This window comes from Oncorhynchus kisutch, linkage group LG18 (genome assembly GCF_002021735.2).
Source record: "Oncorhynchus kisutch isolate 150728-3 linkage group LG18, Okis_V2, whole genome shotgun sequence".
Lineage (NCBI taxonomy): Eukaryota > Metazoa > Chordata > Actinopteri > Salmoniformes > Salmonidae > Oncorhynchus > Oncorhynchus kisutch.
The window spans coordinates 39571660-39642330 of NC_034191.2; the positions used below are offsets into that span (position 1 = coordinate 39571660).

The following is a 70671-nucleotide window of genomic DNA, read 5'->3' on the forward strand; positions in this document are numbered from 1 at the left end:
TTGCATTCAGGCCAAATCATTCAAACTTTGTTTCATCAGACCAGAGAATCTTGTTTCTCATGTTCTGAGAGTCTTTAGATCCTTTTGGCAAACTCCAAACGGGCTGTCATGTGCCTTTTACTGAGGAGTGGCTTCCGTCTGGCCACTCTACAATAAAGGCCTGATTGGTGGAGTTTGTCGTGGAATATTGACTCAGAAATATACCACTCTTACTAGAACTTGTGAATTCAATATAGACTTTATTACACACGTAACAGAGCCGAGCCCTTCCATGGAAGGACCCTATTACACACGTAACAGAGCTGAGCCCTTCCATGAAAAATACTAAATTCTCATATTACAGAGTCCTGCCTTTATAGGATTCTGTCTTTACATAAGGTATGGAGTCCCCTCCCTCTATATGTATATAGCTTTCCTTGACCTTCCTCCATTATTATCTTTCCATCTCAGTTCTTGCTTGTTAAGGTTTTAATGGTAGCAGGGCCCTGGTCATATATGTTCCATTCCTTTATATGGCTATTCTGTCTCAGCTCTTCAAAGTGGACAGCCTAAATGCTGCTAATAATGGAAATGTAATCATAGTCATGAGTTTTGCTCCCACAAGTGCTGCAGAGATGGTTGTCCTTCTGGAAAGTTCTCCCATCTCCACAGAGAAGCTCTGTCAGAGTGACCATCGGGTTCTTGGTCACCTCCCTGACCAATGCCCTTCTCCCCCGATTGCTCAGTTCAGTCGGGCGGCCAGCTGTAGGATGAGTCTTGGTGGTTCCAAACTTCTCCCATTTTAGAATGATGGAGGCCCCTGTGTTCTTGGGGACCTTCAATGATGAGGACATGTTTTGGTACCCTTCCCCAGATTTGTGTCTTGACACAATTTTGTCTCGGAGCTCTACGGACAATTCCTTCGACCTCATGGCTTGGTTTTTGCTCTGACATGCACTGTCAACTGTGGGACCTTATATAGAGAGGTGTGTGCCTTTCCAAATCATGTCCAATCAATTGAATTTACCACAGGTGGACTCTAAGTTGTAGAAACATCTCAAGGATGATCAATGGAAACAGGATACACCTGAGCTCAATTTCGAGTCTCATAGCAAAGGGTCTGAATACTTATGTAAATAAGGATTACCTGTTTTCTATTTTTAATAAATATGCAAATATTTCTAAAAACCTGTTCGCTTTGTCATTATGGGCTAAATATATATATATTTTGTTCACATATTTAGCCCCTTTTTCTGGCTAGGCACAAAACTACCTTCATACTTCCATTCATTTTTTCCCCCTGGTACCGGTTAACTTCAGATGAGCCCCCTGACACTTGTGGGAGTCGTAGAGCCGTGTTCGTTAGAGTTTCCCCTATCCATAGAGTGGTCATAGTTTTTTGGCTAGACGTTTTCATGAGAAGACCGGTTTTTGGGATGTCTCATGGTCTGACAAACATTGTTGTAGCTTGGCCACCTTTCACCACAGATGCGGAAGTGCGACATCGGCAGATGCAGTGGTTTGAAGTAGCCTATATAATGAGTCAAATAAGCACTAGGACTAAAACATAGGCAACAAATGTGAGTTGGTAGACACAATGGAGAGGTGGAAATTACTACACTTCCACGGTTGGATGTGGTCGCATCCGTGCGAGATACAAATTCTAGCTGGTCGCTTCACTCAACTTTCTAGTTTTGGGGGCAGCTAAAACCATCATTTGGTCAGTGGAGTCTTGATTCCTGCATTAAAGGGTTTGCCCTGTCCCCGTTTCTCCCTGTGCACTCCGAGTATACGGAGAGAATATTTCACAATGCAATCGCACAACAAATACAGTAGGCTACAGTTGTCGTTTTGGTTTCAAGTTTCCCTTTCCTCAGTGATTCACAAGTGAATTAGACTCTGCGACAGCCTATTGGTAAACAAAATATGTAAGTATATTAATCTCTGTTGAACACAATAAATGTGCAATTCTGGAGCCCTATTTTGACAGCAACAAATGCATGCCAATCACTGGTTTAGCTATTGCACAACAAAATATCTGTATCGTGCATTCCTGCTTGGACATGTTAGATGAAGTGTTTTTAGATGAATACGTTTTCTTTAAATATATGGATAACATGGGTTGATGGTAGGCCGACACTGAATTGTATAGTCCTATTCCAGTCTCCATTTCACCTCATTTAAGACCTGATTTACTTAACCAATGTGATATCTCAATAGGTGGTCCAGGTCAGACGTCATGGCACAAGTGGGGGGGGGGGGGGGGGGGGGGGGGGGGGGGGGATGTGCCTTTGCTCTATTCTTTCTCAAGCAAGGGGGAGGCTGATGACATCACATTTGACCATCAGACCAAATCTTTGAATGCTCTACACCTTGTAGCTTGCAGTTGTGTCTAAAAAACACACATATTTCTTTACACTTTAGTGTATGTACTTTATAGTATTTTATACTTGGGCCATTGTTTTTCAATAGGAAAAGTAAAAAGAATCAGGATTATTTTCCATGATCCCAAGGGAAATAGGCCTATGGGAGTTTTTGAAATTCTCCTGAATTGAGAATATTGGTATATCCAACAAGCAGCAAATCATCTCCAGATCTGCATAGATGAAATCGAGAAATGGTCCAACAAGTGGAGAACACAACTAAACCCCATAAAAACCCAATTTGTACTCTCAATGTGTCGAAGTAACAACAAAATTAAAACATGTATGGACAAAACCAAAAGACAGAAAAAACTGCAAAGTTTCTGGGGGTTACATTCCAGCAAGATATGAAATATACAACACACATTCAAAACCTTGAAACGGAAGAAAATATATATAATTACATATATAATATATAATATATAATTAGTCCCAGGGTCCTTAGCTTGGTGATAGTGTCGAACGCTGAGCTGTAATCAATGAATAGCATTCTCACGTAGGTGTTCCTTTTGTCCAGGTGGGAAAGGGCAGTGTGGAGTGCAATAGAGATTGCATCATCTGTGGATCTGTTGGGGTGGTGTGCAAATTGGAGTGGGTCTAGGGTTTCTGGGATAATGGTGTTGATGTGAGCCATGACCAGAGTGCTACAGGTCGGTAGTCATTTATGCAGGTTACCTTGGTGTTCTTGGGCAGAGGGACTATGGTGGTATGCTTGAAACATGTTGGTATTACAGACTCGGTCAGGGACAGTTTGAAAATGTCAGTCAAGACACTTCTCAGTTGGTCAACCATTGCTCGGAGTACACATCCTGGTAATCCGTCTGGCCCTGCGGCCTTGTGAATGTTGACCTGTTTAACTCACATTGGCTTACTCACATCATCTACGGAGAGCGTGATCACACAGTTGTCCGGCACAGCTGATGCTCTCATGCATGCTTCAGTGTTGCTTGCCTCAAAGCGAACATAGAAGTTATTTCGTTAGTCTGGTAGGCTTGTGTCACTGGGCAGCTCGCGTGTATTCCAGGACTCCTCGCCTGGACTCAAAAACAAACTACCAGTCATACAGAACACAACAATAGAAGCAGCCTAGCTTCTCCCAAAATATATGTGGACACCCCTTCAAATGAGTGGATTCTGCAATTTCAGCCACACCCATTGTTGACAGGTGTATAAAATCGAGCACACGGCCAAGCAATCTCTATAGACAAACATTGGCAATAGATTGGCCTTACAGAAGAGCTCAGTGACTTTCACCGAAACAGTCATAGGATGCCACCTTTCAAACAAGTTATTTAGTAATATTTCTGCCCTGCTAGAGCTGCCCCGGTCAACTGTAAGTGCTGTTATTGTGAAGTGAAGTGGTAGGCCACACAAGCTCACAGAACAGGACCACTGAGTTCTGAAGCATGTAGCACTTAAAAATGGACTGTCCTCCGTTGCAACACTCACTCCAAACTGTCTCTGGAAGCAAAGTCAGCACAAGAACTGTTCTCGGGAGCTTCATGAAATGGGTTTCGGCTGGAGTGGTGTAAAGCTCACCTCCATTAGACTCTGGCGCACGTCGAAACTTGTTCTCTGGAGTGATGAATCACACTTCACCACCTGGCAGTCCGACGGACAAATCTGGGTTTGGCGGATGCCACGAGAATGCTACCTGCCGCAATGCATAGGGACAACTGTCAAGTTTGGTGGAGGAGGAATAATGGTCTGGGGCTGTTTTTCATGGTTTGGGCTAGGCCACTTAGTTCCAGTGAAGGGAAATCTTAACACTACAGCATACAATGACGTTCTAGACTATTCTGTGCTTTCAACTGTAAGGTTCTGAATGAACAGAGTAAAACTCAGGACAACTAGTAAAGCTCAAACCAAGTTCACCCAATGGGTCAAACAGCTGAAAAGATGTATTTATACCCTCAATTTTGGTGGAGACAACTCCTTGCACATCTTGACAGCCAATACATCTCTGTTGCTAGGTGGGAACTTAAGTGTTGTGTGTAATAAAACTGTATCTGACCTGACCTCAGCCCAAGTTCCTCACTCATCCCTAATCCACGGCTATTCAACTTTATGAGTGACTGCAACCAAGTGTTTGCAGTTTTCCTCTCTCAGTAACTTTCCATATCCCTAGTTCTTTTTCACTCTCCATATACATTCCTTGTACATGTAATCATTAACTTCTAGAATAGCAAGTATTTCAAGCTAGAATCAAACAACTTTGTGGCAACAGTTTGGGGAAGGCCCTTTCCTGTTTCAGCAGGACAATGCCCCTGTGCACAAAGCGATGTCCATGCACAAATGGTTCGTCGAGATCGCTGTTGAAGAACTTGACTGGCCTGCACCGAGCCCTGACCTCAACCTCATCGAACACCTTTGGGATGAAATGGAACGCCGACCGTGAGCCAGGCCTTATCGCCAAACATCAGTGCCCGACCTCCCTAATGCTTTTGTGGCTGAATGGAAGCAAGTCCCAGCAGTTATGTTCCAACATCTAAAGGAAAGCCTTCCCAGAACAGTGGAGGCTGTTATAGCAGCGAAGGCGGGACCAACTCCATATTAATGTCCATGATTTTGGAATGAGATGTTCGACAATACTGTTCTAACACTTTTAGACATGTCGTGTAGTTTCCAATATTTGCAAAAGTAGTGAATCTTATGAGTCGATTCCTAACAGAATTGAAGCTTGACACCCAGAAATGGGACTCCCCACCACTTATGCACAAGTTTGAAAATTATTTTAGAATGCCCTGTTTTTGTTTCGTCACAGACAACTGCAAGCTAATTTTTATTACCTCTTCTTCTCCCCAATTTCGTGGTATCCAATTGTTTTTAGCTACAACTCCCATACGGGCTCGGGAGAGACGAAGGTTGAAAGTGATGCATCCTCCGATACACAACCCAACCAAGCCGCACTGCTTCTTAAGACAGCATGCATCCAACCCGGAAGCCAGCCGCACCAATGTGTCGGAGGAAACACCGTGCACCTGGCAACCTTGGTTGGCGCGCACTGCGCCCGGCCCGCCACAGGAGTCGCTGGTGTGCGACAAGACAAGTATATCCCTACCGGCCAAACCCTCCCTAACCCGGACAACGCTAGGCCAATTGTGCGTCGCCCCACGGACCTCCCGGTCGCGGCCGGTTAACGACAGAGCCTGGGCGCGAACCCAGGGTCTCTGGTGGCACAGCTGGCGCTGCAGTACAGCGCCCTTAACCACTACGCCACCCGGGAGGCCCCAGCAAGCTATTTTCTGTAATTAGCTCACCATTAACTTGTAAATAATGATCTTGTTGTAAGTTTATTTTCATGTAATAATAAAAGTCCCATAGGGCGGCGCACAATTGGCCCAGCGTCGTCCGGGTTTGGCCGGGGAAGGTCGTCATTGTAAATAAGAATTTTATTTTTAATAGTTAAATAATATATATTATAGCCTTATTATTAGAGAAGTATTACGCATAGTGAATAATGTTATTCATATAAAACAAATGTAATTTTTCAAGAACATTCAAATTTCCATGGCAGCCTTGTTCTCCTTTGAAATGTATTTTTTTTTCCAAGTAGATAACATGGATAACAATGTAAATGCTGTACCTTTTATGATCAGTGATAAATGATGTATGACATCTCTTTCATAAATGTCAGCAATATTCTCTTCATAAGCATTGTTCACCTAAACAGTTACTCTCTCCCTCAACAGTGAGGAGTCTAGCCAAGAAAAAGGAGGCAGATGCTGAAAACGTGCCTAATTTCTTCTGCTGCTTTCCAGGACACACAAGAAAGAGGCTGCATAGTAAGTCACCAGGAAGATAGAACGTTTTACCCTTCTTCCAAAAGTGTGGAGTCTACTGGCTAAGAAGGAGGTACATAGCTGGAGTCTTGACTCATCTCCACGTCTGCTTCCCAGGACACACAGGGGATATACTGTGTCACAAAGAAGGCTGCAGATGATGTGGACAAGAGGCTGAACCCCAAAACAATGGAGGATTTTAAACTAATTCTCCTAATTTAAGCTATTTTCCCACTGATCTGAAGCTCCTGCGACAGAGTGGGCCCATGCCATGTTGAGGAGACAGAGAACTGGCTCTCTTCTGAACGCTTTGCTGTGGTTTCTCTTCTTCATTGCCATGAAACAGGCTTATGGACAATCCATTAGCAGTTCAGAAATTCACCAAATTGTGCAAACATTTATTAAGGAGGAAGTTCACAAGATGGTATCAAGATGTTTTCAGTATAAAAAAGAAATTATCATATTACCTCATGAAATATACGCTGAGTGTACGAAATATTAGGAACACCTTCCTAATCTTGAGTGGGGCCATTTTCTGCCCTCAGAACAGCCTCAATTTGTCTGTGCATGGACTCTACAAGGTGTCGAAAGTGTTCCACAGGGATGCTGGCCCGTGTTGACTCCAATGCTTCCCACAGTTGTGTCAAGTTGGCTGGATGTCCTTTGGGTGGTGGACCATTCTTGATACACGTGGGAAACTGTTGAGCGTGAAAAACCCGACCTCGTTGCAAGTTGACACACTCAAACCGGTGCTGCTGGAGCCTACTACACTGATTGAAGTGTATTTAACAAGTGACATCAATAAGGGATCATAGCTTTCACCTGGATTCACAGAGTCAGTCTATGTCATGGAAAGAGCAGGTGTTCCTAATGTTATGTACACTCAGTGCATGATGGAATACATTGAAGTCACTGTACAATCAACAGCTATCTGTTACAGCACTCATTTTCAATACTTTTTGACTGTTTGTTTTTATGTTTACATTATCTGTGTTGTAGCCTGTTATTTTCTGTCATACCAGGAATCATTTGATTGCAGACTGTACACCCCAACTTTAGCTGATTATAAGGTATGTGGTTTCTTTTCATGTGTTTCATGTATTTCTGCATACCTAATAGTCGCTAGTGAAAGCCTACACACCCCTTGCACAGTCTTCACATTTTTTCTGTCTTAAAATTTTATCTAAAAAGGTATTCAACTGGATTTTTTTTCCTACAGATTTACACAACCTACTCCACATTTTCAAAGTGTAAGAAAATTATAGAACATTTCCCAAATGAATTAATCATTAAAAAATATATATTTTATTGATTGCGTATGTCTTCACATCCCAGAGTTAATAATTGGTGTAAGCACCATTGGCAGCCATTACAGCATTGAATAATTTAGAATAAAATTCAACTAACCATGCACAACTCTTAGGGCAACATATCTCCATTGTTTTTGTCCAAATGACTCAAGATAATTTAAATACATTTGGTTGGGAATTGTTGACGGACAGCTGTACTCAAACCTTTTCTCAGATTTTCAAGAAAATTTAAGCCAGGTCTGAGACTAAACCAATCATAAACACTCAACACCTGTTGGCGTGTCTTTGGTATAAACAATCATGCCCATACCACGATGCTGCCATCATAATACTTGAAAATACAGAGGATCAACAATATTGCATTCACTTAACATTACTGGCCTGTATGACAAACTGAAAAGGAGGAAGCCTGTGTTTAAAAAATACACTCAAAATCATCCATTCTGGTTTGCAACAAGGTCGTTAGGTAACACTGCAAGACAACTGTCGTGGAAATTCCATACTGAGAGAGACTTAGTCATTTCTTCAAACAATCATCTTTATTTATTGATTAATTATTGCAGTAATGAAGCCGTCAATCCAACAGTCTTGACTGTCAGACTGAGTGCTTAACTTTTACAGAAATGCAGAGTTGTATATATAGTAGACCTAAAAATGCATTCATGGCTTCACCCTTCCCATGCAGACTAAGGGCCATCATAAGCCACTCTGGGTTCATCTCCTGGTCATCTGACTCTGGTGTTATTATTAACCCCACCTTGTCTTAGTTTCCCAGATGCCAGGATAATTAGGAATACTGAGGCCTTTGTTCTGCTCCTCCAGGCTCTCTCTATATCGGCTAAACATACACCATATCTTTTCTTAATCGGCTTAATCAGACCGGAGACATATGTCTCACATGCACCACTAATCCTAGAATGAAATGTAGCTGTTTGGTTTTATATCACAGGGACATCAATCAATTGTCAGCTTCAAGCTATCTCTAGTAAAACTCATGTCCTCGAGGACCAGACTAGCTGCAGGAAGCTAGAGTGGACACCATAAAACTCAGCCTTAGCAGGCCAGTCTTTACTCTTAGTTAAATATATAATCGTTAGCTATTAATATCAAACAAAATCAGGTAAGTATGTAATTGTTCTATCCCACAACACAGAAAATAACTTTTGGGCCTGAGTTAAAAATGATAGTTTTGGGTCAAATCCAATACAACACAACAAAGAGTGAACCCTATGTATTGTAGTGGCAGCATCATGTTATTGGTATGCTTATCACCGGCAAGGACTGGGGAGTTTGTCAGGATCAAAATAAATATGAATGAATCAAAGACCAGGTAAAAAGTTAAAGGAAAGCCCGCCGCAGATGTCTGAATACCTAACCCTGGGATAGTTTCATTTTTCAATGGGTCAATTACTCAAATTGTCAGCATCAAGTAATTGTCTCAGGCCCCTTTAGGGGGAGTGATGAGCTCTACAGCAGAGTCTCACAACTCAATCTCTGGTTGAAAACAGTTTTCTGCCCCTCCCGAAAGATAGAATTTGTAGATAATTGGCCCTCTTCCTGGTCTGCTGATGAGTGACGGACTCCATCCTAGCTGGAGGGGTGCTCTCATCTTATCTATCAACATAGACAGGGCTCTAAGCTTAGTGGAGTCAGCCCAGTTATCTCCTTTGAGACTGTCTGTGCCTCGATCTAGGTTGAGCAAAATTAAACATAGTGGTGTTTGCTTTAGCAAACTCACTGGAATAAAGACCTCCTCCATTCCTGTCATTATTAAAAGAGATTGTTTTTATTTTATTTATTTAACGAGGTAGGCTAGTTGAGAACAAGTTCTCATTTACAAATGCGACCTGGTCAAGATAAAGCAAATCAGTTCGACACATACAACAACAGAGTTAAACATGGAATAAACAAACATACAGTCAATAATACAGTAGAAAAATTATGTATACAGTGTGTGCAAATGAGGTAGGATAAGGAAGGTAAGGCAATAAATAGGCCATGGTGGCGAAGTAATTACAATATAGCAATTAAACACTGGAATGGTAGATGTGCAGAAGATGAGCGTGCAAGTAGAGATACTGGGGTGCAAAGGAGCAAGATAAATACATAAATACAGTATGAGTATGAGGTAGTTGGATGGGCTATTTACAGATGGGCTATGTACAGGTGCAGATCGGGGTAGGAGTAGCCAGGTGGAAAGCATGGCCAGCCGTAGAAAAGCGCTTATTGAAATTCTCAATTATAGTGAATTTTAAATTGGTGGTGACAGTGTTTCCTAGCCTCAGTGCAGTGGGCAGCTGGGAGGAGGTCCTCTTACTCTCCATGGACTTTACAGTGTCCCAGAACGTTTTGAGTTTGTGCTACAGGATGCAAATTTCAGCTTGAAAAAAGCTAGCATTAACTTCCTAACTGCCTGTGTATATTGGTTCCTTATGTCCCTGAAAAGTTGCATATCACAGGGGCTAATCGATGCTAATGCAGAACGCCACAGGGTTTTTTTTTGTGCTGGTCAAGGGCAGTCAGGTCTGGAGAGAACCAAGGGCTATATCTGTTCCTGGTTCTACATTTTTTGAATGGGGCATGCTTATTTAAGCTGGTGAGGAAGGCACTTTTAAAGAATAACCAGGCATCCTCTACTGACGGGATGAGGTCAATATCATTCCTGGATACCCGGACCAGGTCGATTAGAAAGGCCTGCTCGCTGAAGTGTTTTAGGGAGCGTTTGACAGTGATGGGGGTGGTCGTTTGACCACAGACCCGTTACGGATGCAGGCAATGAGGCAGTGATTGCTGAGATCTTGGTTGAAAACAGCATAGGGCTTTTTGGAGGGCAAGTTGGTTCGGATGATATCTATGAGGGCGCCTGTGTTTACGGATTTGGGGTTGTAACTGGTGGGTTCATTGATAATTTGTGTGAGATTGAGGGCATCAAGCTTAGATTGTAGGATGGCCAGGGTGTTAAGCATGTCCCAGTTTAGGTCACCTAGCAGCACAAGCTCTGAAGATTGATGGGGGGCAATCAATTCACATATGGTGTCCAGGGCACAGTTGGGGGCAGACTGTGGTCTATAGCAAGCGTCAAAGGTGAGAGACTTGTTTCTGGAAAGGTGGATTTTTCAAAGTAGAAGCTCGAATTGTTTGGGTACAGACCTGGATAGTAAGCCTGCAGAGTTCTGTCTATCTCTGCAGTAGATTGCAACACCGCCCCCTTTGGCAGTTCTATCTTGTCGGAAAATGTTATAGTTAGGGATGGAAATGGTTTTTGGTGGTCTTCCTAAGCCAGGATTCAAATACGGCTAGGACATCCGGGTTGGCAGAGTGTGCTAAAGCAGTGAATAAAACAAACTTAGGGCGGAGGCTTCTAATGTTAACATGCATGAAACCATTGTGATATCTCACATCTCAAAATAGGGCTACTTAATGTTAGATACCTCACGTACAAGGCAGTCTTAGTCAATGAACTAATCACTGATCATAATCTTGATGTGATTGGTCTGACTGAAACATGGCTCAAGCCTGATTAATTTACTGTGTTAAATGAGGCCTCTCCAGGTTATACTAGTGACCATATCCCCTGTGCATCCCGCAAAGGTAGAGGTGTTGCTAACATTTACGACAGCAAATTGCAATAATAAAAAAAGACTGCATTTTCATCTTTTGAGCTTTTATGCACCCTACTCAATTATTTTTTATAACTACTGTTTACAGGCCTCCTGGGCCTTATACAGTGTTCCTCACTGAGTTCCTATCAGACCTGGTAGTCATGGCAGATAATATACACATTTTAGATTACTTTAATATTCACATGGAAAAGTCCACAGACCCACTCCAAAAGGCTTTCGGAGACATCATCGACTTAGTGGGTCTCCGGACCTACTCATTGCCACAGTCATACCCTGGATCTAGTTTTGTCCCATGAAATAAATATTTTAGATCTAAATGTTTTTCCTCATAATCCTGGACTATCAGACCGCCATCTTATTACGTTTGCAATCGCAGCAAATAATCTGCTCAAACCCCAACTAAGGATCATCAAAAGCCATGCTATAAATTCTTGGAAAACTCAAAGATTCCTTGATGCCATTCCAGACTCCCTCCACCTACCCAAGGACATTGGAGTACAAAAACCACCTAACTGAGGATCTAAATCTAACCTTGCGTGATACCCTAAATGCAGTCACACCCCTATAAACAAAAAATATTTGTCACAAGAAATGTTCTCCCTGGTTTACAGAAAACATCCGAGCCCTAAAGCAAGCTTCCAGAAAATTGGAACGGAAATGGCGCTCCGCCAAACTGGAAGTCTTCCGATTAGCTTGGAAAGACAGTACCGTGCAATATCAAAGAGCCCTCACTTGTGCTTGTTCATCCTATTTTTCCAACCTGCTTGAGGAGAATAAGAACAATCCCACATTTCTTTTTGATACTGTTGCAAAGCTAACTAAAAAGCAGCATTCCCCAAAAGAGGATGGCTTTCACTTCAGCAGTGATGAAATAATTAACTTCTTCGAAGAAAAGATCATGATCATTAGAAAGCAAATTACGGACTCCTTTTTTAATCTGCGTATTTCTCCAAAACTCACTAAAAGTGGCAGTCATAAAGCCTCTCTTGAAAAAGCCAAACCTTGACCCGGAAAATGTAAAAAACAATCGGCCTATATCGAATCTCCTATTCCTCTCAAACATTTTAGAAGAAAATTTGCATAGCAACTCACTGCATTCCTGAAGACAAATAATGTATACGAGACGCTTCAGTCTGGTTTTAGACCCCAATATAGCACTGAGACTGCACTCGTGAAGGTGATAAATGACCTTTTTAATGGCGTCAGACCAAGGCTCTGCATCTGTCCTCGTGCTCCTGGACCTTAGTGCTTCTTTTGACACCATCGATCACAGCATTCTTTTGGAAAGATTGGAAACGCTAATCTTGCCTGGGAAAGATATCAGTTCGTCTCTGTAGAGGGTTTGTCCTCTGACAAATCAATTGCATGTTTCGGCATATCTCAAGGTTCCGTTTTAGGACCACTATTGTTTTCACAATATATTCTACCTCTTGGTGACGTCATTTGGAAACACAATGTCAACTTTCACTGCTGTGCGGACGACACACATTTGGATGAAACATGGTGAAGCTCCAAAATTGCCTACCCTGGAAGCCTGTTTCAGACATACAGTGGGGTAAAAAAGTATTTAGTCAGCCACCAAATGTGCAAGTTCTCCCACTTAAAAATGTGAGTGGCCTCCCTGGTGGCACAGTGGTTAAGGGCACTGTACTGCAGCGCCAGCTGTGCCATCAGAGACTCTGGGTTCATGCCCAGGCCTCGCTACCGGGAGGTCTGTGGAGCGACGCACAATCGTCGTCCGGGTTAGGGAGGGCTTGGCCGGTAGGGATGTCCTTGTCTCATCGCACACCAGCGACTCCTGTGGCAGGCCGGGCGCAGTGCGCGCTAACCAAGGTTGCCAGGTGCACAGTGTTTCCTCCGACACATTGGTGCGACTGGCTTCCGGGTTGGATGCGCACTGTGTAAAGAAGCAGTGCGGCTTGGTTGGGTTGTGTATCAGAGGACGCATGACTTTCAACTTTCGTCTCTCCCGAGCCCGTACGGGAGTGGTAGCGATGAGACAAGATAGTAGCTACTAAAAACAATTGGATACCACGAAATTGGGGAGAAAAAGGGGTACTTTTTTTTTTTATAAAATAAAATAAAAAGATGAGAGAGGCCTGTAATTTTCATCATAGGTACACTTCAACTATGACAGACAAAATTAGGATTTTTAATGAATTTATTTGCAAATTATGGTGGAAAGTAAGTATTTGGTCAATAACAAAAGTTTATCTCGATACTTTGTTATATACCCTTTGTTGGCAATGACAGAGGTCAAACGTTTTCTGTAAGTCTTCACAAGGTTTTCACAAACTGTTGCTGGTATTTTGGCTCATTCCTCCATGCAGATCTCCTCTAGAGCAGTGATGTTTTGGAGCTGTTGCTGGGCAACACGGACTTTCAACTGCCTCCAAAGATTTTCTATGGGGTTGAGATCTGGAGACTGGCTAGGCCACTCCAGGACCTTGAAATGCCTCTTACGAAGCCATTCCTTCGTTGCCCGGGTGGTGTGTTTGGGATCATTGTCATGCTGTAAGATCCAGCCACGTTTCATCTTCAATGCCCTTGCTGATGGAAGGAGGTTTTCACTCAAAATATCACGATACATGGCCCCATTCATTCTTTCCTTTACACGGATCAGTCGTCCTGGTCCCTTTGCAGAAAAACAGCCCCAAAGCATGATGTTTCCATCCCCATGCTTCACAGTAGGTATGGTGTTTTTTGGATGCAACTCAGCATTCTTTGTCCTCCAAACACGATGAGTTGAGTTTTTACCAAAAAGTTATATTTTGGTTTCATCTGACCATATGACATTCTCCCAATCTTCTTCTGTATCATCCAAATGCTCTCTAGCAAACTTCAGACGAGCCTGGACATTTACTGGCTTAAGCAGGGGGACACGTCTGGCACTGCTGGATATGAGTCCCTGGCGGCGTAGTGTGTTACAGATGGTAGGCTTTGTTACTTTGGTCCCAGCTCTCTGCAGGTCATTCACTAGGTCCCCCAGTGTGGTTCTGGGATTTTTGCTCACCGTTCTTGTGATCATTTTGATCATTTTGACCCCACGATCGAGGGAGATTATCAGTGGTCTTGTAGGTCTTCCATTTCCTAATAATTGCTCCCACAGTTGATTTCTTCAAACCAAGCTGCTTACCTATTGCAAATTCAGTCTTCCCAGCCTGGTGCAGGTCTACAATTTTGTTTCTGGTGTCCTTTGACAGCTCTTTGGTCTTGGCCATAGTGGAGTTTGGAGTGTGACTGTTTGAGGGTGTGTCTTTTATACTGATAACAAGTTCAAACAGGTGCCATTAATACAGGTAACGAGTGGAGGACAGAGGAGCCTCTTAAAGAAGAAGTTACAGGTCTGTGAGAGCCAGAAATCTTGCTTGTTTGTAGGTGACCAAATACTTATTTTCCATCATAATTTGCAAATAAATTCATAAAAAATCCTACAATGTGATTTTCTGGATTTTTCTCATTTTGTCTGTCATAGTTGAAGTGTACCTATGATGAAAATTACAGGCCTCTCATCTTTTTAAGTGGGAGAACTTGCACAATTGGTTGCTGACTAAATACTTTTTTGCCCCACTGTAAAGAAGTGTGTGTATACTGTATTTTATGCCATCTATTGCATCTTGGCTGTGCCATTGCCCATCCATACAGTCATGCAATAAAATGCAAATTAATTACTTAAAATCATCCAATGTGATTTTCTAGATTTTTGTTTTAGATTCCGTCTCTCACAGTTGAAGTACCTATGATAAAAAATTACAGACCTCTACATGCTTTGTAAGTTGGAAAACCTGCAAAATCGGCAGTGTATCGAATACTTGTTCTCCCCACTGTATATATTCTTATTCCATTCCTTTATTAGATTTGTGTGTATTAGGTAGTTGTCGTGGAATGATTAGATTACATGTTAGATATTGCTGCTCTTTCGGAACTAGAAGCATTTCGCAACACTCGCAACAACATCTGCTAACTAAGTGTATGTGACCAATACAATTTGATTTGGAATGCAGGCTCCATCAGACCTGAGACACACAGTTGAAGTTGGAAAAAATTCCCTGTCTTAGGTCAGTTAGGATGTCAGAATAAGAGAGAGAATTATTTATTTCAGCTTTTATTAATTTCTTCACATTCCCAGTGGGTCAGAAGTTTACATACACTCAATTAGTATTTGGTAGCATTGCCTTTAAATTGTTTAACTTGGGTCAAACGTTTTGGGTAGCCTTCCACAAGATTCCCACAATAAGTTGGGTGAATTTTGGCCCATTCCTCCTGGCAGAGCAGGTGTAACTAAAATCAGGTTTGTAGGCCTCCTTGCTCGCACATGCTTTTTCAGTTCCGCCCACAAATGTTCTATAGGATTGAGGACAGGGCTTTGTGATGGCCACTCCAATACCTTGACTTTGTTGTCGGGGGGATTGAATACTTACCTAATCTAGATATGTTTTATTTTTCTTTACAAATGTTACAATTTCTCTTCCACTTTGACATGAGTATTTTGTGTAGATCGTTGACAAAAAAAAGACAAATCCATTTTAATCCCACTTTGTAACACAACAAAATGTGGAGAAGGTCACGAGGTGTGTCACGTTGGTATAAAGGGATCGGGAGACAGGCGCAGGGTTTTCATTTCCCTAAGTTACAGAGTGCCATGTAAAGGCACGGGGATGAACACCAAACAAACATGTATACAAAACACAGGATTGAGCCCCAAACAAAAGAGCGAGGAGTACCTCGAATAAATACACAAGCGCAAAATAATACCACACGGGAAGAGACCTGCAATCATCTGCCGCAATACACGTGGCACAAAAGCCAAGCCAAAACAACACAGCACAGGTACTCACATGACCAACAGACATTGGAACAATAATCGACAGCCCAATGGAGAAGCAAAGGGCACGTTTATACAAACACAATCAGTGAGGAATTGAAACCAGGTGTGCATAATGACACAGTTCAGTGCAGGCTAGAAGGCAGGTCACCGGAAATGGTGAACAGAATGAGCAGCAGTGCCAGTCCATGACAGGGTGTTAATACTTTCTGAAGGCACTGTATGTTGCCCCATCAGCTGTACAAAGCTGGTAGAATCTTATTCAGAATTATTCACGGCTGTAGTGGCTGCCAAAGTTGCTTCCACCAAGTATTAACTCTGGGGTGTAAAAGACATACACAATCAAGACATCTTCGTTTAAAAAAAATGATTAATTAATTTGGGAAATGTTCTATAATTTTCTTTCACTTTGAAAATGTGGAGTAGGTTGTGTAAATCTGTAGGGAAAAATCCAGTTTTAAGGCAGCGAAATGTGAAGACTGTGCAAGGGGTGTGAAGGCTTTCACTATGGAACTGTATAGGACAAAGTCATGGAGATATAGTAAATGACACTCACTGCGCTGAAGGTTAGACAGACACAATATTGAATTATAATTGTCGTAATTTATCATCCTGGGTTAGTTAACTGAACTGTTTTGTCCATGCACATACCTGATTATTTATTTTCATTTACATAATTGGCTTATAACTCAAAGCATTTTACATTACATGAAGGTAACTCTCGTCTCTCACCACCAAAGAAAGATACATATTTGGATCTGTTAAATCTCATCTGGATTCTTTCAGATGTTTTACATCCATTGTTTGAGTTTCATGTTATCTCCCCATCTCCTCAGCAGAAATGTCCCAGGTCCACACTCACATGCTTTACGACAGAAGTAAAAGTCCTGATGTTAGAATATGGGGAACGTTCTTCATCCTTACACCAGAAAAGACTCACCAAACGACTGACTAAATTGATGTCCTTGATAAAACAGGTGAGGCAATCAGTGTGAGGGAGACACAGGCCAGCTGCATTTGAGGTGCATTGGGATGTTTTTGATTCTACCTTTGGCTGTCCGAGTATAGTTTAATTCCAGCTACAGAGCATATTGTCGTCTAGGTGAAAATGATGGAGAGAGTCTGAATAGCTGATTTGTAACTGTTTGCTTATACTACTGTTATTCTCAGACAGTTCTCACACATTTGTTTAACATTTTCCATCTGTGTTTATAAGAGCAACATAAGCCTCATGTCACCATTGACTAATAGCATGGTTATTTTAAAATGAAAAACTATCTCAATGGAATAGTTTAGAAATTCCAGCGCTAATAAGGTTGCGTTTACACAGGCAACCCAATTCTGATCTTTTTCCCATTATTGGCAAAATAGCTGGTCGGATTGTTCAAAAGACCAATTAGCACTGGGATTCGAACCAACAAGCCTCCGGTTGTAGGCCCCTTTCTCTAATAAATATACTAATCAACTGAAATTCCAAACTTTGAACAAGCATACAGTGCATTCGGAAAGTATTCAGACCCATTGACTTTTTCCATATTTTTGTTACATTACAGCCTTATTCTAAAATGGATTAAAGAAAAGTTTTTCAATGCCCCATAATGACAAAGCGAAAACAGATTTTAAAAAAAATGTATGCCAATTTATTAAAGGTAAAAAACTTAAATACCTTATTAACATAAGTATTCAGACCCTTTTCTATGAGACTCGAAATTGAGCTCAGATGCATCCTGTTTCCATTTATCATCATTGATCATGTTTCTACAACTTTAATGGAGTCCACCTGTGGTAAATTTAATTGATTTGACAGTGCATGGCAGGGCAAAAACTAAGCCATGAGGTCAAAGGAATTGTCCATAGAGTTTCGAGATAGGATTGTGTCGAGGCACACATCTGGGGAACGATACCAAAACATTTCTGCAGCATTGAAGGTCCCTAAGAACACAGTGGACTCCATCATTCTTAAATGGAAGAAGTTTGGAACCTCCAAGACTCTTCCAACAGCTGGCCGCCCGGCCAAACTGGGCAATTGGGAGAATGGCCTTGGTCAGGGAGTTGACCAAGAACCCGATGAGCACTCTGACAGAGCTCCACAGTTCGTGGAGGACAACCATCTCTGCAGCACTCCAGCAATCAGGCCTTTATGGTAGAGTGGCCAGACGGAAGCCACTCCTCAGTAAAAGGCTTATGACAGCCCGCTTGGAGTTTGCCAAAAGGCACCTAAAGGCTCACAGACCATGAGAAACAAGAAGAATCGAGGCTTTAGTCGCTGCCAAAGGTTCTTCAACAAAGTACTGAGTAAAGGGTCTGAATACATGTATATTTGATTATTCACTTTTGTATTTTTTATAAATGTGCACATACACACACTGTTTTTGCTTTGTCATTTACGTATTGTGTTTAGATTGATGAGGAGAAACAAAACAATTTAATCAATTTTAGAATAAGGCTGTAACGTAACAAAATGTGGAAAAAGTCAAGGGGTCTGAACACTTTCCGAATGCACTGTAACCCTGTCCCGTTTGATCTACGGTCATGGCATTTTAATTTTGTACATATATGCAGCCCCTCATGAGCAACAAGTTTCCCACGAGGACCTATGCCTATGAAATGTTCCACAAATGATACTTTTTGTCCCACATCAAACTTTGAACACGCATATCTCCTGCCCGTTTGATCTGCAGCCCATGTAATTTTGTATATACAGTACCAGTCAAAAGTTTGGACACACCTAATCATTCCAGGGTTTTTATTTATTTTTACTATTTTTTACATTGTAGAATAACAGTGGAGACATCAAAACTATGAAATAACACATGGAATCATATAGTAACCAAAAAAGTGTTAAGCAATTTTTTCCATGTAGCAACCCTTTGCCTTGATGACAGCTTTGCACACTCTTGGCATTCTCTCAACCAGCTTCTCCTGGAATGCTTTTCTTGAAGGAGTTCCCACATATGCTGAGTACTTGTTGGCTGCTTTTGCTTTGAAAAATCTAAAATATATTTTAATATTTAATATATTTGTTTAACACTTTTTTGGTTACTACATGATTCCATATGTGTTATTTCATAGTTGCTTTTGCTTTGAAAAATCTAAAATATATTTTAATATTTAATATATTTGTTTAACACTTTTTTGGTTACTACATGATTCCATATGTGTTATTTCATAGTTTTGATGTCTTCACTATTATTCTACAATGTATAAAGTTTAACAAATAAAATAAAAAACTTTAATGAGTAGGTGTATCCAAACTTTTGACTGGTACTGTACCTGGAGGTTTGTTTCCCATATTTGTTACCAGAAATGCCTATTAAACTCTGCCTATTAGATTTTCTGCAAATTATACTTTATTTTCAATACAATACCATTTTTGTAATAAAATGCTGCTGCTCTTCCTTCCTATACGATTTGATGACACTACATAACCGCCTGATCTTTTGTCACCACACTTTGCACAATGATTGACCACATGGCGGCTTAAATGTGGCTATGGTGTTCTTGACCCCCTGGAATTGCTGCTTGTAGCTATATTTCTTTCATAACTGATATTCAGATTTAGACCAAAAAAGTTAAGCATGACACCACTTCACAAAAAGCTTTGATGACATATCTGCCTGTTCAATAATCTAAGTTCAAATCGCACTTCTTTTCATTGTTGACTCAAGTATGAAGTTGGCAACCTTGGTTAATGGTTAAAAAGACTGACCGAAAAATGTCATGGCTGGCGTTAAGCCAATTAACATAAATGTGCCTGCATTAGATATTCTCAACATAGTATTTTTTTTGCGCATACTTGATAATCATTTAAGGTGAGTATTCAAACAGTGAAATAATTTTAACTGCCCCTAGTAGCGTCTTACATGCCTACTGTATAGACCATTTGCATAAGTGTAAATGATAGACACTGGTAGATCGATGTGAATATTTAACTGTCAATTCATTGACATCGACCCTTATGTTACTATCAGTGTCGTCTGATCTCACTGGCTCGCTCTCTTTCTGTGTTTTCTAACTAGTACTTAAAATAGTAGCATTATTGCATTATTATAATATTAAAATAAGGATTTCTCTGTCTTTCTGTCTTTCTCTCACTTGATGTATCATAGAGCCTCTCTTTTTTTGACTATGTATACCTATGTTGTGAGTGTTTTCCTCTTTGTATTGCAGAAGGATGGTGCCAACTGTCCACACTGTGAGGTCCACAGAGAACAGGCAGCAAATGATTTCTTAACAACATTACTAGGGATTCTGGAGTGGATGAACAATCAGGGGTCTCAGTTGCCAGACAGCCACTGAGATGTACACACCCATAGCCAGGGACATCCAAGGACTCACATAAGAGCAGAAAGCTACCTGAACAATTGCTAGATGTAGCAAAATACTATATACACTACCAAGTTTGGGGTCACTTAGAAATATCCTTGTTTTTGAAAGAAAAGCACACACAACAGCTGGTGCACGAAATCTAAGGAAGTCTCTAGATTTTACTCGCCTGAAGTAGAGTATCCTATGATAAACTGCAGACCACACTATTTGCCAAGAGAGTTTTCATCTTTACTGGTTGTTTATTTACCACCACAGATGGATGCTGGCACGAAGACCGCACTCAGTCAGCTGTATCAGGAAATAAGCAAACAGGAAACCGCTCACCCAGAGGTGGCACTCCTAGTGGCCAGAAACTTTATTGCAGGGAAACTTAAATCAGTTCTACCTCATTTCTGTCAGCATGTTAAATGTGCAACCAGAGGGAAAGAAATTCTAGTTCACCTGTACTCCACACACAGAGTCGCGTACAAAGCTCTCCCTCGCCATCCATTTGGTAAATCTGACCACAATTCTATCCTCCTGATTCCTGCTTACAAGAAAAAAATTAAAGCAGGAAGCACCAGTGACTCAGTCTATAAAAAAGTGGTCAGATGAATAATATGCTAAACTACAGGACTGTTTTGCTATCGCAGACTGGAACATGTTCCTGGGATTCTTCCGATGGCATTGAGGAGTACACCACATTAGTCACTGGTTTTATCAATAAGTGCATCGAGGATGTCGTCCCCACAGTGACTGTACATACAGTGGGGCAAAAAAGTATTTAGTCAGCCACCAATTGTGCAAGTTCTCCCACTTAAAAAGATGAGAGAGGCCTGTAATTTTCATCATAGGTACATTTCAACTATGACAGACAAAATGAGGGAAAAGAATCCAGAAAATCACATTGTAGGATTTTTTATGAATTTATTTGCAAATTATGGGGGAAAATAAGTATTTGGTCACCTACAAACAAGCAAGATTTCTGGCTGTCACAGATCTGTAACTTATTCTTAGTTGAAGTGTACCTATGATGAAAATTACAGGCCTCTCTCATCTTTTTAAGTGGGAGAACTTGCACAATTGGTGGCTGACTAAATACTTTTTTGCCCCACTGTATATACCACAACCAGAAGCCATGGATTACAGGCAACATTCGCACTGAGAGAAAGGGTAGAGCTGCTGCTTTCAAGGTGTGGGACTCTATCCAGGAAGCTTATAAGAAATATTGTTATGCCCTCCGAAGAACCATCAAACAGGCAAAGCATCAATACAGGGTTAAGATTGAATCATACTACACTGGATCAGACGCTTGTCTTATGTGGCAGAGCTTGCAAACTATTACAGACTACAAAAGGAAGCACAGCCGCGAGCTGCTCAGTGACACAAGCCTACCAGATGAGTTAAATCACTTCTATGCTCGCTTCGAGGCAAAAAACACTGAGGCATGCATGATGAGAGCATCAGCTGTTCTGGATGACTGTGTAATCACACTCTCCGTAGCTGACGTGAGTAAGACCTTTTAACAGGTCAACATTCACAAGGCCGTGGGGCCAGACGGATTACCAGAACGTGTGCTCTGGGCATGTGCTGACCAACTGGCAGGTGTCTTCACTGACATTTTCAACATGTCCCTGATTGAGTCTGTAATACCAACATGTTCAAGCAGACCACCGTATTGCCTGTGCCCAAGTTAAGGCAACCTGCCTAAATGACTACAGACCCGTAGCACTCACGTACGTAGCCATGAAGTACTTTGAAAGGCTGGTAATGGCACACATCAACACCATTATCTCAGAAACCCTAGATCCACTCCAATTTTCATATTGCCCAAACAGATCCACAGATGATGCCATCTCTATTGCCCTCCACACTGCCCTTTTCCACCTGGACAAAAGGAACACCCACGTGAGAATGCTATTCATTGACTACAGCTCAGCGTTCAACACCATAGTACCCTCAAAGCTCATCACTGAGCTAAGGATCCTGGGACTAAACACCTCCCTCTGCAACTGGATCCTGGACTTCCTGACAGGCCGCCCCCAGGTGGTGAGGGTAGGTAGCAACACATCTGCCACGCTGATCCTCAACACAAAAGCACCTCAGGGGTGCGTGCTCAGTCCCCTCCTGTACTCCTGTTCATCCGCGACTGCGTGGCCAGTCAGGACTCCAACACCATCATGAAGTTTGCAGACGACAGAACAGTGGACAGACAGAACACCAACAACGACGAGACAGCCTATCCGGTACCGCTTGCCATGATGATCGGCTGGGGACAGAAGGTGCAGTCCTTGGAATTGGCAGAGGATGGCATCATCTCCTTCACTTAATAGTCTGTCTGATACATTTTGTACATTGATGCACAAGGTACACACCAGTGTTTAAATACAGTGTATCACATGTTGTGTATATTGCTCGAATTTTAGAACCCTTTTAGGTATAATAAAAACCCAGCATTGAATAACACGTTCATAAATGGCAAAAGAAATACAGGTTTAGAATTGTTTGTCTTATATCTAGGAGATATAAGGACTCTCGGGAAAGGTTTTAGTTATTTTTTTACACATATGTAAGCCCTTACTCTTGTTGGCACAGAACTATCTCTATACTTCCATTCATTTGTACGGGTTACCTTCAGACGAGTCCCGTGAGACTTGTGAGGGAGGTAGAGCAAAACAGAGAGCCCCATCGTGTTCGTGAGAGTCTCCCCTTTTCATAGAGTGGTCATAGTTGGTAGGCAAAACTGTTCAGACGCTACAGACGTTTTCCTGAGAAGACCGATTTTCTGGATGTCTCATGGTCTGACAAACACTGTTGTAGCTAGGCCACCTTCCACCACTGATGCGGAAGGCTGACATAGGCGGATACGGTGCTGCTGCATAAATTATGTAATATGCCAGGGAGATATGTATACTGTAGCTATGAAAGTAATACTAAGTGTATGTTGTGTAGTAAGCTGTTAGTAGCCCATGTGCCTCACCCTAATAATTTGTCTTCTTTCTCCCTCATAACTTAACCTACTGTTCTGACTTGGGGGTGCACATGTAGCCTATAGCCCGTTTTAGAGAAATGTAATCATAGAATATTGTAAGAGCTTTTATTGTCTGCTTAATACCCCCTGTATTTATCATATGGTTCTGGCTTGGTGTACAGGGAAAATACTGGCCCATGTTATGAATTCTGTCGCTGTACTTTGCTGCTCTTCGTCCCCGAATGCCATAGTTTGTACATCTTAATTGTGAGTAGAAACCACATTTGTTTAAGCAAGTCAGCCATATCAGCTAAGTTTTTTTAAGGCAGTAAATGAGGCTGAATGAACTGTTTTGCTGCCAGACAAGGCTCCGCTGATAGCCAGGTGTAGCGGTGGTAAGGATTCTGTCACGACTCCTGCCGAAGTTGGCTCCCCCGCCTGTTCGGGTGGTGCTCGGTGGTCGTCGTCACCGGCCTACTAGCCGCCACCGATCCCTTATTCTTTTCGGTTAGTTTTGTCTCGTGACAGATTCACTCCATGGTGCTGAAAAGAAAGCTTTGCTGTTGGGACAGCTTTATATATGGCCAAACAGTTTGTGGGCACCGTTTGTCACCGTTATAGTGCAATTAATGTATTGTTTGTTTAGTGTTATGTTGTGTTCTGTAGCGGCTTTGCTGGCTTGCATCAACCCCCAAAAATTGGGAGTTTGCCTCACCAATATTTACATGCAAAAATCGCCACTGATGATATGTATTGCGAGTCTCACAATTCTATATGTATTGCGATTCAATACTGAGATAGTATTGCAATTTGATGTTCCAAACATATTGCTAACAATATGTTTGCTGTATTATTTGAAAAATGTCAATAGAACCCCGAAAAGCCTTTATGCACAATATTGCTTTAATACCCATCATATTGAAGTAAACTTGGGAGTCGCATATGATATGTTTGAAAGCTTTGAAAGTATGCAGTTTATTAGGTTACAGATGAAAGAGGCCCTGTGTTATGGTGAACTTCACAGGGGTGGTGAAAGTGCATTGTGTTCCTTTCCAGTAGATATCGAGGGTATTATTTTGGTGACATGATGATCGATGCTTGACTGCCATTTGACAAATAAAAACGATCTCGCTCACTCACCACGTTTCCATCCACAGTTTTTATGCTCGAGTTAAGTCATACTGTATGAAAATAAAATCTTGACACCTGTGATGGAAACAGGGATTTAAGGAACACTTTTATAAATGCCTTTGTTCGTTTGACATGGAGGGATATTTTTGTTTATTAGGCTATAATAAGTTATAAGTTATGATGAACTTCACAGGGTGGTGAATATCGAGGGTCTAATTCTGGTGAAATGATGATCGATGCTTTACTGCCGTTTGACAAATACACATATTTTTGCTCTTATCTATAATAATCTCATCATGTTGACAATTATTTTAATTTTTTTCTCTCTTGTCCATAATAGTCTAATCATGTAGATTTGTATAGCCTACCAACAGAGCCTAACCACACTGCATCTGTGAGTTGTTGCTATGGTGCATGTCCCAAGACCAGAGTAGGCACATTTGCTATTTAATGCAACTGTTGAAAATGTGATGGAAACACATTGAAGCGAAAAAGTACATGTTGTGTGCACTATATCATCACTCAGTGATTTATCTACAGATTTTTTTCTGCAACAAGTCCTGGTGGAAACACCACTGGTGGGGAAAATGCGTATATTTTCTTTATGCACATTTTTGAATATTTGCATGAAAATCTGTCAACAATTGGAAGGAAACTAGCTAGTCATGGAAATAAAAGTGCTGAAATCATGTTGGTTCACTATTTAAAAAGAAGATGTAGAACAAGCTATAGGACTAAAAATACCAGTTTGGGTGCAGGTACAGGCGACTAGTGCTAGCTAAAGCTACCTAGCAAGAATTTAAAATAAATAAAACATTGTAATATCGATTTTTTTCCCCCCATCACTACTAGTAGGCCTAGGCTACCTAATGTTTGGTGTACCTCTTTTTATATAGTATAACTAGGCTATGTGGAAAAAAGGAAAAGAACAACATAATGATACCACAAAAACGTTTTTTTAAACGTTGGTAAGCATAGAGTCAAATACTAGTATCTCAAGTCACTATGGTGCATAAAGATGGAGGAATTCCGATATGATTTATTCCTTTGAGCACTATCTATCCACATACTTTTAGAACTATGGTTCAATGTTGCAGCAATTTGAAAAAAACTAAAAAGTAGATTGTGCTGATTTATAGGCACATTGAACCATAGTTTTAAAAGTATGTAGATAGATAGTGCTCAAAGGAATAAATCATATCGGAATTCCTCCATCTTTATGCACCATAGCGACTTGAGATACTAGTATTTGACTCTATGCTTACCAACTGTTTAAAAAACGTTTTTGTGGTATCATTATGTTGTTATTTTGAGGCGTTTGTGGTAAGTACATGGGGGCCGCCATCTTCATGCACCTTCGCCATTATTATTACAGCCAGAAATCAGGTGTGCTGTTATGAACATGGGTTGGGATATGGAGACCACAGATATAAACATATGTAATGAGACTGCACCGCTTTAACAAGTATTTCAAACCATCGCGAGAATGTGGTTCGTTGCCTTCCAAATTTCGTTATTTTGTGTATCGAAGGAAGTGGAAGTGACAAAAAAAATATCTAACAATTTCTTTCTTCTTTTAGTTAAGTCCAAACCAAGACACGTGTTTTAGAAAGGTAATACCGTTAGCTGTGCTTGGAATGTATTTATCAAAATATTATTGTAAATTTGGGTTGTTTGCTAGCTTAACGTTAGCTTCCTAGCTGGCTCGCGTGATCCTGAGGCTACTAACTTACTATACTAGGCCTTCCTTTCGCTTTTAGCTATCAACATTGTACATTCTCTGTGTTGTTTCGGTCGTTACATTATCGTAATAAGCTAACTGACTATGTACATTCTTAGAGAATAACGTAGCTCAGCGTATTATCCTGAAACACATTTTCTCCAGCTTTTTGGGTAGCTACTGTAGCTAGTAATACAGTCAGTGTTAGATAGCATTAAATTTTCAGTCTCACCCAAGCAAGGACTGTCTGAACTAAGTTAACGTTAGTTAGAAAACTAAAATCACTGTGCTTTTCAACTCAGTCTCTTTGGAGGAGACCCCGGCTCCAAGAATGTCGGACAGTGAAGACAGCGACTTCTCTGACAACCAGAGTGAACAAAGTAGCGAAGCCGAGGAGGTGGATAAAAATGAGGCAGAGGTAAGCTAGCTAGCTACCTAACACTGCCTTGCACTGTGTGAATGGGTAGGTGGTGGAACAGATGCACCTGTGCATGCATTGCCCTCAATATGCTACTGTATCAGAATTGATGCTAACAAACCTAGACTGGCTCCAAATTTACATTGCACGTTTTACTGCATTGACATAACTTGTGAGTGGTTTGAATGTTTTCCCCTATACAGGAAGATGGGCAGGCAAGTTTATCTGGCAGTGACAAGGCAGCAGAAGAGGAAGGGGAAGACTTGGCAGATGAGTATGACGAAGAGGAGGAAGAGGATGATGATGACCGTCCCAGAAAGAAACCCAGGCATGGAGGTTTCATCTTAGATGAAGCCGGTAAGACAAATCTAGACTTGAATAATACCATTGCAGTGTAGAATAGTTGTCAACATGTTCTTGCTCACCAAAACATTTTAGTTTTAATGTATCTGAAAGAAACTTTACTTATCCCTCTGGTTTTGTTTAGATGTGGATGATGAGTATGAAGATGAAGACCCGTGGGAGGAAGGTGCTGAGGATATTTTAGAGAAAGGTAAGGTCACACATGGGGCCATGTTTGAGGATATCTAATACCTGAGAGGGAGTTCTATATGAGCAACGTTGGGGCAGTTGTCTGTTGATGAGGACTGAGTTCATGAACTTTGTTAAATTTTAAATTATTTGAAAATTACTTTCCTATGGGTGGTGTGCAGATGCTTAGGCATGATGGATTTGTCTGTAGTATTGTTTGGATTCAGGAAGGGACAGGCAGCATTACAAATACAATCAACAAATCTATGCCAAAATGAGTATATGTGAGTGTTGACTGTGTTCTTCCTGTGCTAATAATTCCTTTTCTTGTGCATGCCTCCTTCAGTTAACGGTAAATCAATTCCAGATTTTCTGCTCTCTGTTTTCCTTGCATCTAATTAAATGGATTGGTTATCTCTCATTCAATAAGTCACATTCTGTTATAACTCCACCCACATTTTCGTACTGCTGCACTTCTAATCTAAAGGAGCACTGATGGCAAATACATTATTGGGGTCTCCCATAATAACTGAGGCTACCTGTATGAGGTAATACAATAGTATATTGTATTTGACAGCTGTGACCTATTTACTGGTCAGGAAAATATTGTAGAAATGTTGTTGGATGGTATGTTAACCTGACACCGGCAGAGTTATGACTTATCAGTAGGGATGCAAAGGGTCGGATATTTTCCATGGGAAGTTAAGCCTGGGATTTTTGCTTAAATTCCTCAAAAAAGTGATCTTATAACAGTGACTTTTTTTGTTGTTGTGGGATACACATAAGGCAATTCTAGTTCTTGTGGCATATCTTGGTTTAACTATCCCCAATTCAATGTAATTGCAACCCTCTGTATGCATAGTGCATTCTTCCATCACGTGCAGTGCACTCTTCCATCACATGTACAACTCATTCTCAAGATCTTGCACACTAATGAGATGCTATTGAGCCCACACTACTACACTGTCTGAGCCAAGGACCACATGCTTTCTGGTAAGTTTTGATCAATTACAATACTGGGTGGGGTGAATATATTTTATGTTACATTTATATATTTTTTACTAGTAAATAAACTCAGCAAAAAAGTTAACGGCCCTTTTTCAGGACCCTGTCTTTCAAAGATAATTAGTAAAAATCCAAATAACTTCGCAGATCTTCATTGTAAAAGGATTAAACACTGTTTCCCGTGCATGTTCAATGAACCATAAACAATTAATGAACACGCACCTGTGGAACGGCCGTTAAGGCACTAACAACTTCGAGACGGTAGGCAATTAAGGTCACAGTTATGAGAACTTGGGACACTAAAGAGGCCATTCTACTGACTCTGGAAAAACACCAAAAGAAAGATGCTCAGTGCCTTAGGCATACTGCAAGGAGGCATGAGTACTGCAGATGTGGCCAGGGCAATAAACTTCAATATCTGTACTGTGAGACGCCTAAGACAGAGCTACAGGGAGACAGGACGGACAGCTGATCGTCCTCGCAGTGGCAGACCACGTGTAACATCACACCTGCGGGACAGGTACAGGATGGCAACAACTGCTCGAGTTCCACCAGGAACACACTATCCCTCCGTCAGTGCTCAGACTGTCCGCAATAGGCTGAGAGAGGCTGGACTGGGGGCTTGTAGGCCTGTTGTAAGGCAGGTCCTCACCAAACATCACAGGCAGTGTTGCCTATGGGCACAAACCCACCGTCGGCTGGACTAGACAGGACTGGCAAAAAGTGCTCTTCACTGACGAGTCGTGGTTTTGTCTCACCAGGGGTGATTGTTGGATTCGCGTTTATCGTCGAAGGAATGAGCGTTATACTGAGGCCTGTACTCTGGAGCGGGATCGATTTGGAGGTGGAGGGTCCGTCATGGTCTGGGGCGGTGTGTCACAGCATCATCGGACTGAGCTTAATGTCATTGCTGGAAATCTCAACGCTGTGCGTTACAGGGAAGACATCCTCCTCCCTCATGTGGTACCCTTCCTGCAGGCTCATCCTGACATGACTCTACAGCATGACAATGCCACCAGCCATACTGCTCGTTCTGTGTGTGATTTCCTGCAAGACAGGAATGTCAGTGTTCTGCCATGGCCAGCGACGAGCCCGACTCTCAATCCCATTGAGCACATCTGGGACCTGTTGGATCGGAGGGTGAGGGCTAGGGCCATTCTCCCCCAGAAATGTCCGGGAACTTGCTGGTGCCTTGGTGGAAGAGTGGGGTAACATCTCACAGCATGAACTGGCAAATCTGGTGCAGTCGATGAGGAGAAGATGCACTGCAGTACTTAAATGCAGCTAGTGGCCACACCAGATACTGACTGTTTTGATTTTGACCACCTTTGTTCAGGGACACATTATTTAATTTCTGTTCGTCACATGCCTGTGGAACTTGTTCAGTTTATGTCTCAGTTGTTGAATCTTATGTTCAGACAAATATTTACACATGTTAAGTTAGCTGAAAATAAACACAGCTGACAGTGAGAGGATGTTTCTTTTTTTGCTGAGTTTAGTAGCCTTCAGCAGTGTTTAAATAATTTCTAACTTGTTAACAATTTCTGCTTGATAGTTTTTGCTACCATGTGGGTTTTAGCTTGCTTGAGCCTGCTAACAGTGTTAATTCAACTGTTTCCATACATGTTTCATTTTAAAACATGTATCTTACAAAGGAGTCATTTAATTTAACTGCTTAACTATTTATTTATCTGTACACGGAATTGTATTTATTTTATTTCTCTCTTTTTTTCTAATCTTTACAGGAAAATGCCACGGGCACTATCTGATGTGTGAAGACTTTTCACTGCAGCTAATGTAGAAGGAAATGTGTACATTTGCAAATACTGTGCCAAATGAAATGTGAAGAATACAACAAAGATGTGCATGAAGTTCCCTCAGTGCTCACAACAAGCAACCTCTGAGACAAGTCCCTCTACTTCTAATCGAGGTGAAAATGATGAATCAGACACCATATCGATAGCATCAGCTCATGGTCCTCCTTTTTTGACTCAATGGAGGAATGTAGTCAGAGAAATGTTGATGAATGTCTTGCTCGAGCTGTGTATGCAACTGGTTCACCTCTGCTCACAGGCAATGTGTATTGCAATAGATTTCCGATTTATTTTTCGCCCAGCATACACCCTTTTAACTAGACATGCTTTATCTACAACAGACACACCTGTCTCTACATTACAGATGAGCTGAAGGCAGTCATCAATGACCTTGGACCACAGAAGGTATTTGCACTGATGACAGACATGCATTGAATCTGCTTCTCAAGGACATCATGGCACCGAAAACAATGTATACACTCAACAAGAGAGCAAAGGAAATTGTTAGGTATGTGAAGGGTCAACAAGTTATAGCAGCAATCTACCTCACCAAGCAAAGTGAGAAGAATAAGAGCATCGCATTGAAGCTGCCCAGCAACACCCGTTGGAGTGGTGTTGTCGTCGTGTTTGACAGTCTTCTGGAGGGGAAGGAGTCTCCAGGAAATGGCCATATCACAGTCTGCCGATATGGACAGCCCCATCAAGAGGATCCTCCTGGATGATGTATTTTGGGTTCTTGGCAGTCTGGCAAAGTACATGTCCAAGCAAGGGCTTTGGGAAGGAGGTGCAATATGGCCGTTGTGCCAACATATCTCATCAGCACCTGGTGGAAGGGACTTTGTGGATCTGAGGCTCTTTCCCCTATTGTCTCCATCATCCTCCAAATCCCACCAACATCAGCCGCCTGGTTCTTGTTTGGGAACACACACACACCAAAGCACGCAACATGTTGACCATTATAAGGGTTTAAAAATTGGTGGCAATCTGGGGACATTTGAGGCTTTTTGAGCCTGACAACGAGCCATCCTCAACAGGGTTGGAAAGTGACAGTGAAGATGAGGCCTCAGAGGCTGATGTTCAAGAGGTGAACTTTGAGGAGGTCCAGGGAGAAGACATGGAAGCCTGAGAGGAAGACAACCAAAGCTTTAGTCTAGAAACTATAATTTTACAGAGATGCGATGGATCATTCAATATTCTCTTTCTTTTGTTCTTCAGTGAAATCATCTCATGTGATGAGTCAACTCATTTAATTAAAGTTCAATTCATAACTAAATTGTTTTTATTTCTATTGGAAGGGTTTTTTGCAATTGTCTACTTATGATAAGGTAAAAGTTTTGTTTCTGTCTCCATATGGTAAATATATCCAATGCAAAAAAACATCTACATTTAAATTGAATTAATATTCATTTTCATATATTCCCGTTAATTCCCACGGAAAGTTTCCACCTTTTGAGTATTCCCCGAAATGTACAACCTTATTTGTAGTAAATAATCAGACCATGGGGTTCTAGGCACTTATGTGAACCAAGTGTGACCATTTGCCTGAAATGCTACCTGCTAGAAGAAAGCTAATATGTGTGATTTAGCTAAATTATATTGTTTTAAGCTTTTTTTGGCATGTCAATCAGCCATATCACAAAGACGCATAAGCATTCACATTACAATTACCCACATTACAATCATCCTTGGTCTCATGAGCCATTTGGTCTTTTACCATCGTTAATGTAAAAAAAAAAAAAAAAAAACATTTAATTTGTTCCTGTCTGTGCCCCTGCCACTCTTTGCTTTGTGTGTATGACAATCTCATTTGGCTCTTAATGTGTTTTCCTCCCTCTACCTTAACCTGCCTGGCCCGGAGCAGAGGAAGCTGAGGGTAAGTGTTTTTCTTCTTCCAATATGAAAAAGACCTACCTACCACTTGGGGCTAGACATAGGTATACACAGATAGGTTCTTTAAAGGACCACTTGTTTGAACGGAGAACTTCTACATTCAATCTTCTACATTAAATAGTTTTTTTGTGTGACTGTAATGGGCTCACTGAGTCTGCTTTACTCTTCAGTGTCCAACATTGACCATGTGGTCCTGGATGAGGACAACTCTGGCTCCCGCAGGCTGCAGAACCTCTGGAGGTAATGTGTTCTTATGGGCTACGAGTGGCTAGGCTTCTTTCCATTAATATTCCAGTTGTTACTATGCAAAGCTGTGTTCTTGAAGTCTGACATTTGAATTTTTGGACATTTCAGAGATTCCAGAGAAGAGGCCTTGGGTGAATATTACATGAGGAAATATGCCAAGCAATCAGGAAATGAGTGAGTATTTTCACAGTAGTAATCTGTTAATTCTGTTTCAACATTGATTTTACCGGTTATCCCTTTGACTGAAATTTCGGTTTTTGATTCCCTCTAGTTTTCCTGGGGGTTCTGAGGAACTGTCTGATGACATCACCCAGCAGCAGCTGCTCCCTGGCGTCAAGTATGTATCACCTTCACCAAGATGGGGAATGTATTTTTAGTGCACTACAACAATCCAATCTATATACATATTCTCAATGTTCTTGGTATTGTATATTCTTTTTCAAAGGGATCCTAATCTTTGGACGGTCAAGTGTAAGGTATGGAGCTTATATTTTTGTGTAGACATCCTAAAGTTCAGCACACAATAAAAACAGTTTTTAATTAAAAATAATAATAATAATACTTTTGCCTATGTCATGTATTTTGTCATTACAGATTGGAGAAGAGAGAGCAACCGCCATCGCATTGATGAGGAAATTCATTGCCTATCAATTCACAGACACGGTATGTCCCCACCCTAATTTTCTGCATTCACAGCTTCTATAGCTTTTATCTGTTATTCTTATCTGTATTTTTTGAAACTGAACTGTTGGTTAGGGGCTCGTAAGTATGTATGGTTGTATTCGGTGCATGTGACCTAATAAGATTTGATTTGAAATGTTATTTGTAATAAGATGCTAATGTTTGCATTTAGTGCTTTATATGATGGCTCTCTTGATAGCCTGTATATCTCTTGGCGATTTATATATAAATAAATAAATGGAAAGGGGGCGCTTTGACAACCTGTGAAATGTTTTCTTATACACCATTCTACACAGCCCCTCCAAATCAAGTCGGTAGTGGCTCCCGAACATGTCAAAGGTTACATCTATGTGGAGTCGTACAAGCAGACTCACGTCAAGGCTGCAATTGATGGAATAGGCAACCTGAGGATGGGCTTCTGGAACCAGCAGATGGTTCCCATCAAGGAGATGACAGACGTCCTCAAGGTGGTCAAAGAGGTGACTAACCTCAAGCCCAAGTCCTGGGTCCGCCTCAAGAGAGGCCTCTACAAAGATGACATTGCCCAGGTATGCTTTAAACACATTGTGGAAGTCGACACTTGTGAAGACTGATGAAAATGTATTTTGAAGACAAAGGTAAATATCCTTACCATATTCTTGGAACATACATGTATTCTCCTCCTTTAGGTGGACTATGTGGAGCCCAGTCAGAACACGATATCACTGAAGATGATTCCCAGGATAGATTTGGACAGAATTAAGGCCCGTATGAGCATGGTAAGCAACGGCAGCACTCTGTTGTCATGGGCTACTCACCACCCTCAACTTTGATATCCCATGACACTTCCTGTTGTGTCTCCCAGAAAGACTGGTTTGCAAAGCGGAAGAAGTTCAAGAGACCAGCCCAGAGACTCTTCGATGCGGAAAAGATCAGGTACAATGAAACATGTCCTGAAGACTATCATTATTGGGGATTTGATTACACTGTCCCAAATAGATAAGATCGCAGCCTCGATTACTTCCTGATGGTGTTTTCTTGCAGGTCACTTGGTGGGGATGTCAGCCACGATGGAGACTTCATGATATTTGAAGCTAACCGCTACAGCCGTAAAGGGTTCCTCTTCAAGAGCTTTGCCATGTCTGCTGTGGTAAGACGACCACGTTGTCTCAATACCACTGTTTTATTGGCCATTTGTTGAAAGCCCTATAGTGAAAAACGGGGCTGAAAAGTGTTCTTAGTAATCTGTACCCATGGCTCAGTCTCTTTGTGATCTATAGATCACTGAAGGAGTGAAACCCACTCTGTCAGAGCTGGAGAAGTTTGAGGATCAGCCAGAAGGCATTGATCTGGAGGTGGTGACTGAAACCGCAGGTAACAGCAACTTCTACAGCATACTCAAGATATATGAGATTTAGTATTTACTTTCTGGTTTTCATTTACGTGTATCTGCTTTTGTAAGAGGCATGTTTTGTTGTGTGACCACAGGTAAAGAGCGTGAGCACAACCTCCAGGCTGGGGACAACGTGGAGGTGTGTGAAGGGGAGCTGATCAACTTGCAGGGCAAGATCCTGAGTGTGGATGGCAACAAGATCACCATCATGCCCAAGCATGAGGACCTGAAGGTAATGACAAGCGCCAAGCAGACAATGACATTGGGAGGACATTTCAGATTTGTCCTACTAGAGTTGGGCCTAAAGTCAAATTGTGTGGAAACAGGTTCACATTGGTTAGAATTGTCAAAACGGTACATAATGTTCTGCTAGTTTTCGGTAGAATTTTGTTCAGATATTCTCAGGCCCTAAAGTAAGATATTCAGTCTACTTGTTGTTAAAAACAAGCCAAAGACATTGACCCTGGTTCAAGCCGCTACGAACCAGATTCTTGTTTGCATTGGAATGACGTTTTGTTATTTTTTTGTCTAGCCAAACAAATTGGAATTTCAATGAGAACTACCAGTAAACCAGGGGTGGGCAATCAACATAGTGATGATTTTTTTTGTGTTTTTTGACTGATATTTATCGAAATCGCTGCATCAATTTGCGTGCCAGAAAAGGGCAGTTATTTACATTGTTTCAGTTTTTTCTGCATACTTTCGATCTGGTTTTAGACGTTCAGATAATAAGAGATAATACAGATGATAAGAACATATGTGAAATGACTAATATAGGAAAGGTGTGCGTTTTTATTTGCATCACAAAGTGACTGAAAAGCATCAAAGATTTTGTAAATGTCAGGAAAACATTATGGAAGCTCATCAGGTAATAACTGTGTATAAAAAGGTAATCTGCATTGCTTTCAATTGCAGTTTTGTCACAGTTCCTTCTAAAATGTCCTGCGCGGCTTGTGTCGTAGAGGAAAACCGAATGCATGTCTTCCTGAGTTCCTCCAACCTTTCAAAAGCAAGAGCCAAAATCTGCTAATAGCGGACATCGGATGTTACTTGTGTAACTGCAGTTCTATGTGCTAAGCTGTGCATTCAGTTGACTATAGACAAGCTCTTTTTTATTTTTTACTAAATCCACCGCAGGCAGCATTTAATTGGCTAGCAAGCCAGATTCTGGTTCAGCCAAGTAAAATAGCCTGCAAAGGGAACACGATTCATCACAGCATGAAGAAAGCATCGGGCTGTGTGTAGTCATGAATAGACTACTTAATCATGCTTCCCAAAAATGTGGGAGTGGTAGAATATGACCCGGGGTCAAGCGATCACAAACCAGATTCTTGTTTGCGTAGGGATAATGTGGTTAGTTATTAGTCAAGCCGCAAAAACTGGGATTTCGAGAACTATCTCCCATTACAGCATGATGAAGAAATTGGGCTTCCCAAAAATGTGGGACGGATAGAATTACGGGATCAAAACGTTCACGTGAGGCGGCCAGACATTCCCACTGTGTTCCGTTCATTCTATTGGCACTGATACAAAATAATGGTTTGTTATTGATGTCTGGTCTGTGTGCAGGATCCGCTGGAGTTCCCGGCCCATGAATTGAGGAAGTACTTCCGTATGGGTGACCACGTCAAGGTGATAGCAGGCCGCTACGAGGGCGACACCGGCCTCATCGTACGCGTGGAGGAGAACTTTGTCATCCTCTTCTCTGACCTCACCATGCACGAGGTAAGCAACGTCACATTATTGAACTGGGACATCAATCAAATCAAATAAATAATCATATTTTGCATAATTCCTACGTAACTTCAGTGAACCATTATCGATTTTACGTGGGTGTGTGTGCTCTGTAGTTGAAGGTCCTGCCCCGGGACTTACAGCTGTGCTCTGAGACGGCGTCAGGGGTAGATGCCGGGGGCCAGCACGAATGGGGAGAGCTGGTCCAACTGGACCCCCAGACCGTGGGAGTTATTGTCAGGCTGGAGAGAGAGACATTCCAGGTTGGTACTCATTTTACTCTTCTGCAAAATACATTTCCACTTAAATGATCAGGTTCAGATCAGGACAAAATAAATGTTATTTTATAAACGATTGTGTGTGTGGGCTTGGCGTCGTGGTTGTGTGCCTGCTGGAGAGATGTTTTGTCCACCATCTGTTCTTGAAATGGGAACTTGAGTGATTTTGCTAAATTTTAAAATTGGCACATAGTGTAATGTCTATTAAATTGTGGCAGTCAAGCCTAAATCCCTGAGCATTCCTATAGTGCTCACACTTGTATTCCTCTTCTTCTCCCCAGGTCCTCAACATGCACGGCAAGGTGCTGACGGTGCGTCACCAGGCAGTGAATCGGCGGAAAGACAACCGCTTTGCTGTGGCGCTGGACTCTGAGCAGAACAACATTCACGTCAAAGACATCGTCAAGGTCATCGACGGGCCACACTCGGTAAGATTCACCACAGTTCTGCTTTCTATAGGTCTAAGCTCATAAATGTATTTCTCAACTCCAGCTTTAGTAGGGCCCTATAAAATCTGTGACGTAGACAGGAATCACGGAATTAAACTATATTCAAAAATGTATTACATTTAATCGGAAATCAACTAAATGTACTGAACTTATTAGATAATTTATTAATTTGCCTAAGATGATCATAATCAAGAACAAAATGCATAAGTGATTCTTAGTTTCCTTGAACTTTCTGAAGAGACGATGTGGAATTGCCTCGGGCTGTGTGCGCGTTTGTCTACCACTTCGTGTAGCCGTTAGCGAAGCTGCTAATGATAACTATCTTCTGGTAGATGGAAAGGCTTTCCAAAAAACCTTGTCAATTTAAATGTTAACTACAAAGTAGCCTACCTAGCAGATTAATCATGATTGTTTGCATAAATCCAGTGGAGATTTGTTTAGCAAACTGCAATCACATTTGCGCTATAGAAACACTGCTAACCGAACAAGTCTCTTGCTGGTGTACACTTACATTTGAAGGGGATCTACACCCAAAAATGAAAATTCCTTAGATGTTTCCCAGACCTCAAACGTGGTCTTCTGATTTCGTTTAAGCCTTGTTGTGAACTTAGAATATTACAATGTTGTTTTTAAAGGGATTTTGAGAAAAAAATGACATCTGAAACCAGGAAAAACAAAACGTTGAATGGAAAAGTAAATGGAATTAGGCAACAAAAAATATTGTCTAGGGCTCTACTAATAGGCCACCATCCAGGTTTGGTGACTACTTTCAAAGCCAGTGTCTGGACTCGAGCCCTCATTGACAAAATTGGTAAGTCAGCTTGAAGAGCTTTGACGTATAGCACCAGTCAAACTTTGGGCACACCTACTCATTCCAGTTTTTTTTTGGGGGGGGGTTGCGAGAATGCCAAGTGTGTGCAAAGCTGTCAAGGCAAAGGGTGGCTACTTTGAAGTATCTCAAATATAAAATGTATTAGGGATGCACGATATATCTGTGAACATATTGGAATCGGCCGACATTCGCTAAAAATGCCAACATCGCTATCGGATAGTTTAACCCGGTGCATCACTAAAATATATTTTAATTTAACACTTTTGGTTACTACATGATTCCATATGTATTATTTCATAGTTTTGATATCTTCACTATTATTCTACAATGTAGAAAATAGTTTAAAAAAATAAAGACCCTTGAATGTGTAAGTGGGTCCAAACTTTGGACTGGTACTTTATTTTCATGCACAAAATGGGACTGTATGTTGAGTTTTAGGCCATATTGCTTATCTGCTTAAGGTGCGATTAGCATGTATAGGTTGTTAGCATATAAGTGGTGTGGTTTGTTTGCCAGGGGCGTGAGGGAGAGATCCGCCACATTTTCCGAGGCTTTGCCTTCCTGCACTGTAAAAAGCTGGTGGAGAACGGGGGCATGTTCGTCTGCAAGACACGCCACGTGGTGCTGGCCGGGGGCTCCAAGGTCAGTCTCCCATTTAGCTCTCACCGCATCACTTTCAAGTCTTCCATCTATGCCATCACCTCTTAACCTTCTCCAGTGGGAACCATCAGAGCTGTTGTTGACATTTTGATTCTTCCATTTTTTTAGCCCAGAGACGTCACCAACTTCACCGTGGGAGGCTTCGCTCCGAGGAGTCCAAGTATCAGCAGCCCCATGCATCCAGGTGGTGGTGGTGGTGAGTGGAGTACAGCTCACAGAGAGCATGTGGTCACTCTCACCATAAACTGTGTATTACACTGCCCTTTGTTGATTTGTAGAAATTAGCAAACAGTTGCTTAGTGCAGGATACAACACTAAATAACAATTATCAGACCACAGGCAGGACACAACTCCTGTCCTCTCCTTCAGGTCAGCAGCAGAGGGGTGGTGGAGGAGGTGGACAGATGGGGCGTGGCCGGGGCAGGAGGGACAACGACCTGATTGGACAGACCGTCCGCATCTCCCAGGGACCATACAAGGGTAATGCTGCGTTCATAACAACTCAGAAATGTGTAAATATCAGCATACGGCTGGGAGAAAATGACTTGAATGCTCCTCCAGCTGGTGGGAAACTGATCTGTCATCTCCAAGCTCTGACTTCTCCCACATGCTAAAATCTGATGTCGCATACTATTGAAATTATCTCAATAACAGCATTTTTGACACTTAAATGCAACAGCAAAACATTATTTACAAAAAACATCTGTTTTTGAACACTACTTTTTTTGCAACTTTAATAGCTGTACTTTTAGTTTATTTTTAACCCAGCTTGTTTGCCATTAGCCAATCTGCGCACTCAATGAGTTCAAGACATGTGAATGCACACAAGTAGGATTTTCTGAGTTTCCCACTTGCTATGAATGCAGAAAAAGGACCAAACCAGATCACATGTGAACCAGATGGGGTTGTCCTCTGCCAGAGAATGGACAATAAACACATTAAGCAGAAATGCTGTTGCACCATGGGTATTGGAGTTTCAACACTTGGATTATTATCAATAGGGAATCTTTTGACCTAACCCTTGCCATTATTTCCCAGGGTACATTGGAGTGGTGAAGGATGCCACTGAGTCGACAGCCAGAGTGGAGCTGCACTCAACATGCCAGACCATCTCTGTGGACCGACAGCGTCTCACCACAATGTTCGTTCACATCATCAGGGATCTATTACAATGATATATTGTGAACACAGTGATATTAATGCAATAGTTCACCTTTTTAGAGTGTTAATTAATGTTGACTTGTTTTTGTTACATTCAGGGGAGCCAAGAGGCATGGAGGAATGACTTCCACACACGGACGCACTCCCATGTACGGTTCCCAGACCCCCATGTACGGGACAGGCTCCCGTACCCCCATGTATGGCTCTCAGACCCCCTTACACGATGGTGAGCGAGACACCCCACCAAGGAAATATCTCTATGGCCCTCAATCAGAATATATATATCTATGACCTGCAATATAACTATTCTCATTGTGGTGATCCTTGTTCCCCACAGGGAGCCGTACACCGCACTACGGCTCGCAGACCCCGCTGCATGATGGGAGCAGAACGCCGGGGCAGAGCGGAGCGTGGGACCCCAACAACCCCAACACACCGTCCAGGTAGGCTACATGTGGGGAAAAAACTAAATGTGGGAAATAGCCTCAGCATTCTATGGTTGATAAGGGTTTCTTCATCTTTGCCTGGTCAAGAGTTGTCAAAGTTAATACAGCTATTTTTCTGTACTTTCTACATATCCTGAAAATATGTTTCCCTAATAGGATAACTTTTTGGAAACAGCCTTTAACCTGTTCCTCTTGTTTCAGGGCGGACGATGACTTTGAGTTTGGTTATGATGACGAGCCCTCGCCGTCCCCTCAGGGCTACGGGGGCACGCCTAACCCCCAGACCCCTGGCTACCCAGAGGTGCCCTCACCCCAGGTCAATCCCCAGTACAACCCCCAGACCCCAGGCACCCCAGCCATGTGAGTCTCGCACACATACGGTTTTCCATTGTCTGTTTGCGGTCTTTTTCAATGTCTCTAGGCCCCTTTTATAGTGACGACCAACTGCTCAAGGTGAGTTTGGTTCTCTCCGTCCTAGCCAAGTCCACTGACTGTGTGTGTTCCTCAGGTACAACACGGAACAGTACTCGCCGTACACTGCCCCCTCCCCACAGGGCTCGTACCAACCCAGCCCCAGTCCCCAGAGCTACCATCAGGTGGCCCCCAGCCCAGTGGGCTACCAGAACACACACTCACCAGCCAGCTACCACCCCACACCCTCACCCATGGCATACCAGGTAAGACCCACCACGCTTGACATAAAAAAAAATGTTTTGCCACTTAGTAGGACTGATGTTGATTTAAAAATTGTACTTGTCTGAAAGCTCAAGTCACTTATCCCCAAAAAAAGAAAAATGGTCTGTTACACCATTTCTACATCATTGTATGATGCCCGGAACTACTTAAAAAAAAAATAATCCATTACTATCTTTTTACCATAGAGAAAAGATGTAGGCTACACTCTGCCCATTGGCTACTTTGCATATTCAAGCCTGTCTCAAAATACAACACTGACCCCTTTAAGGGTCTCCTGGAGGATGGTGGGCCACCCTTGGTAGCCTATAAAAATATTGAAACAATTACAGCCAAATACTTTCTATATAAAATTCATACAACTGCTGAACATTAAAAAAATGTTAAAGCAATGAGGCTGGCGCAACTGATCAGAAAATTAAGCTTAAAATGTTGATAGAAATGTTAATATTTACATGACTGTAGGCTATACACGAATGTTCGAAATTGCAATTAGCGTGAAAACACCATTCTCAAAAGCATACCGCACTTTCATGTGACCGAGGAAAATATATGTTAGAAATAAAGAGGGGCGATCTAAAGATGCATCAACTAGCATGGGTTACTAATATCACCAGGATTGTGCCTTTGGCTGCTAGACAATAAAACAAGTTAAATTGGAAACGGGTATTCCCAAACTGGGGTACGCAATGCCGTCATGGGTAAGCCAAATACAAATGTGATTCACATTTAAATAATACTAAATAATAATATATATATATATATATATATATATATTAGGGAAAAAACGTTTTACAATCAAACACGTTTGGAGGCTTATCTGCTAAATTCATCAGAACCTCCATAGGCGCATCGTTAATCTCCAAGCTGCTTCTCATAACCATTGTTATTGAAGTTGCTCTTATAAATGCTCGTTATTTACTGACTGCCTCAGCTATTGTAGTGGTCCAGATGGTTTGTTGCCCTCTGGCACTGTTAGGTTCTTATTTTTCAGAGTTAATAACCCACAGACACTAGAGAAGCGTTAACCAAGTTTATTCTTCCCAAAGGTTCTGTACAGCTGAAAACGGACAGCTAAACATTTCAGAAATCACAGTTTATATGCATCCTACTTAGGACACTCCTCTTTACAGTTTATGGCTCCACGGGAAAGAAGGTAACCAAACCCTCGCCAACAGCCAGTGAAATTGCAGGGCGGCAAATTCAAAACAACATAAATCTCATAATTTAAAATTCCTTAAACATACAAGTATTATACACCATTTTAAAGAGAAACTTCTCGTTAATCCAACCACAGTGTCTTGACACCTTGCGATTATGTTAGGTCAGCACCTAGCCACAGAAAAACATATAGCCATTTTCCAAAGAAGGAGAGGTGTCACAAAAGTCAGAAATAGCGTTATGAATATTCACTTACCTTTGATCTTCATCGGAATGCACTCCAAGGAATCCTTTTTGTTCGCTTGTTTAGCCCAGTAATCTAAATGCACAATGTGCGATCACTTAGTTCAGACAAAAAGTCAAAAAAAGTTATATTACAGTTCGTAGAAACATGTCAAATGATGTATAGAATCAATCTTTAGGATGTTTTTATCATAAATCTTCAATAATGTTTCAACCGGACAATTCCTTTGTCTTTAGAAATTAAAAGGAACGCAGCTCGCTCTCACGACCTCTTAGTCAAACAGCTCTTATTCGCTCCCCCTTCACAGTAGAAGCATGAAACAATCTTCTAAAGACGGTTGACATCTAGTGGAATCCTTAGGAAGTGCAATATGACCCCATAGACACTGTATATTGGATTGGCAAAGACTTGAAAACCAACAAACCTCAGATTTCCCACTTCCTGGTTGGATTTTTTTCTCAGGTTTTTGCCTGCCATATGAGTTCTGTTATACTCAGACATCATTCAAACAGTTTTAGAAACTTCAAAGTCTTTTCTATCAAAATCTACTAATTATATGCATATTCTAGCTTTTGGGCCTGAGTAGTAGGCAGTTTACACTGGGCACCTTATTCATCCAAGCTACTCAATACTGCCCCCCCAGTCCCAAAGAAGTTAAAGGGAACTGACCTCACCCCTCACCTCATGATCCACAGATATCCATCTGGCTTCTCTATATCAACACATTGCTCTCCTACATCAAACACATTCTAAAGCCTTCTGGCTTTTTACAAACTTTCTATTCAAGACTTTGCCTCTATCATTTATTTAATATCTCAATGTTCAAAGTTTAGCCGATTCTAACAGCACCTTATACTCAGTTCTCCGCTAAACATAGAATCAAGATTTGTATGTCTTTTTGAACTCCCAGGACGAAGTTGACTACAAATACAAAGTTGCCGATGCCTTTGCAAATGTTTCAAACAAGTGAAAGTTAGAAAAAGCTGTTTAAAATGCAAACTGGGATGACTGTATTAAATGATAAATACAGTAGGCTGCCTAGGCCTATATTTTGAAATCAATTTCATGTTCATTCGAGTTCTACTTTTAGGCTACTGTAGCCTAGGCTTATGTAATTATTGCGTCAATATACAGGGCATCTGGAATGTGTTCAGATCCCTTCCCTTTTTCACATTTCATTACATTGACAGTGCATGTCAGAGCAAAAACCAAGCCATGAGGTTGAAGGAATTGTCTGTAGAGCTCCGAGACAGGATTGTGTCGAGGCACAGATCTGGGGAAGGGTGCCAAAACATTTCTGCAGCATTGAAGAACCCCAAGAACACAGTGGCCTTCGTCATTCTTAAATGGAAGAAGTTTAGAACCACCAAGACTCTTCCTAGATCTGGCTGCCCGGCCAAACTGAGCAATCGGGAGAAGGGCCTTGGTCAAGGAGGTGAGCAAGAACCCGATGGTCACTGACTGCTCCAGAGTTCCTATATGGAGATGGTTGTCCTTCTGGAAGGTTCTCCCATCAATGTAGCACTTCACCAATCAGGCCTTTATGGTAGAGTGGCCAGACGGAAGCCACACCTCAGTTAAAGGCACATGACAGCCTGCTTGGAGTTTGCCAGAAGGCACCTAAAGACTCTGACCATGAAAAGCAAGATGATCTGATCTGATGAAACCAAGATTGAACTCTTCGGCCTGAATGACAAGCACCGCATCTGGAGGAAACCTGGCACCATCCCTACGGTGAAGCATGGTGAAAGCATCATGCTGTCGGGATGTTTTTCAGCGGCATGGACTGGGAGACTAGTCAGGGTCAAGGGAAAGATGAACGGAGTACAAAGATGTCTTCGAAGAAAACCTGCTCCAGAGCGTTAAGGGCCTCAGACTGGGGTGACGGTTCACCTTTCAACAGGACAATGACCCTAAGCACACAGCCAAGACAATGCAGGCGTGGCTTCAGGACAAGTCTCTGAATGTCCTTGAGGGGCCAGGACTTGAACCCTATCGAACAGGTGCAGCAACATTCCCCATCCAACCTGACAGAGCTTGGTAGGATCTGCAAAGACGAATGGGAGAAGCTCCCCAAATACAGGTGTGCCAAGCTTGTAGCGTCCTGCCCAAGAAGACTCGAGGCTGTAATCACTGCCGATTGTGCTTCAACAAAGTACTGCGTAAAGGGTCTGAATACTTAAGTAAATGTGATATTTCCAGAGGAAGGGTTTATTTTATAAATTTGCAAACGCTTCTAAACCTACTATGTCATTATGGGGTATCTTTGATTGATGAGGGGAAAAAAATATTTAATCCATTTCAGAATAAGGCTGTAACATAACAAAATGCACTGTATATGTGTAACAACGTGCACAATGATATACCAAATATGTGGTTTAGTGCTTTGTTGTAGAATAAGCCGCCTCAATAGGCCTGTTAGCATCTATCTATAGGTGATCATATAATTATGTTAGATTAAAAGGAAAAGTCGTCACAGTTTTAACATTGCGTCATTCCAACATCAGCTGAAGATGTAGCGTGTTTCTTAAAACACCATGCAGAAAGAACATTCGCTTGCATGCATTTTGCATCATCGTAATGATGTGACGCTTTGCTTCTTGAAAACTTGACTACTGGCATGCAAAAGATTTTGGGACTGTATTAACAGTGGACTAATGAAAACTACACTTTTTTTTGAGTGTTTTCCTTCTAAAGTAAGATTTGAAAAGAGAGTGAGTGCTGTTGAGCAGAGTTGCCTTTCTTTTGGTCCCATTGGTATGTACACGTGCTTCAACAACTAAGCGAACCTTCTCTCTGCGTGGGGTTTTGGCTGTTGTCGGAACGATGCATCGTTGAAACTCTTTCAAATCTAAGTTCCATCGCCCTGATCTTTTTTTTCCTCCTGTCGTCCCACCCCAGGCCAGTCCGAGCCCCAGCCCGGTAGGCTACAGCCCCATGACCCCCGGCGCACCCTCCCCTGGCGGCTACAACCCCCACACCCCCGGCTCCAACATCGACCAGACCTCCTGCGACTGGGTCACCACCGACATCCTGGTGCGGGTTAAGGACACCTTCCTGGACAGCCAGGTGGTTAACCAGACGGGCGTCATCCGCAGTGTCACGGTGAGTAGCAAAGACCACACCACTCCTCCACGATCCTAGATGGTACAGGGGTGAAGAAAGGCTCACACATTTGATTCTACTTCATTACCCAAGTTTCCTGTCTGGATTGAAATGGAGGGAACATTACTTTGGCTTTTAGGGAAAAAGTGTTGTATAGAAATACAACTGGTTATGGTAGACAAATTTCTGGGATTTGTCTTCCATAACCAAAATGGTATGTAGTCATTTGATTTATTTGAGTAGAAATGAACTCTGGATTCCTGACAGTAACGGCTCCGTTTTGGCCTGTTGATGGAAGAAATGAGACACTGCCAAGATGGAGCAACACTTTTTGTCATGTGTCTTATCTTTGGTAGATTGAGGGGAACAAAAACAATTTAATCAATTTTAGAATAAGGCTGTAACATAGCAATGTGGAGAAAGTCAAGGGGTCTGAATACTTTCTGAATGCACTGTGTATGTGTAACGTCCGTGACCAATGATATACCAAATATAGGGTATATGCTGTATCATCCCTCATATTTGGCTCCCATTGCCTTTTGATGTAACTGATACAAACCCTACAGAATGGGCGGGGGGGGGCATCCCTTTTTTTTTTTATGCCTTATGGGCCTAATGGTAAAGACATGTATTTTAACGGTAATAATGTATTACCTTTTTTAATGTGACGTGAACACAACCTGTCATGTTTTCATCTGACTGTCAAACAAATCACTTCAAAAGGTAGGATACTTGCACACGTTCATCCATTCCAAAATAATTCCAGTATCCAAACAGTGCAAACGTTTAATGAAAAGAAAGAAAAATATGTAACAAAACATCAGTATAATGACACACTCTTGTAACTTGCATTAATTGACTTTTTTTTGTCAAAGTCGACCCCTGAAAAGAGGCTGAAATACAGCCATCTGTATCTCCTGAGTTTGCTAGCAAAAGCTCAAGACCAATAGAGGCAGAGTAAAGAGATTACTGCGACTGAAACAACCTGAAACGGTCACTGGTTTAAACCATGACGGAGAGGTGGGGAAGTTCGCTTCATTCTGAATAAGCTTATTTTCATATATTTACCGCTGTAGCAGGACAAAATAGCATTTTATGGCACAGTTGGTAGAGTATGGCGCTTGCACCACGACGAGTTGTGGTGAACGTGCTGAACCAAGTACTCCCATCATTGACCTGATGTGTCTTCTCCTTCCTCAGGGTGGCATGTGCTCAGTCTTCCTCCAGGACACAGAGAAGGTGGTGAGCATCTCCAGTGAACACCTAGAGCCTGTCACCCCAACTAAGAACAACAAGGTAAGGCTGCTTCTCAACACAACACCTTTCTACTGGACTCAAGAGTTCTGTGGACAGGAGCATGGTTCTTTTGGGTTCATAAGGCTCTGGCTGCTCTTGGTGTGTCATCTGTTGTCTGTGGTGCCTCTCTCCAGGTGAAGGTGATTTTAGGGGAGGACCGCGAGGCCACTGGGATCCTACTGAGTATTGATGGGGACGACGGCATCGTCAGGATGGAGCTGGATGACCAGCTGAAGATTCTCAACCTCCGCTTCCTGGGCAAGCTGGAGCTCTGAGCCATCACACCCCAACCTCACAACACGCCCTCACTGCAAAGCAACGTCACTCAAAACAAGCAGAATATGTGCCCCCATGTTCACTATCAAAGATTAAAATTGCCCGTGTAATTTCTTTTCAGCCAAACTTGTGCTCTTAGTGAACTCGCATTGGTTTTTAGTGCTCTGTGGTTGTAATTTCTGTCTGTTCTTTACTTTTTTTGTTATAGAAACGACCTTTTGGTTATGCGTGTACAATGTCAATTAAATGTTAACTGTTGCACTGTGTGGTGTCTTCTATAAACATTTTGTATATACACAACAATAAGGTGCTTTAAAATACTTGTTTATTTTGCCAACAAAATGTAGATTTGGACTCAACAAAAGCATGTTTGCAAAACAAAAATAGTTAAAGGACATAAAGTGTCTGCGTATTACATGAGTGCCTTAAGATGTGAGACCTGCAATTCAAGAACTTGCTTATCATTAGGTTAAGCCAGTAGGCATGGCAGCCCCCTCTGTGGTGAGGACAGACGTAACACTAGTCACATGGCTGGTGTGGGTGGTCGTGGTTTATAGGGAAGTAGAAGACAGGGGAGTCCTGTGGACAGGGGTGCCCAGGAAAGGTGTGCCAGAGCTGGGGAGGTTCTGGTTCAGCTCCCTGGTCCTCTTTGTGATGACATCCAAGGGTGAGGTTTTGAGACAGAGGGATCTTCACCTGGACCAATACTTCTTGTCCCTGAGGGAAGTGATGGGGGATTCCATTTACATGCCCACAAATAAACTGTTTCTCTACATCTGCAAAATCTTGGAAGCATCAGTGCCACTGCCAGATTACACCAAAGGTGGACAGAGAACTCTCAAGTGGTGATAATGTGTGGTTTGGTACAATACTACAGTGACTAGCTTGGTCACAGATTTGATTTTGCACTTGCCTACCCCAGTTTGGCATGACACTAAGTGACAAGGAACTGGCATGATGGAGCAGACAGACAAGCACTCAGGCTAGGGATTCTTACCTAGCTGTTAGCTTACCTTTTCATCATTTATACACTGAATCTGGACATCGGGGTCATCTCCAATGACTGGGGCCAGAGCATGGTTGACTTTATCGTACTGAACAGATGGCAGAACAATGCAGTAACTGAATTCAAGTTTCATCCTACTTCCCCATGTAAACTTAAGTTCAATGTTAATTGCCTTTTTTGTCATAAATAGGAATTATTTGTCATGTTCTCAGGGTTTCTGTGTCTGATCTCAACCAAACAAGTTCACTTAAGTGGTTCTATTTTATAAGATCCTACTGAAACCCATGCTGCAAAAAGACTAGATAATTATATCCTTCAGATCCTTATTTGGATACAGTGTCTCAGTCTACATCCAAATAATGGTACATGAAAAGCATTGTAATTTAGTTTCTGTAAACCCCACAATGCATGCCTATAGCTGTCTCTTAACCCTTCCCCAAGGTGATAGTGACTACCTACTGGATAAGACTGGTTACAAGAGGGCTTTATGCCTGCGTCCTCCAAGGCTCTGAATAACGGGTGGAGAACAGGTAGCTTAGCCAGGATAAAAGCCATCAACAGAGGTTTGACTATGTGTAATGGTGAAACAGGCAGGTTAGGTATGTGAATGTGAACAGTGGGGCTGACCGGTCAATATCGAAGCGCCCGCGTAGTTTCAGACATATCTGGAAGTAACGCAAGGGAGAGTTCATGCCCTCCACACAAGCAGCACAAGAGCCATGTTTGATCCATTCATCTTTCCTGTTGGAGAAACACAGGGACATTCAGCTCTGCTATGCAGCTGTAACACAACTTTATTCTGTGAACCGGAATACAGTAAGAACTTTTATTCTGTGGGGACCTCTGAACCTTTCCAGTCAATATAACAGAGAAAATAATTTTGTACAGTGCATTCGGAAAGTATTCAGACCCCTTGACTTTTTCCACATTTTGTTACTTTACAGCCTCATTCTAAAATGGATCAAATCATTTCCCCACTCTTCAATCAACTCACAATACCCGATAATGACAAAGCGAAAACATGATTTTAAGCAATTTTTTTTATGTAAAAAAAGAAAAGAAACATACCTTATTTAGATAAGTATTCAGACCTTTTGCTATTAGACTCGAAATTGAGCTGAGGTTCATCCTTGAGATGTTTCAACAACTTGATTGGAGTCCACATGTGGTAAATTCAATTGATTGGACATGATTTGGAAAGACACACACCTGTCTATATAAGGTCCCACAGTTGACAGTGCATGTCAGAGCAAAAACCAAGCCATAAGGTCGAAGGAATTGTCCGTAGAGCTCCGAGACAGGATTGTGTCAAGGCACAGATCTGGGCAAGGGTACCAAAACATTTCTGCAGCATTGAAGGTCCCCAAGAACACAGTAGCCTCCATCATTTTTAAATTGAAGAAGTTTGGAACCACCAAAACTCTTCCTAGAGCTGGCCGCCCGGCTAAACTGATCAATCGAGTGAAAAGGGTCTTGGTCAAGGAGGTGACCAAGAACCCGATGGTCACTCTGACAGGGCTCCAGAGTTCCTCTGTGGAGATGGGAGAACTTTCCAGAAGGCCAACCATCTCTGCAGCACTCCACCAATCAGGGCTTTATGGTAGGTAGAGTGGTCAGACAAGCCACTAAAGGACTCAGACAATGATAAACAAGATTCTCTGATGATGAAACCAAGATAGAATTCTTTGGCCTGAATGCCAAGCATCACATCTGGAGGAAACCTGGCACCGTCCCTACGGTGAAGCATGGTGATGGCAGTATCATGCTGTTGGATGTTTTTCAGGGACTGGGAGACTAGTCAGAATTGAGGGAAAGATGAACAGAGCAGAGTACAGAGAGATCCTTGATGAAAACCTGCTCCAGAGTGCTCAGGACCTCAGACTGGGGTGAAGGTTCACCTTCCAACGGGACAATGACCCTGAGCACACAGCCAAGACAATGCAGGAGTGGCATCGGGACAAGTCTCTGAATGTCCTTGAGTGGCCCAGACAGTGCCTGGACCTGAACCGATTCAATATCTCTGGAGAGACCTGAAAATAGCTGTGCAGCGACACACCCCATCCAACCTGACAGAAACTCCCCAAATACAGGTGTGCCAAGCCTGTAATGTCATATCTAAGAAGACTCGAATCTGTAATCGCTGCCAAAGGTGCTTCAGCCAAGTACTGAGTAAAGCGTCTGAATACTTATGTAAATGTTCCCCCCAAAAAATGTTTTAACATATTTGAAAAAATGTATAAATACCTGTTAGTGCTTTGTCATTATGGGATATTGTGTATAGATTGATGAGGGGGAAAAAACAATTTAATCAATTTTAGAATAAGGGTGTAACGTAACAAAATGTGGAAAAAGTGAAGGGTCTGAATAATTTCTGAATGCACTGTATATTAGAGATGGTGGAACAGGTAGTGTAAAGGTTGAAGAAACTAATTTGGTAAGTAGACCTTTTACCTGGGTTGGGGTCAATTCGAATTGAAGCCAGTCATTTCAGGAAGGAAACTGACATTCCAATTCAATAATTTAAAAAAAGGCCATCTCTTTTTAACGACTTCTCGATAAACTGAAAAGGATAATCTTTTTATGTGGAAAATGTACTTCCATTGGAAATTGACCCCCATCCTGCCTCTTACCAGAAGAGAAAACTGGATTGGGTCTTGAGTAGGGATGGCCAAAGTTGAGAGAGTTCAGGGTCCAGCTCCTGAAAGAAAGAGGAATGTCTTCTGAACACACAGATTCTTCATTGTCCTTCGATGGTGACTGTAACCAGAGGCGAGTTTTACCTTGAGGTCAGAGTGGAATATTGGCCAGCAGCGACAACATGTATGAGCTTTCGAAGGCCTAGGTCAAAAATCGAAAAATGATCAGATATGAATTGTCATTCTCATTCAGTTTATTAAGGTCAGTCAAAAGGTTTTATTCTGATGGGGAATGACAAAAATGAATGGGTAAATATAATTCATTTAAAACTCCAAACGTTTTTTTTTGTACCATAGTCCATGGATCGTCCATGTCTGGATGTTTGGAGGTATTCTGCACTGTGATGAATTCTTTAGACCCTGTGCAGAGTTTGAATAGATTGAGTTAGAATAACAAGAATGGGTGACTGACGACGATGAGGATGAGGAAGTGCTATGAAGAAGAGGTTGAACTCACCAAACAGAAGCTCCCAGGCCACTGCAGAGTAAACTTCAAACACTGCCATGTACAGAACCTGGGAGAGATGGAAGGATTCTGTATCCTCACGCCCAAGACTATTTAATATTTCAACATAACAGTACATCACACTCACGATAGAGGCACATTTAGGCTGGGTTTCTGTACAGCACTTTGCGACATCAGCTGATGGAAGAAGGGCTTTAATAAATTGTTTTGATTGACATGCAACTATGCTTGTCCCAAAAGATAGTATTATATTCAAAACTAAACAATGTACTATAGAAGTTGAAAATAACTAGACTTGAATGGAAAAGTCCAACTTCTACACTAATCGATCTACATTTCACTGTTGGATTGAAGTATTTACAACACAAGATCCCAATCTTACTTTTCCTGCTGGTCTGCTGTCCAGTGGTCAGACTCCATGGTGACGGTAAGGACAGTCAGCAAGGCCACCACGAGCAGCACTGGTGAAAGCATATTGATGCTAGTCTAGGAGTGTGTGACATAAATATATTGGCTACAATTGCATGTGAAAAAAAAGTGTGAAGTATGTTGTTCTCATAAACATGAAAGAAACTGCAACCTCGTCAGTGCACAGAAATGTCATAACAAATGATGCGCTCACATCTTGTGTTAGACGCCAGTTGAAGAGGTAAAGAGGTATCGTACATTTCACAGGTGCATGCCTTACTGTTGAGTCAGGGCTTGTCTACACTTTGCTAAATCTTACTATCTTTGTTCATCTCTAACGACAAACAAGTACAGCTAGAGCCATACACGTATGCCTATAAACACCAACAATATGTTTACAAACCCTGTAGAACAACTATAACAAATGTGTTTTGAGACTTACCAGAGAGAGAGTGACTGATCATGTGTGACTGATCTATAATGACAGTTCCCTGCTAATGAAAAATGCTAAACCAAAACTCTCTGTTTGCCTGATCTCATGATCACAGCTGGGGAGAGGTGAGACAACAGACTCGGTTCCTCTTTCTGAGGACCTCAACACAGAAATGAAACTAAGAGTGTCTAGTTTTGAGACTCTTTTAGAATATTATTCACGCAACTGGAAGATGGACGGTGTGCACTGAAAGCAATACATTAGAATGATGCAAATACAAGAATAAGATCACCTAAGTACAAACTGTCAATGAGCAGCATACATTTTCCCCATACAGAATTTCATTTGAATTCAAATAAACATATGTATATTTAATGATGTGTGAGAGCAGAAATCATTGTGAACAACGGCTACCAAAGAAGCAATTGTAGACTATTGGAGGGAAGGTTTGAGCAGAGTTTGGTCTCTCCTGGTGACCATAGTTTGGCTCGCATTCAGAAATGCTGCAATATGTGACTGCGCCCTTGAACAGGCCGCGGCTAGACAAGCAGCAAGAGGCTTCACACCGAGTACAACCTCCACCATGAATCGCCTACTGGTAAAAAAATATTGGTTTTCTCTCCTAATGTTTCTGTTTTCTCTGCTGCCAGTAGTAATCTGAATCATATAAAGAGTTAAAATATTATTAATAGATTCTTGGATCTTATTTGGAAAGAGAAGTACAGTTGGACTGACCTTTGTACCACCTTTTATTCATGTGGAGAGTAGAAGGCAAAATTTGCAGTGATATCTGTCTTCCTGATTACTTGTTGCTAAGTATCAAATAAATAAATACATTCCAGTATGTGTGGGGGATAAGTTAGACGGGCTATGGCCTGAAATAACCTGTTGCAGGCCTCGTCTCTGCCCCGGTGGTCGACTGAGAGTTAGGCCAGCATATAAGCCACTTTAGATAGTAAAACAAGAAGGGTGGTCCCAGGAGATTCTGACATCATTCTAGAGAAATGCAGTTAACCGAGACATATTATTATCTGTCTAGATGATCTCTCTGTGAGGTCGTATTGGACTCATTCAGATGAAAATGTCATACAAAACTGGGTCTTATTGATCTTTTAAAATATGTAGTTTACAAGCTCCTACTGAGAGGTCATATCGTTTCAATTACGCCCCTCTCACTTCTCAGTGAGGTGGAAAAATGCGATGGTATATTATACTTGTATATTGTTATTGATTCACATTTCCTCTATCGGTCCTTTATGATTTCTCTAAGCAAACTGTGCCATGTCCACAAATAGCTTCCACATACGTACGCACACACGTATACACACACACACATGGAATTCAGTCCAAGGGGAAGGGTTTAATGTTCCTCTCTCCCTCCAAAATATGCAATCTAATTGGTTGAGGTCACAGGTTGAGTGGCAGTCATTGGCTGGCGGCATGGCCAGTTCTCGCCCCCTGGTTCAGGCCTCCAATTTGACCTTGGTAGATATTACACGGTGGAACCTGTTCTCTTAAAGGGACAGAACCCAAGTCAACACAAGTATATGAAATGGTCTTCAATGAAATGAAAAGGTTTTGCCTGTGATAGGAAAAAGTAGTAAGAGATTGACCTCACAGAGAATGTTGACGTGATACAAAGACCAATAGATTAAAAACTTCAAAAGAGGCGGTCAAAGGCACTGCATCACTGTGCCACCAGAGACTCTGGATTTGAGCCCAGGCTCGAAATAGTCCTGTTATAAGGAATGAACATAATGGGTCAGAACAAATGGTATGGGTTGACCCTGATTTTCAACTGTTTATCTAATTGACAATAATGGTTAAATACCGGTTTGCACTCGACAGTGTCCTTTTACAGAATATCGGTCTGATTTCATATTTCATTAGGAGTGACAGATTATCCGTCAAAGGAAGTTGAATCTCTGCCTGGTTTAATCTCTGCCTGAGAAGGCTTTTGGTTGGTTTTTATATCTTGGAGGATGTTGATTTAATCTAGCATATTTGATGTGACAACCCAGCTGTCTTTGATACTAGCATCACTTTGGATGGAAAGCGGATCTACGATTGCCAAAATTGTATATTCACTCAGAAGGTCTAAAACATAGTGAAGAAGGTGATACACACTTCAAAGTCTGGGTAATTTCCCCCCTGCATGCTGTTGAAAGAAAAAGGAACGTTTGCAACTGTCTCATTTTTTGGGGTGTATGCAAACCACTCAAAATGTCTACAACAGTTAGAAGGGGGTACTTCCTCTCATAACCAAGACTGTATACAATAGCAGTTGTTGTCATGACGAACACTATTTCAACGGAGAGGGAAGTAAGAGTAACCCAAAGAGTATTCCATAGCTCTTTCCTCATACAAGAAACAACAGGCTAGTGTCACATCCCTATAAAAGTGAAATAGAAAAACAGGTGTTGAATCGAAAAGGTAATTGCCACCCTATGTTATCTTATTATCAAATGATTTAATCTACTGGAAACCCTATGAAAACAGCACCTAGCCTCAGCCGCTCAGTCAGCATGTCCCATCAAGAATCCAACCAATTTATTTTGCACATTTGGCCATAAGGGATGCAAAGGTATGTTTTGGTATAAACCCTGTATTTTCAATCTAGCTTTCACATCCTTTGCTGGCACAGGGTAACATGGGTGATTTTGTGACTGTGGGATCCTTTCAGAAGCTGCCCCGGCTGGCTACCAGCGCCTTCAGCACAACAACCAAACAGATGAAGAACAAGGTGCCAGATCATCAGAAGCTATTCCAGGTGAGCATGACATTATTAGGACACCTGGATGAGAAACAATCCCAAACTAAGAAAACAAGAGGTGTCTTAACAACAGTGGATTTATATGTTTATTGGCAGTCAACAAGATGTTATTTTGGCAGCAGACAAAAGTCATCTTTATCACAACGTTCATCAATGTCTGCAGAACATGTTTAAACAAGTACTTTAGAGCAACATTGACCTGATTGGGATCTACTGTATGTGTCATGTTGCAAGATTGATGAATTGCCACCATTGTTGGGTGGCACCTCAGAGGGGATAGTTGTTCTGTTCTTCAGATTAATGGTCTGGAATGCAATTCAGTCTGGTTTTATAATCACATATCACAAAGTCATTTTTGGCTTACAATAAAAGCCTCCAATGATTCATGATCATGAATAGGCATTTGAACCCTGACTTCGGTTGTAGGCGGACAACGGCTTGCCAGTCCACATCAAGGGAGGGACCACTGATGTCCTTCTCTACCGTCTAACAATGTCCATCACCCTCGCAGGTACCTGTTACATTCCTCCATCAACGCACTCTGTACATTTGGAGTATTGTGGTGCTGGTTTTCTATGCCGTATCACATGTTCTAATCATTGTGTCTTTCTGTTCTATTTAGGCACCGGATACTGCTTATTCTGGATTCTATGTGCCTGTCAGCCTAAGGGCAAATGAGGAAGCCCTGCTAATGCATGTGTTTATTGTTTAAATCAATTCCACTTTATGAACTTCTTCTAATGTCATGGTACAATTTCTGTACAGAATAAATCTCTCCATTATGCCTCTGTCTCAAGGCAAGCCTGAATGTCAGTGTGTAAATGTAAACCACTTCAGAAATATTTCCCTCTATCGTCCATGTGTTAATTCACTTAACCTCAGTGAAAATATCGATTCCTGCCACTCTGTGTTCAATCAGAGAAATTAAGGAACATTTCACACGGAACAAGCTTTGGAAATATCCCTGTGTTATTTGGCCGTAGATAGCAACAAGCGGCGTGGCTATTTGAATCAGTAACATCAAAAAGCTAAATGTACTGATACTTGAAATATGAAAATCGGTTGCAAAAAAATACTCCACACAAATACCAACAGGGTTATTTAATTAAGATTCCATGTTTCTGACCCAAAAAAATGCATAGATTTGAGAAATACATTTGGCACACATGCTCAATGCTATCCAGTCAGTCACAAAACAGACCCTTTCTTTACTCTGGCTCAAAATGTAGACATTCCATTTGTTGTACTGTCATTCTCTCTAAATCAAATCTATTGAATCACAATTATAGCCAAGCTTGAGCTTTCATGGGCTTTTCTCCCCATGAGCAACTCAATAAATGAATGATATCATTTACACAAATATTTATTTGTAGAAATATTGTATCCCTTTCATAGTTCTCATGTTCCGTGTAATTAGACAACGGCTGCTACATCTAGAGACTTATTGCAGTCAAGTCTTACTTACAAGGAAAAGTGAACTTCAAGTATCAGCTTCCCTTCATAAAAGCTTATGTTTGCCCTTGTAAAAACGAACCCAATTGAAAATGTAGGTTCTGCAACAACTACAAAAAAAATATTAAATTACATTTGACTGTATTGTATAAAAGCAGTTACTACGTAATTATACATTAGTCCTATGCAGTTATACGTTGGAACATGATCCCCATACGCCAGTATACAGTAAACATATGTAGTCACAGCATATTCGTCAGTCATTTAAGGTATTTAGTGTTAATCATCCAGTTAAAAGAATCAGTAATGTCGTCATATTTCCCTGCAGAAGCCTTGTTTTTACCACGGAGGGATGAGTAGACACAAAGTGGCCTACATCTCTGGGAACGGTCACTTGACCCAGTGCAACCACTCTAGCTAGCGCAGGAAGCGAATGCTCATCTTGTGGTCGATGTTTACCTTCTCCAGGGACTGTAGGGAAAAAGAAAAGCCAAAGTTAGACCGACGAATAGTGGAATTGGTATATTACAACACAATCAAATACAGCACATGCAGCCACTGAACATGAGAGGAGAAGGCAAAAATACTGTCATCGTACAATGTACAGTATGCTGTTTGACTACAGCAATGGCCAACATCATTTTCTATGTGGTTGACTTAGTATTCTGGGTGCACTGTGCTGCAATGGGCCCATGTTGATATGTCAGTCTTCGAGCTCTACCCAGTGGTACCTTGCGGAACTCCTCAAAAGAGATGGCATCGTCCTTGTCCAGGTCAGCCTCCTGGATGGTGCGGTCGGCGATGCTCTCGAGCTGCTCCTCCGTCACCTGCATCTCCAGCATGGACCGCAGCACCTGTCAATCACCCTCAGCTGTCAATCACATCCCAAACCCATTGGAGAATGGGCTTCATTCTATAGGGCCCTCAAATTCAAATCCCGACCTTGAAGCCAGTTCCACTTCTTGTTTTGTTGTTCCCCTCTAATCAGGGACTGATTTAGACCTGGAACACCAGGTGGGTGCAATTAATTATCAGGTAGAACAGAAAACCAGCAGGCTCCGGACCTCGTAGGGTAAGATTTGAATACCTCTGGTATAGGGTATAGGCATTCTAGCCATCAATTGCAGGGGCATACCAGACCTGGTTTGGTATGAGAAACAATTTGCATCACTAACTTATTGGTGGTATATTGTGTTGTCAGTAAAGCCAACAGTTATTACAGACCTGTAGAAGCTCTGCTCTGGAGATTTTGCCATCCTTGTCCTGGTCATACAGTTGGAAAGCAACTGAAAGGAAAGAGATAAATAAGGGCAGAACTGACTGAGTTGAATTTGACTGCTAAAATCTATTTTGAGGTAACCACGAAAAAATATATATCTGCCAGAGGACTCACACTTGAGTTTACTGGTCCTACTGTTGACAGGTTCAGGCATACTGGGATCTTTGGGATGTTTTTTGTCCGCAGGCCGGAAGTGGGCCAGGATCCTCACAAAGGAGTGGAAGTCCACCGTTTCCTGTCTGAGATATATTCTTTTAATACCAGAACCCGCTTACATTCCAAAAGTACAGGGTACATGGACATTTTATAAAAAATAAAATAGAAATTGGTGCACAGAATCAACTGAACTTGAATAAATATTTAATCTTGTTGATTGTGCTCTCTGTTGTTTTAAGGAGACCTAGAAAAATAATGGACTTTTTTATTACAGCGAAAATTAACATTAACCTTTACCTTACCATTTCATTGGTGAGGTTATCAAGTCAGTAACGTTACTCAAACATGTAAGAAATGTTGTTCTGTACCCTGGAGAGAAGAAAGCCCCAATGATCCGATCCCCAATGGGGTTCATCGCCAACCTATTAATGGCTCCAAAATCCTGTGGGCTTCACAGTAATGGGGATAAAACAAAGACAATACATCCAGACATAAGTTATTCTGAAATGCACTGTTTTAGTCAACTCCATAAAACTGACATGATCCCACCACTTACCGGAGATGACCTGTCTTCTCCTTGTCCAATGCTTCGAAACGGTCATAAAGTCGAACAATGTGTGCAGGGGTGACTATGATAAAGAGAAAACAAGAGAACCATAGATTCATGCTATTAGTAATGGGGCAGGACAGTGGCACACCAAATAATTTAATCAATATATGCAATAACCATATAGAGGCCAGTTCATTGCTCCGGATACCACTCAAGCAAACACTCCATAAATTATTCAAGCATTTATAAAAGTAGCCTAAAGGCCAAATTATTAATTTACCCACAACTTCTCAAAGCCACATGTATATGTCAATATAGCTCTCTGTTCAAAGCTTAGACATCCAATACTGTATTTGGTTGGGTAAGACGCATGCGTATTTTGATCAGCCAAAGTTGCGCGCGCAATTTGCGCACCTGTCAAACATCAATCTTATGGTTGCAAAAGCGATTATTAATTTGCACACATTTCAACATATCTGCGCTTTAAAACTTTGATGAAAAAATATAACAAAGGCAAAAGAAAAGCTGGGCTCCATACAGCTGTCACAATAACATCTATAATGACATCCGTTATACGCTTACTCAAAGATTTGTCTTCGAATTTGGCATAAACTATGAAGTCATTGTATAATCATGACAATCTCAATACAATTTTTATAGTAGCCTAAATTACAGTCCTGCCCGCCGGAGAACTTACAACCCGTTTCTTGCATTAATTCTTCGACGTTTGGAATTTTTGACAGGGTGGAGTTTGTCGAGCCCATTTCCACAGGAAAAAAACAATAACATCTGTTTCACTCGATAAATAAACGTCAGGTCCGGGAACTTCAGAATTTCCCATTAACTTCCCATTGCCTGTTGTTTAGAAATGATAAACGAATGTAGCTATGAAACAAACTTTAGTATCCTCGGCAAGGGTTTATTGAACGTCAAGTCAGGCAGTTCAGGGCTAATGACAGACATATCTACCCAACCGCAGTTAAACCAAGGGGTCCAAATGACCAATGGGGTCGTGACTTATATGTTTTCAAGAACACACATTCAAAGTCTGTTCCTACAACAGATCTCCAAGAATGATATGGAATTTTATCAATAGCCTGGATTTACTATCCAACACGGATAGCATTATATATAGCAAAGTGTATCTTTGATTAATATATTTCCATTATAGCTATGTATTTTAAACATAACCTTTATTTAACTAGGCAAATCAGTTAAGAGCAAATCCTTTGTTCTTGGCCAACTGTGCACCACCCTATGGGACTCCCAATCATAGCCATATGATACAGCCTGGATTAAAACTAGGGAGTGTAGTGATGCCTCCTTCACTGCGATGCAGCACATTAGACAGCTGCGCCACTCGGGAGTCCTTAAATCATCCCTAATAGCTTGCTACCTACACTAATCCATTACATAATGGAATCTTAAACCTGATGATTATAATAGGCTACTAGCCTGTATGCTCCTGAGTAGCCTGACCATCACTATGCTGTCCAATACAATGTATTACATGCAAATCAAACATGCTTTGCAGAAGTTGTTATAGTGGTCCTTTGACACTAGATGGCACCATCCCTTTCAGATAGCAAGGAAACAGAGGCTACTACTTAGGTGGACAATGTGTGCATTGTGAGTAGTCTAGTTATAGTATGGGTCATCTCTGACCGTTATCAGCTATCAGTTGGAAAGCTGGTTTGTGTTTCATGAGTCAGTGAACTGCTCTGTATTTCCTGCATACTATTTTTCCAAAACCGTTATTAGATAATAGTCCATGGGACTCAAAAACTGTTCCTTCTGAATGAACCTGGTGCTATAAAATCCTGATCTATAATGGGGTTCAGAATTATTCATATTTATATAACTTCTAGGCAACAGGTTTCCACATCAACAAAATGAAGGGTCTTTCTCTTCATCAACAAAAACATACCATTTGTGCATCATGGATCCTTGCTCCCGAGTGGCGCAGCAGTCTAAGGCACTGCATCTCAGTGCTAGAGGTGTCACTACAGACCCTGGTTTGATTCCAGGCTGTATCCCAACCGGCCGTGATTGGGAGTCTCATAGGTCGGCGCGCAATTGGCCCAGCGTCGTCTTGCCTAGTTCAATAAAGGGTCAATAAAAATAGCTGATCATTTGTTAGCAACGGTTTGAGTTTGTTTACATTACTGGCAGCTGTGATGCTTGCCTTGCTCATGTATTTAAATAGCCCAAGACTTGAATCATTCTCTTTGCTGACCTTTACATTTGAACCATTAAAAGCATTTGTGGGCTAGAAAGATTCCTGCCAACAATAAGAACATTTCAGTAGGCCTACTCACACCAAATGTCAAGACTAATAACAAAACAAACAAATCAATGTCTTTTTTCTGTCCACAGACATCTATCATAAATAAACATGTTTCCTTTGTATCTGAATCATGTTTCTCTGGAAAAGAAAGGCATTTATAGGGCTGGATATGCAATGTGATGTGTCTCACATGAAATAGACATCAAATCCGTCCACTCCACTGCTGCTGTCATGCCCCAAAAATAGTTTGGTATAATAATTCAGGTCACCTTCATTCAACCAAATAGTAGAGTAATAACACATGTAAATATGAGAGATGTAACCAGGACGACTGACAAGATGTGATTGTCAAGCCCAGGGCTCCATGCCAAGGCAGCCAGACAGAAAATACCTCAGCCCTCATGATCACACTCCCAAGTGCCAAAGAGAGACATTAGCAAGCTGCTCCCCATGTCTTGTTCTATCGTTAGTTGTTAACATAGACCATATGTGGCGAGTCACTCACTCAGGAGCCACAGCACTAAGACACACTGGATGGAGCTGGACATTCCTTCCATGTTGGAATGTACAGAGAGTTAGGAAGTAAGAGTGACAGAGTGGTCCAATCAGTGCTCTCCGCTCAGCGAGAGTGAGACAGCTAGTGTTTTTCTTCTCCTTTGTTCAATTCCTCATTGGTGGCAGAGGTGAACATGCAGGGTGGTTCACTAGATGTTAACACGTCTGTCTCCTCCAGACTAGACACACACGCACGCACATACACACACACATACGCACAAAGAAGAAGTCAGACTCAAATTTAACACAGTGTATAACATGTAACATATTTAACACATATAACATGCCTCAGATTCAGTCCTGGGCTTATAAAAATGCTTATTATTATTGTTACACAAGTAAGCAGCTTCTACATATGGCAGGCTCTTCATTTTTAAGAGCTGGAATTTTTCCCAGATAACATCTCCTTTTTCACCACATACAGTTTGTTTATCTTAATGGAGACCAGTAAGTCAGAGCCCCCATTACTTTTTTCTCTCCCTATCAGAAGTTGAACTATGTACAGTAATAAATCAAGGGTATTTCAAACGGCCAAAGGAGTGAGTTGCCTTCAGTATAACTTTGCAGAATCAAGAAAAGTAGTGTCGACCTAGCTGTAGTACAGTAAACTGAGCAGTCTGGACTCTTGACAGGCATGCGTTGTTCTGTGCCGATTATCGTTCACCACCATAGATAAAGTATTTCTAGATTCTTTCACAATGTTTATTCTATGATAGGAGATGATTCCATGTTTGTCTTTCATTTCTGTTCTATATTTCTTCTTTCCTATAATCCACACCTTTTGAATCTCACTTTCTGATACCAGCCAGCGAAGTGAAACTATCTCGGCTCTTAGGTTCCGTTTCATGACATGTGCCACGGGTCACTGACAAGGTGACACATTAACAAAAAGATTCAAATTTATTCCAGCCGACTATAAGTCACCCATGGGGAACTTTGTTTGTCCATTTGTTGTGTTTAACCTTAAAATTAATTAAGATGAATGGCTCTTTAATGGGCAAGGAATAACCGGCTTTGACTGGAACTTCTAACTGCAGATTAACAGAAGAAGAGAGCATGACCGTGAAAAAAATAAAAAGATAAAAGAGGACTGAGGAAAGCCCACCTCTCTCTTTTTGAGTAATTTCCACAAACGTTCTATCGGGGCGGTTTTGTCCTTGGTGCCACAAACAATGAAAGTGAAAGCATGTCAGAGGTTTGGTTGGGCAGTGTGCCAATTGGGTGAGAATGAAGCTTTGCTGGCTATTTGAACTTTGACCCTTGCTCTGCCATGGATGATAAAAGACTTGTAAACACCATCCCCAGTCTGAGTGAATGGGAAGGTCAACTGTGTTCCATTCATCTCAAACTAAAGGCACCACAGGCAGAGAGCCCTCTCAGTCTGTCTAAACTGGAAAACTACAACATTTTCAATTGTCCTGTATGTCATGGCAGGTTAAGCATAGAAATGATGTTATGTTACTTTAAAAAAAACAGGAAGCGCAGTTCAACGTTTAGTGTCATTCCAGGTTGTCAGCCAGTTGTCTTCTTCACACCCCCTGCATTTCCTGAGAATTCAATAACAATGAGAAAAATACCTCACAGTTAAAAATCAATGTCTAAATGATAGGCTACCCTTTGATTAGCCAAAATCAATGGCCAAAATTAATATGGGTAAATAATAATGCATCATGCAAGAGGATGGCACTCCACCAGGGTGCTCCACATCCTTTCCCTCTGTTGGTGGTCCTCGCTGGCCCCCTCACACGTCTAGGCGCCATCCTTGGCCAACTCCCGCCATGCAACTTGAGCAGGGGACACCCGCTACGTCTCAAGTATGCTCAGCCGCAAACTGGGTCAATTAACCTTGGCTGGAGAGGGAGTCTGTTGGCCTGTCTGTCTCCCCCCTCATCTGTGCGGCTGAGACTGGGGCTGCGTTGGGGAGTGACTTGGAGCTGAGGAAGGGGTGTCCTGCTGGGCTGGGGCAGGCTGATAATGAAGGGAGAACATTCCGGGCCAGTGGAGTGCAGGAGAGACCAGACTCAATGCGACAGACACAGGAAATAACAGTGAGCGGGTGCCGCTCTGCTACAACTATCTCCAAAACCTCACCTCAGACACATCAGTGCCTTGTCTAAACAAGATCCCCTTTTACTTTCTTTACTTGAGGCCACACTCCAAGGCCACCAGGATATAGACTACACTCCAGGGCCACCAGGATACGGAGCACACTCCAAAACCACAACCATAACACACCATAAAGATCCACCAGCTTGTCTTGGGACAGCATGTCTAAACTACAATTTACAACAAACTAAATCCAAAACCCCATCCACCATCCTGAGGCCCATCAGACACCACCCTGTCCCCACAATGCACTGAGCAGTTCTGGCTAATTAATATTGCCATCCAGATGAAAGGGCAGCCATGGGAGGCACGAGTTGAGGCCGGGGGGTTCCTGGGGCTTGTAAGGAGACAACCCCCCCCCCCCCGCCCCACCTCCCCTGGCTAATGATTAAGTTTTCATATAACAGAAGGGAGCAAGGTGGGAGCCAGGTGGGAAGGGAGGTGGCTCTCCAGAACTCAGGACTGAGACCCTGGGTGTTGAACACTGTGGAAGCCCTTTTAATCAAGACATGCCCTGGAGCATGGCCCATCTGTGATAGACAGGGCCCTCACTGAGGGGAGAGAGGAAGAGAGGAGAGGGAAGGAGAAGAGGAGAGAAGAGAGGAGGAGAAAAGGAAGAGAGAAAGGGGAGATGAGGAAAGGAGAAGAAAGGTGAGAGGAGAGGAGGCAAGGAGGAGAGGAGGAAAGTCCTTGAAGTGGTTGTGAGAGAGGCGCTGCTGGGGAGGGGGTTGGGCAGCGTTGCTTGTTTACACTAATTTCCCAGTTTGAAGAAGTTTCTCTCCCCTGTGCCAAATGATGGATTATAAAACGACTCCTCCTTCCTCAACACAAACGCACCTCAAAGTCAAAGTGCTTAACATAACTGTGATGGGTCCAAACCCAGCTACCCCCTCTCTGAGGGGACGGTTCAGTGCCAGGCTGAGATTCCTCTTCTCATTTGGAAGTTGGCGCTTAAAAAGTGTTAAAGAAACTGATGCATAATAGAGCTGAGGAGAGAACAATACGAAGTGGGCTCCTTGCTTGCCACGCTGACAGATGGCGGGGGAGAAGAACGTTTCTTGGAATAGGACCAGCTCTTAATTACTGAGCGTCTGAATGGAAGGCGCTCGGCTCATTAGCGAGGAGCAGGCTGACATGGACTCTCCCCGCGCTGCACTGGGGGCTGACAGCCCTGCCCTGACCCTAATTGCACAATTTGCTGGAGCACTGTCACTGCCAACCCACCTCCCTTCCACCACACTGGCCTACTGCAGAATGGGAGGTGTGTGTTGGAAGATGGGTGGGTTTGGGGGTGATGGTGGTGGTGGTGGAGATGGGGGGGGGGGGGGGGTTACGCCCTTGTTTCCCCACAGGAATTTGGGTTCCAAATTAGTTACGTTTAGAACCCAATGGGAGAGACAGCAAAAGCTGTGTTGCTCCTATAGTTTTGGATCAGTCTGTTTAAACCAATGATTTATGCGCACATCATTGGTTTTACCACTAGCTAGCTTTCTGTGGCATGGGTTGTTCTCCACTAAAGGGCAAACTAGCGTGCAAAGCCCGTTTCCTTCTGATTTTCTAATCACTTAATTGTTGTTGTGTGAATAATGTATTAGGCAGGAATGAAACAATCCTCAAAGAGAAGAAAGGCCACTGATCAGCATTGCATCATGTTTAACTTCACTGTAAAACGGCCTCAGACTTCCAGTGATCTATTTCATTCCAGAAATTTCCGGTCTGATTAGGCCCTTTTCCAAGTAAGCCCTCTACCATGGGCCAGATTGAATTACTAAGCTAATGATCTACTCCTCCGTAACCACTATATATCTGAGTAAATAGCAACAGTTCTTCATCCAATACACGGACATTCCTTGCACTCCGGATCATTTCCCATGTCTGGGTTGCACCAAGTCAGCACAGTACTGATATTCATGTTTGTTGCTCTCATTTGGATGTCTCAACGTTTCTGTAAATGTTTCTCAAAGACAGGTCCCCAATGTGACCGAAGAAGCCCCCTACAATCCCGTCCACATCATTGGGTATTTGTGCACCTAGCATGTGGCTGACGTGAGTTTAGATCTGATGTTGAGCAAAGGTATTTGTCCCTTGATCATAGTGCTGGGAAACCACAATGTTCCTTTGTAATGAGTCACATTGTGTATCTATCGTAAACTACACAGGTTTTTCCTGTTTGGGGCTTTTGGACACAATTAACATTGCTTCCACGTCATTTCAATGAATTTATGTTCAACCGATGTGGAACAGACGTTGGATTCATGTCTGTGCCCTGTGGGTGGTCACTGTATGTCAAAAACTTGGTCATGTATGTTACTTTTTCTATTTTTCTATGTGAAAAAATGCATTTACAGTCACAACTATTACCATCAAGTCTGGAAAAACCTATACTTCATTTTCAGCAAATATGTAAGCGTCGACCAAGTAAACAGCGGAGTTAATGGCTTACAAATGGATGACAAAGGGGAAGTGTAGGTAGGCTTGCATGTACTAGGGTCTGGTTTCAATCCGTAGCACTGAAGAGCTGCTTTACAGGGTGATAAAAGTTAAAGGCAATGTTCCCGCATTAGCGGAGACCGCATTCACGGGTAAACGCTGCATGTGTCGGGCTCAAATCTAAAAATGAACTTTGACATCTCAATAGAGCGCGAGCGCTGAACATCAGCGATACGGATTGAACCCAGCCGTAGGTCTTGATATTTTCTTGAGTTAGTGTATGTGAGTTTCTTATGATTAGGCATCTGACTTGAAGAGGTATACAGTCAGCCACGTCTAACAGTGGGAGGCTACCGAAGCCACAAAAACGTACTTCCATAAAGAGGCATGAAAACATCTCTTCCTTTATCATCTACACATCAACCTATTTTTAAAAAAACAACCCACCTTTACGAGAGGGATTTTCCAAGTCCTTTCAGATGAAACTGGTTTCTTTATGTAAACGCGCTCCAATCAGAGCTGTGGTTTACAATAAGTAGTCATTACGGGATACGGTTAGGAACCAAAAAACAAATGTGTTTGCAATGTCTCAGAAGACTCAACAATAACTTCCGGTTTAACCTCTCTATGACTCGGTCAGCATTGACTCACCAGACTCTTTCCAGTCTAACAGTGGATGGGGGAAAGGAAGAAAGCCCAGGGCAACGGGTGTTAAAACGTTGCTAAAGTGGTGTTGTTGAGGGATGGTTGTCCTGAAGGAACATGTAACAGGACTGAAACTGAGACTCTCAGATTTCCTGCCAAGACTTCCTCCTCCTAGGAGAACTCAGATTGCTAAAATATTCCCGTAACAAGTTGCTGAAGGAAACATACTTAACCTAGACCTAATGAATACATTTGGCCACATTAATAAGTAATGTTGTTCCACGTCTGTTTAGTTATGCCATACTATCGTTACCTATGGCACTGTGTACCTATTCAAGCATACCATAGGGATTTCATTGGACATTTAGTCCTACTAAAACAGGTATACAGTTGAAGTCGGAAGGTTACATACACTTAGGTTGGAGTCATTAAAACTCGTTTTTCTACCACTCCACAAATTTCTTGTAAACAAATTATTGTTTTGGCAAGTCGGTTAGGACATCAACTTTGTGCATGACACAATAACTTTTTCCAACAATTGTTTACAGACAGATTATTTCACTTATAATTTGCTGTATCACAATTCCAGTGAGTCAGAAGTTTACATACACTAAGTTGACTGTGATTTAAACCACTTGGAAAATTCCAGAAAATTAAGTCATGGCTATAGAAGCTTCTGATCGGCTAATTGACATCATTTGAGTCAATTGGAGGTGTACCTGTGGATGTATTTCAAGGCCTACCTTCAAACTCAGTGCCTCTTTGCTTGACATCATGGGAAAATAAAAAAAATAAAACAATTGTAGACCTCCACAAGTCTGGTTCATCCTTGGGAGCAATTTCCAAACACCTGAAGGTACCACGGTCATCTGTACAAACAATAGTACGCAAGTATAAACACCATGGGACCACACAGCCGTCATACCGCTCAGGAAGGAGACGCACCTGAAGGTACCACGTTCATCTGTACAAACAATAGTACGCAAGTATAAACACCATGGGACCACACAGCCGTCACACAGCCGTATGTTGATCTCCTAGAGATCAACATACTTTGGTGCGAAAAGTGAAAACCAATCCCAGAACAACAGCAAAGGACCTTGTGAAGATGCTGGTAGAAACAGGTACAAGGTATCTATATCCACAGTAAAACAAGTCCTATATCGACATAATCTGAAAGGCCTCTCAGCAAGCAAGAAGCCACTGCTCCAAAACCACCATAAAAAAGCCAGACTACGTTATGCAACTGCACATGGGGACAAAGATTGTACTTTTTGGAGAAATGTCCTTAGGTCTGATGAAACAAAAATAGAACTGTTTGGCCATAATGACCATCGTTATGTTTGGAGGAAAAAGGGGGAGGCTTGCATCCCGCAGCATCATGTCGGGGTGCTTTGCTGCAGGAGGGACTGGTGCACTTCACAAAATAGATGGCATCATGAGGATGGAAAATGATGTGGATATATTGAAGCAACATCTCAAGACATCAGTCAGGAAGTTAAAGCTTGGTCAAAAATGAGTCTTCCAAATGGACAATGACCCCAAGCATACTTCCAAAGTTGTGGCAAAATGGCTTAAGGACAACAAAGTCAAGGTATTAGAGTGGCCATCACAAAGCCCTGACCTCTATCCTATAGAAAATGTGTGTGCAGAACTAAAAAAGCATGTGTGAGCAAAGAGGCCTAAAAACCTGACTCAGTTACCCCAGCTCTGTCAGGAGGAATGGGCCAAAATTCACCCAACTTATCGTGGGAAGCTTATGGAAGGCTACCTGAAACGTTTGACCCAAGTTAAACAATTTAAAGGCAATGCTACCAAATACTAATTGAGTGTATGTAAACTTCTGACCCACTGGGAATGTGATGAAAGAAATAAAAGCTGAAATAAATCATTCTCTCTACTATTATTCTGACATTTCTCATTCTTAAAATAAAGTGGTGATCCTAACTGACCTAAGACAGGGACTTTTTTATTAGGATTGAATGTCAGGAATTGTGAAAAACTGAGTTTATATGTATTTGTCTAAGGTGTGTATACACTTCCGACTTCTACTATGCAAAACAGACTTTATGCTAAACTATAATCCTCTGCATCTCAGTTTCACTATGAGTGTGGCACGGTATTTAACCTTTAATGTTTAAGTCATGTCATGTTTAATGGATATTTACAAGCACAGGGATACAGTGTCTTTGTCTCACATAAACAATTTCTGGATTTTGACCAAGTTATGAGTCAGCAACACATTACTTCCTGTTTTCTACGATAAGTTACAAATTTGCATTGTGATAAGATCCCCCCCTCCCTTCCCTTTTCTGGGAAGACCCTTACAAGTATTTGATTTTCCAGCCACAATGTCAACATAAATGCCCTGCAAGCCGTCACAGTCATTAAACCACTATTAAAGCTATGTGGTGTACCAGATAGCTTTGAGGAAGCTTTGAGGAATATTTGAGGAATATTACAGTATGTTATATCTATTAATGATGTTTAACCACTAATAGATGTAAAATACCTGTTTTCACAACCTTTATGCTGTTTATTGACACGTAATATAATCAACCTTTCCCGACACTGCATAGAAAAAGGGAGCAGCGCTTTGGTGTGCGATTTCTTCACTGTGACACCATGGTAAAGAGAGAATAGCGGAAAGTTAGTAGTACAGTCAGAGAGAAAACTGAGATATCAAGGAGCTCGGTGACAACACTTCGCCTGTGGGCGATGTCTTTCCAAGGAACAATCTCAATGATGGATGCACTCTGACCTCTATCTCTCCATCTCTGACTGGTTGCAATATTGCAGAGGTGTGCTTCTAAAACTCAGGGCTATGTGTGAGCTAGCTGAGAACAGGCAAAGACAGGTGAGGAGATGAAGAACGATTCTTTGACTGGCCATTGGAACAGAAAGGATACAAGGACTTAGATTGAATGATCATACTGGGTTACATTTCATAACATGCAAGAGGCCATTACGGTACATGGTTTGTTTTGGTTTGCTATGTCCTCAGTTCTGAAACACACTCCGAACGCCTAAATAGATGATTCCCCTCAGCGTCCATCTATTTCATGACGGCATTTCGTGGGAGAAAATCACCAAAGTGTTTGTTTATGCCAAGCCTATCTGTAATTTCTGGATCTTGAAAGTAGAGGCAAGGCGTAAAACAATCAGGGTAATTACAAGGAACTTTACACTGCTTGATATCAACTCGTAGTGCTTCACTGTTCTCCAAGACCAAAGGGTGAACCACACAACTTATCAGGTCACATCTGACTGTAGCCTATCTAGTTTTATCTAAATATATGCTGTTGTTGTTGTTTTGATAAGAACCACTAATTGCAAAAACTGTGTAATTTAGATGATTCCCACATTGTCAGAGTTCTACTGGTTGAACTATATTTAGAAATATTGTCCTGAGAATCATGATCCACATGGCGATGAGGTATTTAGCTAGTTTTTAAACTCTTGTCGTGCCCCATATGCACAAGTTAAAGATCATTTCATTGCATTAGGCTACTTATATGAATTACCTGGTTTATGTTAGATATCTAATTTATACAGTTGTTATTAACTCAAAAGTTACTTTACTGCTTGCATACTGTAGGCTTAATTGGCAGAGTAGGTTATATGCCCAAGTTTACGGCCGTGGTTATGCCTTAAAGAACTGTTGAGACCAAGGCCACAGGAAAACCCAATCCCAAGATCTAGAACATGGAATGTTTTTTAAATATATTGCCCTACTCTACACTTTGTTTCAGATGATTACTGATAGGTGTTATCTTCGGTATGAAGAAATTCGCCGTGGCTACTCCAACACAGCTACACCTCCGACCCCTCCAAAACATCAGCTATGCGCATTATTCTCCCGAACCACATGTCCTTTGTTTTAGAGGTGTTCAGAACAGGGTTTAAGGGCAGAAAAAGCTTGTTGAACATAAAAAAAACTTTGTTGTAGAGCATTTAACACATCATCCGGGAAGTGGCCAGCAGCGTATAAGTGTCACGTTAGCTAGGAGTGGGTGTGGAGTCAGGCGCAGAGAGCAGAGGTTCCAGAAAGGATATAATTTATTCCAAAAATGGTCAAGCCAAAAACAACAGGCACAAATGACCACAAAACGGGACACCAAACAATCCGTAATGGAACAAAACACAAACCTCCACTGACAGAAAAGAAAATAAGCCCGCACAAAAGCAGGCGGGCCTGAAGGCTTAACTAGCCCCGAATTAACCACAAACAAGGTACAGGTGAAAACAATAAAGGCAAAAAAGGGAAAAGTAATCGGTGACAGCTAGTAGACCGGTGACGACGACCGCCGAGCGCCGCCCGAACAGGGAGAGGAGTCGTGACAGTACCCCCCCACCCCCCCACCCCCCGAAGCGCGGCTCCCGCAGCGTGCCGACACCGGCCTCAAGGGCGACCCGAAGGGCGAGGCGCAGGGCTATCTGGATGGAGGCGGTGGAAATCCCTCAGCAGTGATGGATCCAAGATGTCCTCCATCGGTACCCAGCACCTCTCCTCCGGAAAGTACCCTCCCAATCCACGAGGTACTACAGGCCCTTCACCCGGCGTCTAGAGTCCAGAATGGAACGTACCATGTACGCCGGGGACCCCTCGATGTCCAGAGGGGGCGGAGGGACCTCCGGCACCTCACCTTCCTGCAGGAGACAAGCTACCACCGGTCTGAGGAGAGACACATGAAAAAAGGGGTTAATGCGATAGTAAGAAGGGAGCTGTAACCTATAACACACCTTGTTTATCCTCCTCAGGACTTTAAATGGCCCCACACACCGCGGCCCCAGCTTCCGGCAGAGCAGGCGGAGGGGCAGGTTTCGGGTCGAGAGCCAGACCCAGTCCCCCGGTGCGAACACGGGGGCCTCACGGCGGTGGCGGTCAGCGCTCCTCTTCTACCGCCAACCAGCCTGTTTGAGAGATTCCTGGACGGCTCTCCAGGTCTCCTTTGAGCGCTGCACCCACTCCTCCACCACAGGAGCCTCTGTCTGGCTCTGATGCCACGGTGCCAGGACCGGCTGGTAGCCCAACACGCACTGGAAAGGCGACATGTTCGTGGAG

At 42.1% G+C, this 70671-nt stretch overlaps 4 protein-coding genes and 1 long non-coding RNA gene across 12 annotated transcripts; 3 read left to right on the forward strand and 2 right to left on the reverse strand.

Annotated features, from left to right (window-relative positions):
• Positions 1-6965: 6965 nt before the first annotated feature.
• Positions 6966-20412, forward strand: LOC116354763 (uncharacterized). The gene is made up of 3 exons (XR_004203982.1): positions 6966-7254; positions 16782-16919; positions 20113-20412. It is a non-coding gene; the product is annotated as an uncharacterized LOC116354763 (long non-coding RNA).
• Positions 20413-25752: 5340 nt separating this feature from the next.
• LOC109908928 (transcription elongation factor SPT5) lies at positions 25753-46622 on the forward strand. 5 transcript variants are annotated; one of them, XM_020507728.2, is made up of 32 exons: positions 25753-25843; positions 25933-25965; positions 26375-26490; positions 26694-26847; positions 26978-27043; positions 27368-27373; positions 31702-31713; positions 31901-31970; positions 32085-32150; positions 32248-32313; positions 32422-32452; positions 32571-32639; positions 32954-33205; positions 33326-33415; positions 33502-33572; positions 33681-33786; positions 33917-34010; positions 34125-34261; positions 35599-35754; positions 35880-36026; positions 36323-36469; positions 37839-37964; positions 38091-38178; positions 38352-38462; positions 39021-39123; positions 39242-39369; positions 39481-39586; positions 39791-39949; positions 40098-40266; positions 44589-44792; positions 45993-46088; positions 46223-46622. In XM_020507728.2, exons 3-32 carry the CDS (start codon positions 26404-26406, stop codon positions 46361-46363), a joined length of 3258 nt encoding a protein of 1085 aa, XP_020363317.1. In that variant the 5' UTR covers positions 25753-25843; positions 25933-25965; positions 26375-26403; the 3' UTR covers positions 46364-46622. The 5 variants fall into 5 exon arrangements, with proteins under 5 accessions (XP_020363317.1, XP_031651886.1, XP_031651885.1 ...); XM_031796025.1 differs by lacking the exon at positions 25753-25843 and having other exon boundaries at positions 25850-25965; XM_031796026.1 differs by having other exon boundaries at positions 25837-25965; positions 26978-29956; positions 30205-31713.
• A 45-nt stretch (positions 46623-46667) lies between these two features.
• LOC109908929 (ribonuclease T2) lies at positions 46668-52325 on the reverse strand. 3 transcript variants are annotated; one of them, XM_020507733.2, is made up of 10 exons: positions 52109-52325; positions 50915-51018; positions 50524-50581; positions 50359-50426; positions 50151-50208; positions 50001-50068; positions 47998-48111; positions 47830-47878; positions 47378-47458; positions 46668-47081 (listed from the first exon to the last, which is right to left on the reverse strand). In XM_020507733.2, exons 2-10 carry the CDS (start codon positions 51004-51006, stop codon positions 46884-46886), a joined length of 786 nt encoding a protein of 261 aa, XP_020363322.1. In that variant the 5' UTR covers positions 51007-51018; positions 52109-52325; the 3' UTR covers positions 46668-46883. The 3 variants fall into 3 exon arrangements, with proteins under 3 accessions (XP_020363322.1, XP_020363321.1, XP_020363320.1); XM_020507732.2 differs by lacking the exon at positions 52109-52325 and adding an exon at positions 51383-51542; XM_020507731.2 differs by lacking the exon at positions 52109-52325 and adding an exon at positions 51383-51488 and having other exon boundaries at positions 50915-50993.
• On the forward strand, positions 51706-54954 carry cox7a1 (cytochrome c oxidase subunit 7A1). Of its 2 annotated transcripts, none has more exons than XM_020507736.2 (4): positions 51706-51971; positions 54057-54143; positions 54573-54657; positions 54769-54954. In XM_020507736.2, exons 1-4 carry the CDS (start codon positions 51957-51959, stop codon positions 54822-54824), a joined length of 243 nt encoding a protein of 80 aa, XP_020363325.1. In that variant the 5' UTR covers positions 51706-51956; the 3' UTR covers positions 54825-54954. The 2 variants fall into 2 exon arrangements, with proteins under 2 accessions (XP_020363325.1, XP_020363324.1); XM_020507735.2 differs by having other exon boundaries at positions 51853-51971; positions 54018-54143.
• A 278-nt stretch (positions 54955-55232) lies between these two features.
• LOC109908930 (calcineurin B homologous protein 2) lies at positions 55233-58576 on the reverse strand. Its single transcript, XM_020507734.2, has 7 exons — positions 58281-58576; positions 57590-57662; positions 57402-57482; positions 56992-57116; positions 56823-56884; positions 56330-56452; positions 55233-56069 (listed from the first exon to the last, which is right to left on the reverse strand). The coding sequence occupies exons 1-7, from the start codon at positions 58345-58347 to the stop codon at positions 56016-56018; spliced, it is 585 nt and encodes a 194-aa protein (XP_020363323.1). The 5' UTR covers positions 58348-58576; the 3' UTR covers positions 55233-56015.
• Positions 58577-70671: the final 12095 nt, after the last annotated feature.

Coding starts and splice junctions, on each gene's coding strand:
- LOC109908928 (XM_020507728.2), top strand. CDS start 26,404: ATGTCGGACAGTGAAGACAGCGACTTCTCTGACAACCAGAGTGAACAA. Junction 32,314..32,421: donor CAGCTGCTCCCTGGCGTCAA/GTATGTATCACC, acceptor TCTTTTTCAAAG/GGATCCTAATCTTTGGACGG. Junction 39,950..40,097: donor ACCCCAGGCACCCCAGCCAT/GTGAGTCTCGCA, acceptor TGTGTTCCTCAG/GTACAACACGGAACAGTACT.
- LOC109908929 (XM_020507731.2), bottom strand. CDS start 51,404: ATGATCAGTCACTCTCTCTCTG. Junction 50,994..51,382: donor GATCAGTCACTCTCTCTCTG/GTAAGTCTCAAA, acceptor TGCTTTCACCAG/TGCTGCTCGTGGTGGCCTTG. Junction 50,582..50,914: donor ACAGCAGACCAGCAGGAAAA/GTAAGATTGGGA, acceptor CATCTCTCCCAG/GTTCTGTACATGGCAGTGTT.
- cox7a1 (XM_020507735.2), top strand. Junction 54,144..54,572: donor ATCATCAGAAGCTATTCCAG/GTGAGCATGACA, acceptor CTTCGGTTGTAG/GCGGACAACGGCTTGCCAGT. Junction 54,658..54,768: donor AATGTCCATCACCCTCGCAG/GTACCTGTTACA, acceptor TGTTCTATTTAG/GCACCGGATACTGCTTATTC.
- LOC109908930 (XM_020507734.2), bottom strand. CDS start 58,347: ATGGGCTCGACAAACTCCACCCTGTCAAAAATTCCAAACGTCGAAGAA. Junction 57,483..57,589: donor GAGAAGACAGGTCATCTCCG/GTAAGTGGTGGG, acceptor ATTACTGTGAAG/CCCACAGGATTTTGGAGCCA. Junction 56,453..56,822: donor CCAGAGCAGAGCTTCTACAG/GTCTGTAATAAC, acceptor GGTGATTGACAG/GTGCTGCGGTCCATGCTGGA.